This window comes from Euphorbia lathyris, chromosome 1, assembly GCF_963576675.1.
Source record: "Euphorbia lathyris chromosome 1, ddEupLath1.1, whole genome shotgun sequence".
In the NCBI taxonomy this organism is placed as follows: domain Eukaryota; kingdom Viridiplantae; phylum Streptophyta; class Magnoliopsida; order Malpighiales; family Euphorbiaceae; genus Euphorbia; species Euphorbia lathyris.
Genome location: NC_088910.1, coordinates 38,663,898 through 38,734,971, shown reverse-complemented (window position 1 = coordinate 38,734,971; position 71,074 = coordinate 38,663,898). Strand labels below are relative to the sequence as shown.

The following is a 71,074-nucleotide window of genomic DNA, read 5'->3' as shown; positions in this document are numbered from 1 at the left end:
GCTAGAAAGAGAGCTAAAAAAGGAAAGAGGAACTAAGAACTTGAAACTAAGAACTAGAAAAGAGAGAGAGCAAAGGGACCTTTAGAGAGGGGTTTGTGTTTGTGTTGAGTGTGATTTTTTATGAAGGGGAGGGGGTCTATTTATAGTATTTTGGAGTGGCATTTTGGTAATTTTTGAGTGGTATTTTGGTAATTAGTCACCAACTAACTTAACTAACTCCTTAACTTCCTCTAACTACCAATGCCACATCATCCCACTACCTCAACTTCCATTAACTTCCATTGACCAATTCCAACAGCTGCCGAAAGAGAGTTTACGCCCCGCGTATGTCCGACTACGCCCCGCGTAGTGCAGCTTCTAGAGTTGGCGCGTTTTGTTGATGGTGCATACTCGTGGCGTCTCTGGTGTCACCCTGCGTATTGGAGCTTCTGATCTTGGAACACTCTGCGGATGCGTCTTACGCGTGACGTATTGGCAAGTACGTCCCGCGTAAGAAAGTACGCCCCGCGTAACGTGAAGGACGCGCTGCGTATTTGAGTTTTTGACGTTGATTTCTTCGGACGCCTTGTTTACGCGCTGCGTATTGAGGACACGCCCCGCGTGGTGCCGGACTCTCTCATGGGTTGAAGGTTAGCTTACACGTGTATTTTTCATTATTTTCTAGACAAAAATAGAAACTATACCCTAAATTAAACATAAGCTTTCTATATACATAAAAATAAAATTTATTTTATTTTGGGCCAACAATTGCCCCCCTCTTTTGTGTATAAATTGACTAGAATTGAAAATTTGTACACAAAAGAATGTATTTAGGATTTTTTGAACCTTTTTTTTTTTTTTGGTGAAATTTCTTTTATTTTTGTTTTACCAATTGCATCAATCTCCTGGAGTCTTCGACTCCGTTTGAATAGGTTTTGAATGGTTTCTCGTTTGCTCGGACAACTTCCACGTCCTCTCCTTTCCAAAATAGAAGGAGTTGGTGCAAAGATGATGGGATGCATGAGTTGGAGTGAATCCAATCTCTTCCTAAAAGCGTTTGATAGCTTGCAGTTGAATTTACTACGAAGAAAGCAACCGTGGTGGTGTGAGAGCCAATGGTGAGCTCCAAAGGTAGGACACCGTATGTCTTCGTGATTTCTCCCGTGAAGGCTGAAACGGATGCCTCTGATGGGATTATGTCTTGCTCCGATTTGACTAGGGCCAAGACCGTCTTCATTGGTATGATGTTAACAGCTGATCCATTGTCGATGAGCACTCTGGATATTGTTTTGGCATCTATATAAGCCTTAACATATAAAGGTTTATTGTGGCGAGTCATCCTTGGAGTGGGCTTGTCAAAGTAAACCCTCCTCATGGCGTCTTCGACGGACGCCTTCGGTGTTGGATCTTCTCGCTCTTTGTGCTCGAGCTTAGGGGCTTCCTTCTTAGTGCCTTCACCTCTAAAATTTGAAGGTAATGTCAAAGAGGTGGTTGCACAATCTGTCTGGATGATGAAATCCCCCACACGGATTTGGATGCTCTTTTCTTGGTTTTTCCCTTTTTCTTTCGCATTATTAGAGTTAATGCTGGATGATTCCCTTTGACTATTTCTTTTCTTTGCCTCTCTTTTTCTTTCTTTTCTTTTCGCATTTTTTGAGAGAGGTCTTGGGAACTTCTTATGGTTGATTATCTGCCACTGGTCGATGGGTAACGTCTTTGGAGGCTTCACAAAACGTGGTAGCCGTTGCTGCGTATCTTTCTTCTTTGAGCCCTTCGAACTCTCCTTCGACTTAGATGTTGATGATATCGCCCTTGGTACCCAAACTCGCCGGGTCCTTGGGTTGGAACACTCTTTTCCCTTGCCCCCCCACACTAGTGAAGTGGCATTGATCATGTTGGCTACCGGGAATGGATCATCATCGATCAACATGCTTTCCTTCTTTTCCGGGAATTGGAGTATCCCGCGGTTTATCCTATCCTACACGGCATTTCTAAAACTAAAACAAGTTTGAGTATTATGGCTCCAGTTGTCGTGATACTTGCAATAGTCTCGTCCACGTATTTCTTCTTTAGCTGGAATCATATGTCTAGGTGGTAGTGTGATGAACTTTTCCTTCAACAAATAATCGAAGATTTCTTCCGTCTTTGAGACGTCGAAAGTGTACTGAGTGGTTGCACTCCTTTTGACTACGTCTGGTGTCTTAGGGTTCTTTAACAAACTGGGGCACGTCCGAGATCCGGTGTTTGCTAAATCGGCAATATCTACCTCATGTGTTTGCATATTTTCTTGATAGCTCCCCATAGTGCTCTTTTTCCGCCAATGATCCTCCTTCATCATCTTTTCGTACTCAGATACTTTAGCTACCAACTCGTAATAATCATGGAAGTCGATCCCTTGGAATTTCTTTCGGTTTTCGAATTCCAAGCCTCGTTGAGCAATTTTTACAAACTCGACTTCGGGAATGTTGATTCGACATCGATGTCGCATCTTCTTAAATCTATTAATGAAATTTTCAACCGGTTCCCCATATCGCTGCACTATATAGGAAAGTTCTGCCACACAGACCTCGGGCTCCGTTCGATAGAATTGGTTATGGAAAAGCCTTTCCATTTGTTCCCATCCATGAATGGACCCGGATGGCAAAGTGGTGTATCAAGAGAACGCTGGTCCTGTTAATGATCCTGGGAATAGGCGTAAGCGCAACATGTCGAAGTTCATAGCCATGCTCAAACCACTGCATTGAAAGGTGAAGCGTGCCACATGCTCTATGGTGGATTGCCCTTCCTCTCCTGAAAACAAGGTGAAATCAGGGACTCTAAAGTTGTGAGGTAAGGGATATAGTTGATCGTACTGCGGTGGATACGGTTTTTGGAACTCGGGTCGGTACACCTCTCTTACGGCTGGCCCATAAATCTCTTGGACGATGTTTCTTATGCGTTGGGCCTCTCCCAAGTTGTTGGCGGGCTCCATGCGTGTGTGCATCGTCCGTTGTGGGTGAAAGCTGGTTCCTCTCCCATTGCCCCCCATATTACGAGTATGGTTTTCCTCATAGTATTCGGCATGGTTACTAGGCCCGATATGAGACCTGAACTGTTGTTGAGGTGGTGGGACTTGAACGGGTTCTGGACTGATCCTATCACCGCGCTCATTAAACCTGAGGTTTTCTTCTCGAATTGGTGGAGGAGTATATCTCTCACCGGCGCCTGAGATCGGCGTTCCTTTTCCGTTGCCTGCCGGTCTTTGAGATGTTGACTTTTGTGAGAACAGCTCGGCATATTTTTTCGGGATTTTGTCGATTTCTCCGGTTAAATCGACAATCCTCTCCTCGAGAGCCGGAACCTTATTGGAATTGTTTACCACCTCATTGCTGGTTTTGAACAGGGTCTCATTGATAGCTTGCATTGCGTTGCATATAACCTCATGATTCTCTTTCATGGTTTGTGAAAATCCATGTAGGAATTGGCTGATTTGCTTCTCCATACTCGCTAATAGTGGTGTTATGTCGAATATGGGTGGGCCTTGAGGTGGTTGTTGGCTTGCACTTCCTCTATTATTCAGGGTCTCGGCTACAAAGCCTTCAGGCATTCCGGGCTCATTGTCATGATCTCAGTTCTGATTTTGACTCTCTTCGGATTCCGATGGAATCAGATCTTTTCCGGTGTTCTTCCTAGGCGGCATTCTCCGTGAATACTTATAAGTGAAAATGATGAAATTAAGTTAGTAATCTAATATTGAAAAAAGAAAGAACAAGAAAATAAACAAATGGAATAAAAGCAAAGCATAAAAGATAAGTGGAAAATAAAAAAATTTAAATAAATGTGAATCGGGTTATAAAGAAAAGTTTTGAAATTTTTGGCAAAGCCTAAATAAAAGTAGTTGGTCCCACTGGGCGTGCCAAAAATTGTTAGCGTTAGCTAATAAATTTTGGTATGGTAAAGTGGGGCGAGAAAAGTGCAATACGAGGTCCAAAAAAAAAATCATAAATTGTGTAAAAAAGAAAGTTTTAGGTTCTATATGCAATTTTTGGTAGCCTAAAAGAAAACAAAATGTCCCACTGGGCGTGCCAAAAATTATTAGCGATATTTTGCGAATATGCTAATTTCAACCTTGTCACGTGTGGTTAGGGTGCGGGCGTGCCAGAGAAATTATTTCTCAAAATATTAAAGACGGTTAAGTTTATGGAATTGCGCGCCAAAACTTGAAATCTTAAACGAAGCGATTGGCGAGGGACGCAGGGATTGAAAAAGTCCCTCTTGGGTCTCTAGCGCCGTTATAAAAACTTTGCTAGATAAATTATTTTATTTAAGCTAATGCGGGTAAATTGAAGACGATAAAATAAAGGAATTTAAAGTGCGAAATTGACACAAGATTTGGTGAAAAATCGGTATTTTATTGATTGAATAAGTGTTTGAAACATGAAATTGGAAATGAATTACAATTGAAGTACTTCTATACTAAACATATAGCTAATTCAATTGGATTGAAATGCAATTAAAATACAAATTGGAATTCAACAACAAACTCGGAGCCACAATAGCTATCTCGGATTGAGGTTGAATTTTGGTGTCGGCGTGAGGTCCTTGGAGAGCTGCAATCGGTCGGGCCCGTACGGTATGTGCTTGGTGCAATGGCAAAACGTTGGTAGGCAAATTGGGCAGATTTAGACCTTAACTTCGGGAGGTTCGTTTGGGTGCTTAAAAACGCGGAATTGGACGAGTAAATAGTGTAAATTGAACTTCAGAATGTCAGGAACAACTTTGTATAAGAGATCGAAGGCTAAAAGGGACTTTAAATAAACGTAATTGAGGATTGAAAATGACTGGACGAATCTGGAAAAATCTGGGCAGAATAGCTAAAAGAATTCGGGCTGGAAAGATCAGCTTGTAACTATAGTTTCTGGGTACGGAATTGGGAAATTAAACACACTAGATTGAAATTCAGGACGTTAGGAACAACTTTGTCGAAGGGATCGAAGGCAAAAAATAACGTTAAATGGACGGAATTTGGCTTTGAAAAAGGTTGGACGAATCTGGAAAATTAATTTGAAAACAGAGCTTTGGCTAGGAATTGAGCAAATTAAAGGCTTGGAATGCTAAATTGAATTGGAAAACTTGAAAAGAGACTTGAATTAATGCTAAAGCAGATTAAAAGAGCTAGAAAGAGAGCTAAAAAAGGAAAGAGGAACTAAGACTTGAAACTAAGAACTAGAAAAGAGAGAGAGCAAAGGGACCTTTAGAGAGGGGTTTGTGTTTGTGTTGAGTGTGATTTTTTATGAATGGAAGGGGGTCTATTTATAGTATTTTGGAGTGGCATTTTGGTAATTTTTGAGTGGTATTTTGGTAATTAGTCACCAACTAACTTAACTAACTCCTTAACTTCCTCCAACTACCAATGCCACATCATCCCACTACCTCAACTTCCATTAACTTCCATTGACCAATTCCAACAGCTGCCGAAAGAGAGTTTACGCCCCGCGTATGTCCGACTACGCCCCGCGTAGTGCAGCTTCTAGAGTTGGCGCGTTTTGTTGATGGTGCATACGCGTGGCGTCTCTGGTGTCACCCTGCGTATTGGAGCTTCTGATCTTGGAACACTCTGCGGATGCGTCTTACGCGTGACGTATTGGCAAGTACGTCCCGCGTAAGAAAGTACGCCCCGCGTAACGTGAAGGACGCGCTGCGTATTTGAGTTTTTGACGTTGATTTCTTCGGACGCCTTGTTTACGCGCTGCGTATTGAGGACACGCCCCGCGTGGTGCCGGACTCTCTCATGGGTTGAAGGTTAGCTTACACGTGTATTTTTCATTATTTTCTAGACAAAAATAGAAACTATACCCTAAATTAAACATAAGCTTTCTATATACATAAAAATAAAATTTATTTTATTTTGGGCCAACAGTTAGATATCCTTATGTTTAAACTGTTGTTAAAGACAATTAAAAATACGTTAAAAACATGATGATTTACCAATTTTCTCAAAAGGTGGAAGAGTAATTTTATCTTTTCAAAATCCCATCTGCTTCCTCGACATAAAACTCACTCACCAATCCACATATCGTGTTTTTTTTTTCAACCCACTTCACTCTCAACCTCCAAATCAGTTCCACCGCCCTCTTTCTCCCAAAACCAGCTTCATCGGCGATTACGGGTCAACATCTAACATCGAAGAGTCTTCCTCCTCTAGTTACGATTCATTGGTTCATTTTCCTTCTCTTTAATTACAGTTAGAGATCTCATAAAACGTAGAAAAAGATTAGATTAAGGTTCACTATGATAATTAGATTCAGTATATACAGTAAAACTGATATTTTGGTAAAAATCCCCCCTTTCTCATTCACATATTCACATATTTATACAAGTACAAAATCTTGTCCCACAAGGAAAAGGAAAAACCAAATTAGGAATTAACACTAATTAGGAATTAACACAAAAGGAAAACAATTCCTAATCTAATAATAAAAAGGAATTAACACTAATTAGGAATTAACACTAATTAGGAATTAACACCCCCCATCAAGTCGGAGCATGTAAGTCACAAATGCCCAACTTGCGCATTAAAAAATCAAACTGTGTTCGTCCTAAGGCTTTAGTAAAAATATCTGCTAATTGTACTTTTGTAGGCACATAGGACGGCGAAATAAGCCCGTCTTGAATTGCATCACGAACAAAATGACAATCAGGTTCAATATGTTTTGTTCGCTCATGAAAAACTGGATTTTTCGCAATGTAAATTGCAGATTGACTATCACAGAGTAAGCGCATACCCTTTGGATGATTAACCCCCAACTCCTTCAATAACTACTTAAGCCATTTCAACTCACACGTAGTAGCAGCCATCGACCGATATTCGGCCTCCGCAGAAGAGCGAGAAACCGTGTGCTATTTCTTCGTCTTCCAAGAAATTGGGGAATAAGCCAACAATATCATCCAACCAGTCAAAGATCTCCAAGTAAGAGGACAACTAGCCCAATCAGAATCGCACCATCCAACTAAACTCAAATCACTAGTAGACCGAAGAAGAATACCTTGACCAGGATTTTTCTTCAAGTATCGCACCACTCTCAGGGCCGCCTCCCAATGCTCTATACGAGGCTGTTGCATAAATTGCGCCAAAATATGCACAGCATAAGCCAAATCAGTACGAGTAACAGATAAATAAATGAGCCTCCCCACCAGCCGTCTATACTTTGTCGCATCCTCCAGAAATGCCCCCGTCGCAAGAGCAAGTTTATGATTCTGCTCCATAGGACAGACAGCAGGTCTGCCGCCTAGAAGACCAGTCTCAGCAATAATCTCAAGTGCATACTTCCGTTGATTTATAAAGAAACCTTCAGAGTTACGAGCAACTTCTAAGCCAAGAAAATATTTCAAGGCTCCCAAATCCTTCATCTTAAAACAACGCCCTAAATATGCTTTAAAAGCATTCAAAGCAGCATCATTATTTCCAGCAATGATCATATCATCGACATAAATCAACACATTGATTTGAATACTCCTTTTTGTAAAGGTAAAAAGAGAATAATCAGAATAAGATTGTTTGAAACCAAATCTCTTCAAAGCTTCCATCAATTTCCCAAACCAACACCGTGGCGCTTGTCTCAATCCATACAGAGATTTGCGTAATCTGCATACCAAACCCTACGAATCTGCACTGAACCCAGGTGGAAGCTTCATATATACCTCTTCTTCCAAATCACCATGCAAAAATGCATTATGAACATCCATCTGATGTACAGACCACTTTTTCACAGCTGCAATGGATAAGAAAGTTCGAATTGTTGTCATTTTGGCCAATGGAGCAAAAGTCTCATTGTAATCAATCCCTTCCACTTGATGATTGCCAAAGCAGACCAACCGCGCTTTATAACGCAGCAATTCACCCTTCTCATTTCGCTTTTCTGTATAAACCCAGGTGCTGCCTAGAGCCTTCTTCCCAGGCGGTAATTTCACAAGTTCCCAAGTATGTTGCTCCTCAAGAGCACTGATTTCCGCAGCCATTGCACCACGCCACCCTTCAGTTTTGACTGCTTCTTTGTAATTACGTGGGATTACTGCATTTGTAATTGCTGCAAGAAATCTACGATGTTTTGCAGAAAATTTATCACAATTAACATATTGAGTTAGAGGATATAGTGTACCTGAGGGAGATGATGAAATCGATGAAGCTTGGGGTGGACTATATTTCTTTACAGCGTGAGTCACAAAATCCCGGAGCTTAGATGAAGGAACTTTTGTTCGTTTGCCCCTTCCTAGCTCCTCTTCCTCATTCTGCCCAAACTGTTCTGTCTCATTCTGACCCGATTCTGCGAGTAAAGAAGAACCCAGATTTTCAATTGCCGGATTCGGTTCCTGCCTTGCTTCTGAAGAACCCGGAGATTCAGTCACCGGGTTTGGTTCAGCTTCGGTTTCTGAAGAACCTGGTACTGCAATCTCCGGGTTTGGTTCTATCCTATTTTCTGACGCAGGACTGTCCAGTTCTGAACTGTTCGTCTCTTCATCATTGATCCGTGTATCAGACAGTGCAGAAACAGGTTCATTGTCCATATTTGATGGTGATACAAATGGGAAAATATGCTCATAAAATCTCACATCACGAGACACAAAAAACTCTTTTGTGTCTAAATCATACAATCTGCACCCCTTTTTCCCAAATGGATACCCAACAAAAACACATTTACGACTTCGCGTCTCAAATTTATCACCACGAGTGCGTTGATTGTGTGCATAACAAAGACAAGCAAACACTTTCAACATCTCATAAGAAGGCAATTTATGAAATAAAACCTCATACGACGTCTTCCCTTTCAAAACAGAGGAGGGAGTGCGATTTATAAGATGACACGCCGCAAGTACACACTCACCCCAGAAATACTTTGGTAAATTACCTTCAAACCGTAAAGCTCTAGCCACATTAAGAATATGTCTATGCTTACGTTCAACCCATCCATTCTGTTGTGGAGTACCCACACAAGAAGTCTCAAACAATATGCCATGATCAGAAAAATATTTACCAAGACAATTAAATTCAGTTCCATTGTCACTTCGGACGGTCAGAATCTTTTTCTGAAATTTACGATCAACCATAGCCACAAATCGCATAAAACATGCATACACTTCAGTTTTACTAGTCAAAAGATAGACCCAGACCGCACGCGAGAAATCGTCCACAATAGTTAAAAAAGAAGTAGCACCACAAGACGAAACAGTCCGATAAGGACCCCATAAATCACAATGCACAAGTTGAAAAATATCATCCGCTTTATTTATACTAGTAGAAAAACTACTACGAGTTTGTTTAGAACTTAAACACACATCACAAGGTTCTTTATCATTAACTCTACTAGATACCATATTCGAGGGTAAAAATTGAGCAATCTCCTTCCCCGAATGCCCAAGACGCTTGTGCTATAATTCCAACGAATCTCTACCCACAACTGCAACTGATTTGCTCTTCGGAACCCCACGAAAGAAATATAGTCCGTCGCACAATTCACCGATTCCAGTCACCTTCCTCGTCTTGCGGTCCTGGATAACACACAACTCATCAGTTAATTGAATGATAAATTTAGATTTTCCAAGCAACTGACTCACAGAAATTAAACTACAGTTTAATTTGGGAACAAATAAAACATTAGTCACACTCAAGCCCCCGGGTAATGTCACATCTCCTTCATGAGTGGCCACGTCAATTTCTCCATCAGGCAAGCCAATTGGACATGTAGAGATTCTGCGGATGTTGGAAATCTGATCCTGATGACCAGTTACATGATGTGTAGCACCCGTATCAATTATCCAATTAAAATCTTCAGTCTTACCATGTAATTTTTCATTAGTTTTGACCTGCCCTAACAACTCAACAAGCTGGCTCCATTGTGCAGTCGTGATTCCTGCCAAACCGGCACCTTTAGCCTCCTTTGTGAAGAACCCGGAGGTTCCAGCGCCGGGTTTCGCTCCAACTGCTTTGTTGGCGCGAACAGCGCCTCTGCCTGCACCTCTGCCACGCTGCCCAGCTCCACCGCCTCTGCCACGAGCGTTTCCAGTCCGTCCAACCCCTTTTCCTCCTTTGGGTCGATCTCCCTACCACTCCGGAAACCCGATCAATTGAAAACAGCTTCCTTCATCATGACCCTCACGGTTGCAGTGATTGCAAAACTTCCCAGAATTATCAGTCTGCTTGCTTCGGGAATCGAACTGAACTTTGAACGCCATGGCTTGATCCCGTTCCACTGTCGTATGTTCTCCTTTTATCAACCTCTCTTCTTGGATAACTCGAGCATAAGCTTTATCCATTCCAGGAAGAACATCCATAGACAACACATTGGACCGAACCGTCCCATACAGAGTAGAATCCAACCCAATAAGAAAGTTTGCATATCTTCTGCTTGAATAGCCGCGACCTGCGCTTTCATATCACATTTACAACCTTCACACTTACACTCAGGTAAAGTCACATAGGTCGTCAAGTCATCCCAGATCTTCGAAAAACGCCCAAAGTAGGACGCTACATCTTCATTCTTTCCTTAGCAACAGTCACTAAAGGCGGTTTTTAATTAACATATCTTGGTGCCATTAACCACACAGAAATGGTTCTTCAGATAAGTCCACAAATCATGGACCTCTTCATAGTTAGGTAGTGTGGATCGAATTTTTAGGTCAATCGTATTCAAAATCCATACAACCAACATAGATTGAACAGCTCCCCAATCTTCTAATTTTTCTTCATTAGTTGGTTTTGTTACCTTCCCCTCAACAAAACCAAATTTACGTTTCGCTTTCAAGGCCATCCCAATAGCCCTTGCCCACTCATCATAATTATCTCCCTTCAATTGAATCAGAGTTATAAGATTACCTGGATTATCATTGGAACCCAAGTAATAAATATCAACCTTCTTGTCACCTTCAGTCATCTCGAAAAGCGTACGTAGAGCAACTCTGTCAAGAACGCCTTCATTTTCTCCCTTGAAATCCGTAGCTTCGGCTGAGGAATTTTCTCTCAAAGTTTCAGTCACACCCTATAAGTCGGCTAGGGTTTAAAAATTTCTCTCACGTGAATTTTCTCTCAAGGCTCTGATACCATGATATTTTGGTAAAAATCCCCCCTTTCTCATTCACATATTCACATATTTATACAAGTACAAAATCTTGTCCCACAAGGAAAAGGAAAAACCAAATTAGGAATTAACACTAATTAGGAATTAACACAAAAGGAAAACAATTCCTAATCTAATAATAAAAAGGAATTAACACTAATTAGGAATTAACACCAAATTAGGAATTAACAAAAACCTCTATATAGGAATACACTTAGGATCGGGTTATTTGTATAACAATTGGGAGGTTATTACTAAATAGAGTTTGGTAAAGTTGGGATCGAGTTTTTTTATAACAAAATAGAGGTTATTCCTATATAGAGGTTTTATACGGGAAAAGTACAAAAATAAACTTTGTGGTTTAGGTCATTTTCAAACATAAACTATGTGATTTAAATAGATACATTGTGATTGATTCCGTTAACAAACATAGTCCAAACTGACTAATGATACTGACTAATGATTTTAAAAAAGTCATATGACAGTCAAAGTCAACAGGCATGAAGTTATTTTGATCATTATATTTTAAGAAATGTTTTTGCATTTTTTTTTGCAATAAAAGACTTTGAATTTAATATATTTTTTTATTAAATTGTATGTAACTTTTATTTAATTAAAAGGTAGTTTTGAATTATTTTAAACACTGTGTGGATGGAAATAAATATTTTTGGCTATTAGTTAATATTTTCATAGATAATAGTAATGTATTATTGAAAACTCGTGACATGCGCGAGTTATATAATAATATTATTGTTTTTTCTAAAATACGAAATAATTAAAGAAATTTTATATTTAGTTAGTGTAATAACTTAAATTCATAAACTAAATATAAAGGTTAAAGATGGGAATACGAAGAAGCTATGAGGTTTTGAAATATAGAGTTTAGAGGTGGGAAGATGGTGTGTGCAAAGGGAACATTCTTCAAGATGCTACATAGAAGTGATTAGGATATTTTACAGTTAATATTGACATTTACACTCAAGAGCATCTATTGTGTTCTAAAGTTAGCTTGGAGGAAAAGCTTACGCATGCTCATTGTCGAACTTGATTCGAAGATAGTAGTAGGTATAACCAAAACGATTGAGGTACACCATCCCTATGTTTGGATCATACGTCACTATCGAAACTTGAAAGCTAGGGATTGGGAGGTTCGAGTTGTACACTCTTATATGGAAGGCAATAGAGCAACTGACTGGGTCACTTCAGAGGAAATGTTACTCCAGGACATCACGAGTGTGATGTATCTCATATAAGCATCCATGATATCCTTTTTTACGATGCTATAGACCTACCTTCTAATAGGATGATTCGAATGTATATTTATATTTTCTTGTTTTTGTTCTTTGTTTCAGAGCATTTAGCCTTCTTTTTATACAAAAATAAAAATAAAACGATAAATCGATAGATCCTATAGCGATGAAGAAAGAAAGAAAGAAATAATAAATACCATTTACAAGTTAAAAATACATTTTCAATTGATAAAAAAAAGAGAGGCATTTTTAGTTATATAAAACTTTCATATATATATATCATAAAATATAAAATATGTACATCAAGTAGATATTTTTTTTAATTAATATAATTTATTATCCAACTACTGTATTTTAATTATTTTTCTTTCTCATAATATTTTTTTTAATAAAAACCATGAATTTTGAAAGTTAGTACATTCTTCAAAAAAAAAGTATCCTTGAATTAATTTTAGGTCAAATGTCACATCAACCAATAAAAAATTAATATATAACTCAATTCTTTAATTCAGGGGGCGGAGCCAGGGGCGAGAAAGGTCGGCCGACCCTGCGGTCCCATCGGAAAACCCCAGGAGTGGGGTTTTCCACCATAGCTCCGCTAGGGGCCGCCATGGCTGGAGCCCCTCCCTCCAGCCATGGCGGCAGCTGAAGAAGATGTAATCTTCTTCAGCGAAAGAGACAGATGGAAAGGGTAATTTCGCCATTTCCATCTATTGGGAAAATAATTAGAAAAGGCCCAACATATTAATTAGCCTTTTCCGCCCTTGCTCTGCTCACTCACCTTCTCATTTTCTTCTTTCTTTAATTCTGAGAGAAAGAATAGAAGGTTTTTGATTTTAAAATTTGAAAAAATATATTTTCTATTAAACTTCAATTGTCCATCTATTCTTCTCTCAATCAAGCAATATCTAAGTAAGTTTTCTTATTTCTCATTTCACTTTGTATTTTATTTCTTCTAGGTTTAGAGTTTTATAATTTTTAAATTAGGGTTTATTATTAGGGGAATTATTAATATGTTGTTTACTTAACTATTCTTTAGTAATTACAATTAATTTAGGATTTAATTTAGAAAATCTAATTTAGGATTTCTAATTTAAGGTTTATTATTGGATTTCTAACATGTTGAAAATGAATTTTTATCGGTGTTGAAAATGAAACAATTGTGCAAAATTTTGATAACATGGCAACTTGGAGGGGTAAATTGCCACTTGTTAGGCATTAATTTTCTTAATGTAAGTACACAAATGCTTTTTACTCTTATTTTATGATATAATTTGTTTATTATATTGTTCATTTTATTTTTATGAATATGTTAAAATAGTATTTAATTTTTTTTTTGCCCACAGTCTAGCCCCCGACCTATAGGTCCTGGCTCCGCCCCTGCTTTAATTAAACTGAATTTAATTATTCATATAAAATTCTAGGCCATAAAATATAATTTTAGATCTTAAAATATAAACCTTAAATTCAAAATTATAAAACTTAAACTTTAAAATATGCAATGTGTCATCAAATTATTGGCTCCATCTACCATGTCATCTATACACCGATCATATACTAAAAATTCTCGTTTCAATGATGATGAAAAATAATACTAGATTTTTTTCTTTTGCTTCACCACGTCATCCATATATTGGACTAATACTTTGATGGCATATATAACATATTGATCAATAAAAAAGTAGCATATGTAACTAATTAATTGAATAATTTTTAATTAATTATTTACATAAAATTATACGCCTCAAAATATAAATCTTAATCCTTAAAACATAAACTCTAGAATTTAAAATATGTGACATGTTATCAAATTGATGTCTCAATGTATCACATCATCCAATGTGTCCATTGTATGCTAAAATTTATCATCTTAGTGATGATGAAATATTGTTGCTAGAGAAAAAAAGAAATTTTTTCCATGTTTTACCATATCGTTCATGCGCCGAGCTAATAATTTGATGAAAAATGATACATCAACCAATTAAAAAATTAACATGTGCAAGTAATGAATTAAATATGGATATCATAACGTGATCCATATGTCCTCGTCCTAAACCAACTGGGACACCCGAAGTAAGGAAGGTCACGAGATTAAACTAAATAGAAATAAGCATCCCTCAAGATACGTGAACCAATGAGATATTCTCTGAATCCTCCATAAAGAACTTTTCAATCACGCTTAAGATTAAGGAGTTTCAATTCAGATATATTTTTAACTACCTAAAATACATGCACGATTTACAAGCTAACACTTGTTCTTCTAGGAATCTAAGGTAAGTTTAACATTAACTGGCAATTTTGCCATTTGACTCCCTATAAATAGAATGTGACTTGACTTCATAATCAAGGTACACACGCATATCTTAAATTTACTCTCAATTTCTTAGTGCTCCGATCTTGTACTCTACTAACTTGGCAATTTGAGTCACTTATCTATGGCTTCGCACTGTTTATTTTTCTGTCTTACATCAGAGAAACTCTCTCGAGTGACAAAGCACAAACCCACAGATTCTATCGTATGCAATTGGTGCAATGAGCGTGGGATTCAATGAGTATGGTTATTACCCCCCATTGACAAGCCTAATTACGTCTAAGATATTTAGTGTATTACTAATACAGTACAAAATAAACATGTTAAGATATTAAAGTTAATCTTATTTTTCATGACTTAACAATAATCTTTTAACAGCAGTGTAGATTTAGCCCTAACATATAAACTAGTACAAATTTAACCCTAACGTTTTCAAACAAGATCAATTTCAGCTCTAAGTTACCGAAAATTTGAAAAGACTAGCTTGACTGTCACATTGGACATTCCAAACAAGTTTGTCGATAAACTGAAACTGTTTCATACATTTTTTGGTTGATTATTGTAACAATATTAGTAACATAGTAAATATTTTAGACTTTTGACAAAAAAATTACGATTAAGTTATATGCTGTAGACTTCGTTGTTATCATTTTAACAATTTTTTTTTTGTAATTGTATTAGTAACACACTGAATATCTTATACGTAATTGATATTTTGAAAGATCTGAAGTTACAATTAAATAGTAGCTAAACTCGCATTTTAATTTTTTTTGGTAACTTAGAGTTAAAATTGATCTTTCTTAGAAATGTTAGGGGTTAAATTTGTACCATTTTGTATGTTATGTTGAATTTGTGGTTCCTTAAAACGTTAGAATTAAATTTGACCCTTATTTTTTTTTTTATTAAAGTTTCTAAATTTTTTAATGTAATTACTAATATAATTATAAATATCTAATAAAATGTATGAGGTGTTTCAATTTATTTACAAATAAGCTCTAATATAACTATAAAATAACTACCAAACAATCAATCAAATTCTTCTAAATTTTCTTTTTTTTTTTTAATTTTTTTTGAGTGAAACTAGGTGGGGCGAAACTAGAGCTGTAAATCCCAACTAGGTTGGCACCTACCGCTAACTAGCAAACCCGAGCCTCCTTTATTAAAAAGAAGAAAAGAAAAAAGTAACATACAGATGAAAAAACATGAAACTAAATGAATCTGTAGACAGTTCTACTATTCAAGTTTTCTATAATAAACTCTAAGCAGGTGGCAGGCGGCCTATCCCACCAGACTGCTTCCAAGCTCAGGCGACCCAAACTGGCTAAACAGTCCGCAACTTTATTCCCCTCTCTGTAAATGTGCGAAATTCGAATCTGCAGATCCTCCATTTGAACCAAGCAATCTTCCCAGTCCCATCTTAGCTCCCACGGTACTTGATTGGAACGAGTACGCAACATTCCTACCACGAACTCCGAGTCACTCTCCAACCATATCTGATTCCAGCCCTTCTCATGTGCATAACCAATTGCAGCCATTGCAGCTTTAAGCTCCGCTAGATGTGCGTGAGGTAGAGCCGCCGGGGAAGTGAAAGCACCCACCATCTGGCCCGTGTAATCTCGGAAAATCCCACCATATCCTGCAGATCCGTTCAGCACCGATGCATCCGTATTACATTTAATCCGATCCCCCTCGAAAATTTTCTTTTTTTTAATTACTAAATTTTCTATTAAATAATAAAAAATTTATATTACTTTAGAAATATTAGATATATAACTTTGTATATTAATGGGGAAATTCTACTCCTTATTCCTTATCAATAGAAACGTGATAATCATAGCATGATTTTCTTTTTTTTCATTTCTCTTAAAATCTATATATAATATAAAACAGTAACGATGAAACTGAGGTGTCACTTCCTCCTTTTTTACTGATAAAAATAAAAAATATGATATAATATATTAACTTTAGTTATATTATTATATTTATTTATAATAAGATTATTTTATCCGTACTATATCTAAGAGTTCTACAGAATTTAAATTAATCCCTAAAATCTCTCTAATTCTCTGCATATGTATATCTAAAAGTTGTACATAATTTAAATTAAGGTCTAAAATCTCTCTAATTCTCTGCATATCTATATATATATATATATAATATAAAACAGTAATGATGGAGCTGAGGTGTCACTTCCTCCTTTTTTACTGATGAAAAATATAATCTATATATAATATAAAACAATAACGATGGAGCAGAGGTGTCACTTCCTCCTTTTTTATTAATGGAAAATATAATATAAAATATAATATATTAACTTTAGTTATATTATTATATTTATTTATAATAAGATTATTTTATCTGTACTATATCTAAGAGTTCTACAGAATTTAAATTAATCCCTAAAATCTCTTTAATTCTCTGCATATTTATATCTAAAAGTTTTACATAATTTAAATTAATCTCTAAAATCTCTCTAATTCTCTGCATATCTATATTATATAATATAAAACAGTAACGATAGAGCTGATGTGTCACTTCATTATTTTTTACTGATAAAAAATATAATATATAATATAATATATAATATATTAATATATATATATATATATATAATATAAAACAGTAACGATGGAGCTGAGGTGTCACTTCATTATTTTTTACTGATAAAAAATATAATATAATATATAATATATTAATTTTAATTATATTATGATATTTATCTATAAAAAGATTATTTAAATTAAATGTGAAAATAAAATAATAATATTTAATTTATATACCTTTATTATGTTTCAAAAAAACAAGATATAATTATTAAATTATACTTTTCTTAATATATATAAGATCAATCCGTGCATGGCACGGGTCAAAAACTAGTGTTAACATACAATTTGTCCATTTATCTCATTAGTCTTTAAAATCCTATTTACATTTGCATTTCACAACTATGTCCTCCCCTTTAAAAAATACACCCTCCATCCATACACATCGCTCTGTGTAGGTTGTTTCGTTCCTTCAACGGTAGCGGCTCCGCAGTCTTTAGCAATGCCGCGAACTACCACTCTAGAAACTCCTGGTTGCCCTCCGATTAGAGCCCTAACTTTCGACTCACTTGGTTTCATCAAAGGTTATATTTCTCATTGATTATTCAATTTCATCTTAATTCTCATGCTTTTTTTATACTTTTCTTGATATTGATTCCTCTGTAGTGGTCGAATCTCGTGGTGACCGGGGAATCCCTCAGGTAGTAGAGAGATGGGGTAATCCAGAAGCTTCGAAATGTGTGCTTGCTGTTTCTATTGATGACAACAAGAAAGACCCCGTAAGCCTTTGTTTACTTTTAATTTTTGAGCTTAAATGAAGCGTGAATCGATATTTACAGTTTTTTTTTATATTGTTTGATGTGAGGAATTTTGAAATTTTCTTGAAGTTATAATTAGTTGTGAGTTCATTTACGGTATAACGTTGTCTGGAATTATATTTTGAGCAGGTATTAGCTGTTGGAAGGAAAAATGGTGTGGTAAGCTACTCTTCTTTGAATTGTTTCCAGAAATTGATTGATTGTTTTCTGTTCTTGCTAGTATTTTTAGTATACTTACTACTGTTTGAATTTATTACAGATTGAATTACTCAATCCACTTAATGGGGAAGCTCATGCTTCAATTTCTAATGTTGGTGATCCTGGTGTTTCACCTGAAGATGATGCCATTGCTGGGCTGCATTTAATCAAACGACAGAGATTGTCTGGGTATTGCTGCATTTTTTACGTTCGGAGTTGGTTAATATGAAATTAACCGTTAACACTTCATGAATGCTGATTTCTGCTGTGTTGATTTCCTGTAGGTCATGCAGTTTGCTAACATGCACAACAAAAGGAAATGCAAGCATGAGGTCCATTGAATTTAACAGTTCTTCGGTAGATATTGCTGATTCTGCTTCTCCTGGAACATGGAAAGTTTGTGGTTCTGGTAGTATTTTATGTTTTAAAGTGGATGAGAGTGAAAACTATGCCTTATTTGGAGGGTGAGTGGTGCTTAACTATTGTGATATAAATTTTAGATTAACTTTAGACCTACTCAATGATGTCATGAATGGCCTCTGATCTCTGATTTAGGAAATCTGTGGAAGTTAATTTATGGGATCTTGAGAAGTGTTCGAAAATTTGGACAGCAAAATCTGTGAGCCATTTTTATCCTCCATCAACACTTGTTCTTATTATAGGAAATTGAACAATTATTTCTTATACATCTATTTCAATATTTTTATTTCTTATACATCTATTTCAATATTTTCACATTCTCCAGCCTCCTAAAAATAGCCTTGGTATATTTACACCAACATGGTTTACATCTGCAACATTCTTGAGTAAGGATGATCACCGCAAATTTGCAGCCGGTACAAATAGCCATCAGGTAATCTTTAATGCCAAAAAATTTCTTCATATCATTCAAAAACTCAGGCTGTAGCACTTTTCATATGTCCTGGAAGTGTTTCTCAAATTACGAATGCTTTGAAATTTGCAACTGTTGATGGACAATTACTGGCAGTTGGTAGAGAATGAGAATGCGATTTATGTGGTAGTAGGTAAAAAAAGTAATGCATGCAATATGTATTATCTTCACTCTTATCCACTTTCATTTATGGTTTCTCTGAGTCACAAGACAAAAACACAATTTTGTCTGATATTTTTGTTATCGTTTCCTATATTTGTGCTAATCTTCTTGCCAAAATGTTACTGAAATTTCTCTTTAACAGGTTCGCCTGTATGATACTTCTGCTCAGCGCAGACCAGTTATTTCATTTGATTTTCGTGAGACCCCCATTAAAGCTGTGACTGAAGATCAAGATGGTCATACGATTTATATAGGAAATGGGTCTGGTGATCTTGCCTCTGTTGACATACGTACAGGTATTTGAATTGTAGTAATAATTATCTTCTTGCATCTTGTTCAGCAAATAGGTATGATATGAGCTTCTTTTAGTGTAATGCAATGTGTTTAGAACCTTTGTAGTGCAAGAAATTATACGAATGAGGTTATGTGCTTAATTAACTACTTGACTATTAGCTATTATCGTGAGCTATCTAAATTCTTTTGGTGAATAAATTTGGAAAAGTATTTTAAATTCCATGCTAGCAATTTCTAGTATAAGCCCTGTTTTTTAGTTGGTATGTTGTACATGGCTGGCTAGGCACTATTTGATCATTGCATGTTAAGTTAGTGGTATAACTTGGTCTATTTAATTGCAAACAAAGTGGTTTCTCTATTCCCTTGTGCATTGCCAAAGCTGCTGACTTGGTTAGGTTTCTAATTTTAGTTAGGCTAGTTGTCATCTTACCCTGGGCCATACTAGTGGTATTTTTTTTTTTCCATTACTATGATGTGCAATTACTCGTAGATTGGATGGTAGAACATGACATTAAACTATTGTTTTGATCTAAGCTGCACTTTGTTCATGAAATTTAGAAATAATGGATGCGCTTCTAAATGAGTTGCTCCCTGGGTGTGTTTAATTGACTGATCAAGCCCTGATTTCAGATATATGGTTAATGTAAATTATCATTAATTGATTCCAGCTCTTTATGTACATATGATTGGTTCTGTTGTTTACAAATGTGCATCTTGTTTCATAATCTGAATCAGGTGATATCTTAGATGATGTTCGTTAAACCCCAAACACATTCCAAGTTTAAGATTTAATAATCCAACTATAGACTCAAGCCACTTGTTGAGTTGTCCAACTTTCTCTTTTGTTAAATTTCAATTGTTTTCCAAGACTTTTTGGGCACTGGATCAGTTCTTGATCACATGCAGTGACTATCCTGCTTGTAAGGACTTGGCACATGGTCGCTTCTGTCTAGACCTTGGACTTTATGCTAACAAATAAGCCTGTTCTTGATTTTGGTAATGTCTTATCAGGTCTTCTTTTTGTGAAGGTTGTTCTTTGCCTATCATCTATTGTGTTTTATCAGTCTCATTTTGCTTGGAAAATCTCTGATGTTTATTACTTTGGAGCAGATATTGTTGCCTTGCTGCTTCTCCTGTTTTAGATTTATCTACTATTTAAGAGCTAGTTTCCTTTCTTGTGGTTCTGTTAATAGTGAGTTTTCTTCTTCAGGAAAATTGTTGGGATGCTTTTTGGGGAAGTGCTCTGGAAGCATCAGATCCATTGCAAGGCATCCTGATCTCCCTGTGATAGCTTCCTGTGGTAAGTATGTGGCATGATCGATTTCTATTTGAAGGAATATGTTAATCTGTAGGTGTCTTGTCACTCCTGTCACCTGTGTCTGGTGCATGTGTGACCTACCTGTTAAATGGGTATGTGGTTATGCACTTCTGTGCATTCTGGTGTTTACACTTGTGTCAAGATTGAGTCTTCTCGCCTATGTGGTAGAAGAGCAATTCAAACTGTTGCCCAATCCTGTTGTCAATTTGTCAAGCAATGCAAACAAGTGCTAAAAGTCAGAGTGTTCCGTTTGCATTGCTTCACAGTGCATCTACTAAACTGCAGCTCTAGTTTCTTATTCTGGACTCTAAGTTTGCTTTTTCTACTTTGGCATTTTTAAGGTTTGGATTGCTACTTGCGCTTGTGGGATGTAAATACACGAGAACTTCTTTCATCGGTACGTTGGTAAAGTATCTAGGGTGATGAAAAGTCACATTTGAATGTGGTTATGGGAATTTAGAATGATATGATACATATTACATTCTGGATCTCCTGTTAGTTAACCATTTTTGTGTATTATTTGTTCAGGTATTCCTGAAGCAACATCTTACAAATGTCGTCTTTGATTCCAATTTTGCAAGCAGAGGTAGTTTTTCTTGTCCTTTTGCATGTTCTTTAACAACTATCTTATTGTAGTACTAATCTATTTTGCCATTTTTCATATTGGTGGAACATGGATTGATAAAAGAACCATTGTAGCCGAGACTTGGTTTATGGTTCTTAGTTACATAATTATTACTAGAGGAATTGTTGCTGCTATATGGGCTTTCTTCATTATGGAGGAATTGTTGTTTAGATTGCTACATATAAAATTGCTGAGATGTGTGAATAGAATGGACCTTGCTTTATTCAATTGATGCTGTTTACTGACTTCGAAGTAGCCAAGTAAATTGGTTTGCTTGCTAAAATTAAATTTTCAGAATTCCATGCCTCGAACATGATAAAGACTACGATTGGTCCCTAAATATATTCGGCACTTGAAGACAATTGTATCAACATCTGTAGGATTCTTGTTTTGCAATATGAAATTGCTTGGCTTATAATTGAATACAAAATCCTACTATGCTATGTGTGTGTGTGTGTATATATATATATTTGCACGGGAGACCTCTCGTGCAAATAAGTTCCCCAAGCTTTGCTACTGATTAAGGTTTTCCTTTCTTTCAACCAGATATTACAGTAGTACCACAGATTGTGAACGGGATCGAGAATGAAGATGACATGGGCATGCTTCCTGTGAAAAGAAAGAAGAAATCTAAAGAAAAAGACAGGATTAAGAATGAAGATGACACTGGTATGCTTCCTGTTAAAAGAAAGAAGAAATCGAAAGAGAAAGACAGGATTGAGAATGAAGATGATATGGGTATGCTGCCAGTTAAAAGAAACAAGAAATCTAAAGAAAAAGACCTGATCGAGAATGAAGACGACACAGGCATGCTGCCTGTTAAAAAGAAGAAATCTAAAGAGAAAGACGGGATGAAGAAGAAATCTAAAGAAAAAGATGGGATCGAGAATGAAGATGACACGGGTATGCTGCCTGTTAAAAGAAAGAAGAAATCTAAAGAAAAAGATGCAGCTGAAGAAAATGATGGGAGCAAAATGTTAAAATCTAAAGGGAAGAGCAGGGAGTGGTGGAAGGATGTTAGAAGCTAAGGAACCTACGGAAAAGAGGTGATAAAAAGCGACAACTATGATTCGTAATGAACATGAGACATTGCTTGCTATCATGAAAGGAGCAAAGCCGATGTTGTGCTACAATTTTGGGCGTGAAGTAGCAGAATTTTGATTTTTCTCTTACTTTATATGTTTATGTAACATAATTATACAGTAAAACGTGCTGCCTTTCATTTCTTGTGTGGACAAATTATTTATGTCGTGGACCAGTTCTTTTATGATTTTGAACTCATTATTACTCGTCAAATTACTTATTGATATCCAACTTCTGATCATGATTTAGGTCATAAAAAACCTTGCTTTTACATTAAACGTGCTCAGAATGTGTATTCATGAAAACTGTAGTTTTGAGAATAACTCTGGCAAGATCTTTTATTCATACACCATTATGAAAGAACTGGGGCATCAAATAATAAACAAGATACACTTCACAATCTGCTCCATGAGAACTGGCAGTACAATCAGTCGAGTATGTTTAAAGACAAATCCAGCATCACATTGCTCTCAAACATCAAAATAAGTATTCCAGGCCAATAGAGCAGTCCAAGAAAAAAACATCGGAGTTACTCTGAAGCTTTCTCTTTTTTATCTGATGGTAAGTACCTATAAAAACAAACAAATAATATTAATCAGCTTGGTGATAATGCCAGTTGTCTAATCAATTATTGAATATTTACTTCAATGGATCACTGCAACTTGCAACTGAAAAAACAACAAAATTGCTTGAATTTTAAAAAATCAAGGCAGTCTTTCATTTCAAGTTGCTGCTACTTAGCCACAGTTGCATGTCACTGTAGCAAGCTGGTCAGTGGCGCAATTAGAAATGAAATCATTTTGCTATATAAGAAGTTCACTAGATACTTCAAATTTACACAAAATCTGGGGGTTTTGTCATTAGCACTACCGATTAATGAATACTGGCAATACAAAGCAAATACACATTGCAAAAAGGATAATACTACAAGATCCTGTAATGAAGATCTACCTATACATATACCGGTTAAAAAAGAGAAATTCCTTATGTCTAGTGATGCTTCCCTGTTCCTAGTTCCATGATGGATTGACAGGTCAACCTAACCCTAAGGCACTCCAAAGTTTCAAAAGACTAAATATTTATGTATATAAATAAATATATCATTCAGTTCAATGAGCTAACAAACTTTATAAGGGTGATAAATAATTTCTCAAGCGACAAAAACTGAGCCAGCACTTAGGGGGTGGAATAGCGAAGTTTCAGCACTAATCCTTATTCCATCTCGACTGTCTAGATTCTTCCTAGGGGGATCTGTTCCTAGCTGAACAACAGGGAAGGTAATGGCCATTGTACTTCATGTCCATACAAAACCAGCAAAACACAACCAGCAAAACACAGTGATCTAGCACAAAACCAGCAAAACACAGTGATCTAGCACAAAGCCACTTACCCTTGAGCTTTACCCCAACGAGAGAGTTGATAGAGTTGCACAGTCTCATTAGAAGCATGGCATGCTAGAAGCAGGTAGTTGCGAGGTTGTACCATCCATGCAAACCTCATGAACAACATTGAATAAATACACATTGCTGCAATTCAAAAATGAAGGAACAAATGAAACATTAATAATGTATTACTGACAAAGCAATCTATGTGTTCACATCAACCCAATTTCTCACCTCCGGTCATGTTTCCAGAGATCATTTCTGGAGGTTTGTTCATGTCCACCAAGCCCTGCCAATTCAGATGATATAATTTCCATAAAATCACTGAAGGTCACAATGAAGATTTTAAATAATCTACTGTATTTACACAGATGTAAAATATATTAATAAGGATACTTTGTATTATTGAAAGTCAGCATAATCAGACATACAGCAGCGACAAACCCCCAGTTGGCAACAGGACCCCAGAAATGAGTTGTTTTTGGACCCATTGGACTGTTCAAGAATGCTCTGAATGAAGCCATATCGAATACCTCTGCAGTTTAAAACCAAAATGTAGGTCAGATGATACTACCTGGAATTATCATGCATTGCATAGATTACAAATGAAAAGAGGAATATAATGTCAAAATGCACTGAGAACATTCTATTTGCTTACAGTAGTCAATTGCAAACCACAAGGATAAAAAGATCTAAAAAGAACCCTTTAACCTGTGAGGTTAAGGTGGGACTAACATTAAATCCCCAGGATGGTTTATGAAAAGACAAATGTAAGCCGAAGCACTCCTTATGTTCATTTTTTTTTTTTTTGAAACAACTCCTTATTTTCATTGAAACAATGGAATACATATAAATTTCCATCTCCATACTACTCTTTGGTTAATTGTCCTAAGTTAAGTACAATAATCGGCTTGAAAACGAGGTGGGCAGGGCACCAAAAATTCAAGAAGACTTTCAAGCTGGAAAACTGCAAGTTAAGAGAATGTCCCTTCCACTCCCCTATCCATCCTTCTACAGCTACTATTTTGAATAGAATTAAACATGAACCCTGCACAGGATAATAATCTGAACCAAAATTTCATAAAATTTTCTCGGAGCATATTTTTTCTTCTCTACATTAGAGATTAACCTAATACTTCAGGGAAAATCTGGTAAAGCTTTTCTAGAATCAGTATTTAACCACAAACACACACACACAAGAGAGAGAAAAATTGAAAAGAAATTATTAGGATTAAGTTCAATGAACTAATCGGAAAATGAAAAACACAATCTTCTCGTACTAATACAATATATGATAAGATGTGCGAAAAGTTTATCCAGATTCAGCTTTGTACAATTACTCCAAATTCGGATTGATGTTTACCAATAACGATGATGCGCGTGCTTAAGAACATGCCTACACGTCGAGCAAAGGGTAACGTCGAAGCATACCTGGCCGAAGATCGCTGGAGAAGTTGAAGTCGCCGGGTTATGATCGGAGCAACAATGCGGAAGAGAGGAGCGATTTGGTGGTTCGCTAATATTGGAAAGAGAAAACGTAGTTATTTGTCTTACTGATTCAGTGTAGCCGAGTACAGTATACAAAGAAGTTTAAGCTAATAATTGGGTGACATCTGGCTACTTGAATATTGAATACAACCATATTAGCTTACATTTTTACAAGTCAATTTTTTTTTTTTTTTTTTTTGTTTTTGAAACCTTTCACAAGTCAACTTGAAGAAAGGCAATGCTATAATTCATTATATTTTGGAGTCTAATATAAGCATATCATTAGAAATGGATTATATAATATGGCAAAAGCTAACCCCGTTATATTATATGCATTAAGTGTTTTGATACAAATTAATTAAAGGCAAAAGTTTAAATAATTGTGTTAGATATATATTATATTTATGGTAATTATCCTATATTTATGCTAATCTATCTATTTATCTGTCTATCTATATTATAATAGCGGAAGCAGAGAGAAATGAGAAGAAGTGTTTTAGAGGCTTTTTTTATGAGTTGTCAACGTAGTAAAAAATCAAAATTAAAAAGATTTAATTAATTAAAAATAACAGATTTATGTTTATAATATATTAAACAATTACTAACCCATTAATTAAAATAATAAAAGAAAGTAAGAGTTTGTTTGCACCATAAATTAAGTTTTTGGCTTTTATATATTTTTAATTTATTAATTGGCCTAACTTATATCTAAGTAGATTTTTTTTCAAGAGTGAACATCGGGGTAAACCAATTTCCTAAGGTGAACCTCAGAGGAAACTTAAGGTAAATCAAAGGGACATCAGAAGGCCAGTTAATATTTTAACGTGTATTTTTGTAAGCCAATTAGAATGCAGGAAAACTAGAAAGCGTCATAAGGAATCCATCGTGAAAGTCAAGTGGAGCAGTTATTCAAGACGTGACTTGAATGTGGAGAACGTGACTTGTGGAAACAAGCAGGAAGTTACCTCCAACGACTATTAAAGGAAGAAATCACGATGAAACAAGCCCAATCAACCAACTCAACAACTCAACACATACAAGCCAAAACTCTAGCAAATTATCTCTAGACTTCAGCAGTTTTACAATTCCTAGTTGTTCCCTTAGATTTAATTTTCAGATCTAAAGTCTATTCATTTCCCAGTACAATCTTTATTTTATTTGTTGTTCAATCATTTTTCTATAAGGTCGGTATCGTTTTGATAATCGAATCTTTTAGGAATTTTTCGGTCTCTTTATTCCATACAATCGTTTTGATAATTAGAAGTTAGAAAGCGCACTCAATTTCATTCCACAGTTCGAGAATACTATAATTCTCTGGCACGCCCGCATTTTTCCCACGAAAGAGCCAAACAGAGTTACAAGAAGATGAAAAAACACAAAGCAAAGGAAATCCAAAAGCCACAAATAAACTTATATATAAAGCTTGATAGATAGTATTCCACCATTATATTCATTGGTCATGATAGATAGTATTATGTTTCTGAAGGTAATTATTCAATTTTTTTTTCATATGTTGTAGTTATTTTGTTCTCAATTGTGTTGTTGTTATATTTTTATTAAACAATAGTTGTTATAGTTTCATCTTTCAGATCCATTTCTGTCGTTACCCAGGTTCTATACTCTCGCTACCTTATCCATGTTTTCTTTTTTATTTGTCTTTTTTTTCCAAACTGATATCTCCAATTGAAGAAATCCGATAGAAATAGAAGATTCATGAACAACTAAAATCGGGAAACACAAAGGTGTCAAAAATTACAAAAAATTCTTATGTTTCTCGAGGTAATTATTCGATTTTTTCATATGTTATGGTTATTTTTGTTCTCAACTGTGTTGTTTTTTTTATTAAACAATAGTTGTTATAGTTTCATATTTCAGAGATGAAATTCCACTTCTGTAGCTACCCAGGTTCCATACTTCTCGCTACCTTATCCATATTTTCTTTTTATTTGTCTTTTATTTTTCAAAATGAATAAACAAAATTTTTTGTATATTTGCATTCTTTTTTAGTATATGTTGCTAGGTGTTATCGTTTCGATTGTTAAGTCTAACTAAAGTTTAGATTTTCGGCTTTATATGAATTCAATTGTTAGCTTTAATTGAAGTTAAATTAATTTTTCCAATTCGAAACCTGTTGAAATCCACTCGTTTTTTAGTTTGATTTTATCTAACCGATATGGATTGTATTTTTTATTTTCATGCATTTTGGTACAAATAGATATAAAGTTGCACACAATAGTTGTTCATTGAAGTTTGAGACATATTGAAGAAAATATTGAAGAGGTATTGAAATATTATACTTACAATTAAGTTTATTTTAATTATAAATTATGTTATATTATTATTATTATTATTATTATTATTATTATTATTAAGGAGTTATTTTTTTTCCAGTTCTCTTGACAAAGAGATTGTAAGTGTCTAATAAATTTGATAAAATGTTTATTCTCGAAAAATTTGGATTATGCCAGATACGAATTCAAAATGAAGGTAAATAAAAATAAATTTTGATGCTCAAAATCCAAAAAATGTACATTAATTATGGGATATTGAGATAATTGCGTTTGCAACATTGATTATATAGTTTTTAACTATTATATTGTGGTTTGTACAAAATTGTCAGTATTTCAAGAGTTTTTAACAGATGAAAATGAAACATGAGCATAAGACAAGTTGTTGGAAAATATTAATTAAAAAATATTATTATTTGAATCTCTTAAAATTCTCAAATGTTGAGCATAATGATTCTAATTAATAGAATCAATTTCACATATTAATTATAAAACGTTTTTTTTATTGAGTGGTTACAATTGCGATTTTTTTTTTTGGTAGAAAAGAAAAGGAAAGCAAAGCAAAACAAGCAACTACACCAGGATTAGCCTAGGAAAGCTAACCCCAATCCTATCCTTTAAAAGAAGAGGAGAAAGAGCGATAGGGGGAACGGTAAGGGTAGAAACACCTAACACCCCCTCATGGCCTGCCGCCGCCAAGTGATCTGCAACACGGTTCTGCTCCCAGAAAATGTGGCTGAACTCAAGGATATCAAATGAGGGGCTAAGCCTCTTAATAGCTTTAATAAGGTTGCGGCTATGAAGACCCATGCCATGACTACCCAAAATCATATTGATGGCCTCCAAGTTATCTGACTCCACAGAAAGCCTCTTAACACCCAGCCTAATCGCCAGCTGGATCCCAGAGAGAATGCCCCAGAGCTCCGCAGAGAAGGAAGAACCCAAACCCAAATTCTGGGTAAACCCAGAAAGCCAGGCGCCTCCCGCATCCCTAAGAACACCTCCGGCAGCAATCTTACCATTACTGAGGCAGGAACCATCAGTATTCAGCTTCACAACCCCCTCTCTCGGCCTGCTCCAGCTCACGAGGTGGACATCACTACTCGGGGAAGATCTGGCAAGGGACTCACCTTTGAAACTATCAATAATAGAGGAGAGTTTCTTCAAGAAGAACTTAGCTAAGTTAGGCAAAAGCACAGCTTTATTATCAAAAATCTCCTCGTTCCTCCATTTCCACACTTGATGACAGATAATGGCAAAGAAAATGTCCCCATGCTCCATATAAGACAATAACTTTCTCCTAATACCATCTGAGAACCAGTCGTTCACAGAATGGGACATGAAGAAAGAGAAAGTATGATGAGGGAGAATTTTCTTCCAAACCTCTTCACTCTTAGGGCAATCCCTAAGAGCGTGGCACAACGATTCAACATGGCCTCTACATCTACCGCAAGCTCCAGAGGTCGCCAAATGCCTTCGATATCTATCTGAGTTAGTAAGTAATCTGTCTTTAACGCCCAGCCACAGGAAGCTCCTCATGCGGTAGGGGATTTTAAGGGACCAAATGGTCTTCCAAATATCTGAGGGATTATCAGTCCTGTTAAGGGAAAAAGCTTCAAAGGCAGATTTGTAAGAATAGACTCCATTGTTAGTCAGCGCCCAGCAATGCTTATCCATGTCTTCCTCTTGATTACTCACCTTCACTCCTCTAATTCTAAGGAGAGTCTCAAGGCTAAAGAAAGAATCAAATTTAGGCCAAACCCAGTCCCCTTCAGAGTCCACCACATCGGCTAACCTCCAGTTTTGGATATCACTAGGCGGGGGGGGGGGGGGGGGGGGGGGGGGGGGGGGGGAAGTGCACAATTGCGATTTAATTCTATTTAATTAAAATTAATTTATTGACTTAATACTTCATTAATAAAAAATAAAAATTTTAATTAATGGGCAAAAAATATTTCCACTCTCCTCTTTATATACTTATATCTTACATTCTCTCTTATTTTCGGAAAAAAAAAACGAGAGGAAGATAGTTCTCTCCTAATTATCTTTTTTGTCCCTTCATTTTTATTTTTTATTCTTTTGTTTGTTTTTCTTGCTTACGAAATTCAAGAATATATAATTATTAGAAAATATTAATAAAGTCAAATAAGTGATATCTGCGAGCGTGACTGATATTCTATACAGTGAAAGAATGAAGAACAAATTAATTGAATGTCTTGATGAGATATTACGAGATAAAAATAGGACAAATCATCATCTTAAGCTGATTCAATTGGATATATTGGGTTATTGTAGCATAATGAATAATTGAATTCGAATACTTGATGATCATGAAATTCCATCAAGCAAAATGATTATCATCAATATGAATTTGTGACTAATTCTTATGATTTTTTTTATATGTAATATATAGAATTGATAAGTTTCTTCATGTGCAATATTAGAAAAGTATTGATGATAATAGTTTATAGCATAATATTGATGTTGCTTCCATTTGAACATAGATTGTAATTCTTTTGTATCGTAGATATAATATTTAATTTTAATTGTAGTTTAATTCGATTTTTGTTTAACATAGATTGTAATTCTTTTGTATTATAGATATAATATTTAATTTTAATTTTAGTCTAATTCAATTTTTGATTTTTTTATTATATTCTAATATATTTCTTAATTAATCTCTTATTTTATTATTATTGTTTCATAGAATTCCAGCTATAAGAAAATATGAAAATATATTAAAATTACTAAAAAGTATAAATCATTGAATTTTATAAAAATAAATAAATCATTCATCTTTAGTTAAAATTCTATAAAAAAAAATTAATCAATTATTTTCAAAATTAATTTGATTTGATTTGAATTATCAAAAAAAATATATATTAATTTCAAATATACAAATTTCTCATAGCATGATATAAAATTACTTAAAAGTAAATATGTCAATTTATTTATTTATCTAAATTATATAAAAGTTCTGTATCCCGTGCATCGCACGGGTTTTCGACTAGTTAGTATAAATATAGGATAGTTACTATAAATACAATATATATCTAATAAATTGTGCCAAAATTAATTAAATTAATTCCCCTACTTGATTTTCTAATTAATTAAACATAGTTGCGTTTATGGGGGAAAATCCGAATTCAGAAAATTTATTACATACTTCAATTCCAGTGCAGCCTCCAAATAATGCAGAAGAAACTCATGATCCAAATTTTTGGGTTATTATTTACGCAATCTCCAATTCTTCACTAATTTCCTCTAATTTTAATACTTGGTTTTCTAATTTTTTAGAGCACAAGTGCATGATTTGAATGATAACTAAATTAATTAAAGAAGAAGCAAAAAAGAACTGATATTAGAGAGAAGTAAACGTTAGATTTGTAGAGAGAGACAAGAAGAAGAAGAAGTGGTATAAATGACAACTAAATTACCATTAAATAGACTACTAAATTACAACCATATTTAATGCATAAAATTTGACTAATTACAATGCAAATCATTTAATGTGTTATATAAAAAAATAAAAAAATATATTTTTTTATCTAGCGTCCCGGGGCACCCGTTAGCAGGCTCGTTATTACTTAGCTGTCACTTTAGACATTCCAAACATTAATTATGTCTAACATAATTAGTGTATCACTATAACAAAATTTGTTAAAAATGCTAACACTAAATCTGTTACATATAAGTTAATCACAATTTTTTTTACCAAACCGTCTAAAATATTTACCGTGTTATTAATATAGTTACAAATAATCAACAAAAAAAAAAAAACAAAATTGATTCAAACAAACTTGTTTGGAATGTAATAATAGTCAAACCGGTCATTTCAAATTTTTGATAGCACGGACTAAAATTGATTTTGTTTGAAAAGTTAGTGTCAAATTTGCACCATTTCGTACGTTAGTGCTAAATCTATATTTCTTTTGAAACGTTAGAGTTAAATTTTGCGCTTACCCATTATTAATTATTCTTTGTTTTTCTAATATATAAGCATGAATATTATATTTTCTGAAAAATAGATGTTAAAGCCCCATTATTTGTCGGAAAATATTGTGCTTTGAAAAATATTGGATATGAGAATTATTTTCGTTGGAAAATAAATATTTTTCGGCATTTGACTACAATATTGAAAAACGGGAAGAAATATTGGGTTAGTGTTAGTAAGAAGAAATGAATTATGAAAAGAGTAAAACATTTTCTCCATTTTTTTAATGTATTTTTCAGTTGATTAATCTAAAATTTTCGTTGTTTTATTTTCCTAAATAAACAAACACGAAAAATCAACAAAATATTGTTCTGCACAATATTTTTCAACAAATAAATGAGAATAAATCTTCTACTTTTCATGTAAGACATTTTTTTAACATCAAGTTATCGTTTAAGTTGGGATAAAACAAAAATAATTATAGTTGAACATGTAAATATTCATATAATTACTTTTATACTCTCTTTTTTTTTCAGGGGATTAATACACCATGCTTTACAATACCATACCAATACTAAATTTCAAATCAAAGAAAATAAATTTTAAAACTAACAAAATTATAACCTGGAAATATATTTCATCATAATTTATAGTGATAAAAAAAAAAGTTAACAATACATAATCAAATTTGTCAAAATTATCATTTAGTTAATTTTTTAAACAAGATTTAGATTTCAATGTAAGTATAACTTAAAATTTAATGACTTGTAGATCATAAAATAAAGTTTAGGATCATTTTAATTCAGCAGTGATGAATGTATTTTTTATCTATCTTTTGATTTCAATCAAACAATAAGATGAAATAAGACATTTATTACAAAAAATTACTCTTTAATGATGAAATTACTTTGAAAAATTATTTAACAGAAAGTCAAGATGTAATAAAATAATAAAAATACCTTTCAAAAAAAGTAATTAATTTATTAGTCCCTATATTTTGACAAAATACACTGTTTAGTCTCTGTATTTTCAAAAACACATGGTAAAGTCCCTAACGTTTTTCTCGGTGAACTGTTTAGTCCCTGCCGTTAGACTCTCATGAAGATTATGTTAGTCAATTTGGATTTGCGTTCTTCTTTTCCTTTATTTTTCTTTCCTTTAAACTCTAATGCATCTGAAATCAACTTTGAGTGTTCTTCTTCGTGATTTTCTTCTTAATCGTTCAGATTCATAAGCATTGGGTCTGTTCTTTTTCTTGTTCTTCATACAAATAGCTTCTTCTTCTAAATTGGATTTCCTCTTCTGAAGTTTGAAGGTAAATAGTAAATGGTAATTTAGTTATTTCCGAAGTTATAAACGGTAAAAAATCTAACAAACAGACGGAATGACTAAATAATTCACTGAGAAAAAGGTTAGAAACCTTACCATGTGTTTTTGAAAATACATGGACTAAACAGTGTGTTTTGTCAAAATATAGGGACTAATAAATTAATTACCAAAAAAACAAATTCTGACCAAATCAAGGGAAATGCACAAAAAATCGGAAATGGTAGGATGTTAGATTTGAAAGCAGAAATTCTTGTCCGTACACTGTACATTTTCCACGCCCAAAACACGCCTATTAGTTTCACTAAATTCCTGAAAACTTAAAATCTACGTCTCAGTCTCCATGGATCTTCTTCCTATTTGTGCTCTTGCTTTGCTACTACTCTCTCCCTCTCTGCTTCCTTATGGTTTGCTTCACTCTTCCTGCCATTTTTATCATTTTCTATCCATCTATCAAAATGTAGATACATATATATATACACGCTTTCTGTTTCTTACTGCAGCTACTGCCTCAAGAGCATTAGGAATACTACCAAAGGAGGCGACACAAATTCTTTTGAGCTCCGGTGAAGAATCAAATGTCGTTAGTAGATCAGATTTTCCTAATGATTTTCTGTTTGGAGTATCTACCTCGGCTTTGCAGGTGTTCCTTCGCTACATTTGGATACAATTTTGCTTCTATGATCTCATGGTGATTATTACTGAAATGATTATTTCATGTATATTTTGTTTTAGACTGAAGGATCTTTAAACACTGGAGGCAGAAAACCAAGCATATGGGAACCTTTTCTCAAGAAGAAACAAGGTCTCATCATAAATTCGTTTTTGAAATCGTGAATCTGATTTGATAATCTTTTATGAATTTGGTTTTGTAGATGAGGTGCTTGATAAAAGTAGTGCGGATACTGCAATTGATTCTTATAAGCGTTACAAAGTGAGTAAACAATCTAAATGCATCTCTTCCATTGTAATTAAAATCTGAGTTTTACTTATTTTGTTGCAAATTTAGGAAGATATTGAGCATGTGAAAAACCTTGGCGTAGATGCTTATAGATTTTCTATCTCTTGGACCAGAATTCTTCCTGGTACTTTCTTTTCTTAAATTCTATTTCCGTCGTTTTAATGCTTAATTCGATCTCCTCGGATGTTTAGTGACAAAATCTTAACTTCGTCGCTAATTGTTAATGATATATGCAGGTGGATCTTTGAGAGATGGGATAAATCAAGAAGGAATCGATCACTACAACAAGATAATTGATACGTTACTAGAATATGGTAGTCAAAATTGATCTGTAGAGTGGTTTACTAGCTCATTAATAATTTGCATCATATGATTTCTACCTTAATAAGTATGATTCATTATTCAATTAGGTATCATACCTTTTGTGACTCTCTATCACTTTGATTCTCCTCAAGTTTTGGATGACAAGTACGGTGGGTTTTTAAACCGATCAATTGTGTAAGTGTTACAATATCGAAGTGAAATTTTTACTGAATAATTCTCATAAGTCATAACACAATGAACTCATAAATTGGATAATATATATCCTCTTATAGATGTAAAAGTTGTAACTAAACGAATTAATCTAAATCGATCTATCTTTTTAAAAATATTTCAGGAATGATTTTAAGGATTATTGTGATGTTTGTTTTAAGAGTTTTGGAGATAGAGTGAAAAATTGGGTTACAATCAATGAGCCACTTCTGGTTTCAGAATTTGGGTATGACCTAGGGCTTTCCCCACCAGGCAGATGTACAGAAAGAAAAACATGTGCAGCTGGTAATTCATCTGTTGAACCTTACATTGTTACCCATATTCATGTACTCTGCCATGCTGCTGCTGTCAAGCTTTACAGGGAAGAATACCAGGTCAACTATCTATTTCTTAAAAAATCTGCAGGAATCTATTATCATAAATGTTGAAATAGTATGCATCTTGTATAAACAAATTGTATGAAATTTTTCCTTTTTTGGTCTAATGAAGATTGTATAATACTATCTACAATATGCATTTTGAGGAAGATTTTGATTTCCAGCTATTAGTCCTTTGCAGGCAAAACAAGGGGGAGAGGTTGGGGTAACACTGGTAGGACAATTCTATGAGCCATATTCTGAATCTTTGGAAGATAAAGCTGCACAACAAAGGATCTTGGACTTTAGAATAGGATGGTTAGTTATTTTACTTGATCGATAATTAACTTATTATTCGTTTAGCATGTTGATTGTTTTTTCTTTTCAACAAAAAGTACTTGTGGTTATTATATATAGGTTATTGGAACCATTAGTATATGGTGATTATCCTAGTCTCATGAAAGAATTGGTGAAGGAAAGGCTTCCTACTTTCACAAAGCAAGAGAAGCAGTTAGTGAAGGGCTCTTTTGATTTTATTGGCATAAACTATTATTCATCAAATTATGCCAAAAGCATACCGATCAATCTAAATGTTCCACCTACCAGCTACAACGATGACCAATTTGTAAATAGGACAGGTCTACTTCACATTTACTAATTCTTAGCACAGCAATTCTTTTTTTCCAAAAAAAGTAGTTACTAAATGTTCTTAATGTTTTGTGACTACAGTGAAGGGGAAAGATGGAAAATATATAGGCCCAAAGGTAAGAAATATGATAGTTTCTTTTACATATGTCTTTTTTATTATTGTTTCATGTATACAATTCTTTGATTCATGTTCAGGCTGAAGGGAATGCTCAAATTTATATTTACCCAGAAGGACTTCAGAAAATGTTGGAGTTTATCAAGCGAAAATACAAAAACCCCAAGGTCTACGTCACTGAGAATGGTAATGCCTAGTTTTTGTTTTTTTAGTTCCAATAATTTATAGCTTTCTTTGTTAGCTCTAGCAAAATGCATATAGGTTTTACAGGATTTTGGTTTATTACTACGAGTCATCTAATGGTTATTTCATACCAATCTCAAATCTGTAAAATGGTGTTTCTTCAATTTGGAAAAGAACTAGAAAATCTGACAGAACTTGTAACATGCATGTCATGGTCATATTTGACTGCAGGGGTTACTGAGTTTCGGGACGATAGCCTTGGATTAGTTAAAGCACTACATGATCAACATAGAATCAATTATATTCAGCAGCATTTTTATCGGATTCACAAAGCAATCAAGTAATTTAATAAAAGATTTGCAACGCTTGTACAGTATATCTAACCTTTTTGTATTCTTCAGCTTTGTCTTAAAACTAATGTTTCACTATATTATTAGATATATCTATCTATATGCAGGAATGGAGTAAATGTGAAAGGATATTTTTACTGGAGTCTATTTGATTCCTTTGAATGGTTAGGAGGATACACAACACGATTTGGATTTTATTATGTAGATTACAAGGACAATCTTAAGCGCATTCCGAAGGTTTCTGCATTATGGTATCGTAATTTCTTGCAAGGTCAGAGATGGAAATCCACCTAACCATATTGTACTTGGTCGAAAATACGACGCATTGACATGCCTGGGCACAAGGACAATAAGAAATGTGATACCATGATTCTTCAAAATCAGAACACAGCACAGCACGTTTGGAACCAAAGATGTCGAAAAGCCTGAATACATGAAGTCCATGTTCATCCAATTCTTGATTCTTTTTGTATTTTCTTTAGTATACAAAACTCTTAAGAGAGTTCATTTTATGTCCTAAGAACAAAATGATCTACATGATGTACAGTGAGAATCTACTAAAGGAAATACAAATGAGTTACAAAATGGTAGACAAAGTTGCCCTTGTGATTCTAAGTCACTCAAAAGATTGGAGTGGTGTGCTTGCACATGCATTCAGGAACTGGGTATGCAATCACATCTCTGTCTCTTTTCTTATTTCTTGGCTCAGGCTGGCCTCTAGAATTCTTGTGTAGCATTCGGACTATGCTTCCGAATTCTGAATTTGAAAGGGAAGAGTCTTCAATGAAAGGAATCATGCCTCGCTTGTTCGGTTTTATGCATTTCAAGTGACCAACATAGGCACGATGTCCCTGTCAACAAAAACACACACTCATAGTTAGACTTTTTCCATGTTTCTGAACACATTAAAACAAAATCCAAGCTTTTGTATGTGCATGTGAGTGCGCTAGATAGTAGTCAAAACCTGCATAAGCCTGCCCATGTTTCCACCATGGGATGGAATAAACACATTGCTGCTCAATGAGACAATGAAGTCAATGGCAGCCATAGCAGAGGATTTGTTTAGAAATGGTGAGAGTTCTCCTTCTTTTGCTAACATGTCTCTAGCCACTAGATTCTGAAATTCAGTCATAAGTGGATGCAGAGCCTGAACACCTCCAAATGGCTCTCCTCCTGCAATGTATATCCGCACATCGCTTGGCGCCCCTAAAGCCTTTAAAAGCCTGCAATATCACAACCCACCAGGAATTTAATTAGTCCCAAACAAAAAAGTTCCTGAAACGAAAGTTTTCCTGTATTACCTTGACATTTCTACTGCATTGAGAGGACAAAGACCCGCGAGTCTTCTCTCAGTGTAACTCATGTTCAGTCTTCCTGTGAGGTATTCGGTTTGGGATTCTCGAACCTGAGCGATTATTTTGTCGTACTGGTGGCCTAAACCAGTGAGACATCCACTTCTGACCCAGACATCCTTCTCTAGCCGAAGATGGAGAGCAATATATGGACCTTCTATCCACATTCTCCTTGCTAGCCGATTCCCGAGCTCCTGAATAGGGTTTGCAAATCTTAAAGCATGGAAGGCCGCCTATAATTCACACAGCACAAAGAAACAGAAGTAAGATAGTGATTTTAGTGTTAGACTACTCAATTCAGAGCTGATTACACTTAATTTCTGGCTGCCAATCTAACCTTGCACCGAAGTTTCTGCAGATCAGGTGGAAGGTTCTTGGATAGCTTAGAAGCTAGCCCCTTTAACACAAGAAGACCTTCTTCATTCAGCTACACAAATTATGGAAAGATCCTTAGCAATCTGATTAGGGCTGTCAACAGAAATCACAACAACACGATACCTGACACACGTTTATCATTTTTGTATCATTTATATCATACATAAGCATATGTGAAATATATAGCCACATAAAAGGATTATGAACCCCTAAATCCGAATTTTCCCCCTTGGTTACCTTTCTGGAGAACTTTGCTCTGAGCCATAAGGGTGAAACATCCATAGGAATTTGGTTTTCAACAGACTGTCTGGACATCAAATGAGTTGAAGGAAGTGCTGATACAATACGTACATCTGCTCGCAAAATCCTCTTGAAATGTTCCGCATTGAAAATGTCAGAGAATTCACTGCAATTTATCACAACATATATAGACTCATCATATCATACTCTAGTAACAAAGTTTTCCATTAAGAACTCAAGAAACTGTCACTTAACATGAAATATAGCAAACTATGTTACCAGCAAAAGAAAATCTACAATCTATGTTGCACAGAAACCGACACCGGAAAACATTAGTTAATGAAACGGACACTAAGGGAAACACTCAATCAGAAGAGGGAGCATTAATTGAGTAAAGATTTGAGTTTTGTACCTCTCATCGCCCCAAATCAGATTAATCTGCAAAATTGGCAAAACCAAAGCTGCTTCAAGAATTCTAGCAATAACAACAGCATCAACAATCTGATTCCTCTGCTGATTCAATCCTCCTGAAGCTACAACCACCAAGAATCTCTTCCTCTCCTTGGAAATCGAAGCAGATGCTTTTCTATATCTGATACTGAAATCCAAACATGGTTTGAATCCTTCTCCATCAGGCTGCTGCCAGAATTCCCTCTCCTCTTTCGATAAATTCCCGCTAATCCTTTGAATCGGTAATGGAAACATCATACTACTTCCCAGTCCAGGCTCATCGTTTACACTTACAGAAGACAACTCCGAAGAAATCGAAGCTAAAAGAAACTGTGAATGCGACTTAGAATAAGGCAATTGAAATTGAGATGAAGGAGAGATGAAAGAACAGGGGACTGAATCTCTGTTGAAAGGTAAGAAGCTGAGAACGAAAATGCCTAATAAAGTGAAACAAACGAGGATTAAGAGAAAGAGGAAAGATAAGATTCTTGCTGCTGAAGAAGGTGTGAAGAACTTGGAGTGGCTTCTTGGGCTTTTTCTTGGAGAGAACAGAAGGTAGGTTAATGGAGAGGAAGATACTAAGTTGAAAACTGGTGATGGAATTAGTGAGGCGAAAGGATTCTGAATATTCCTTGCTCTCGCCATTGCCAACTGGAAATCTGGAATCTCCTCTTCCGATTTTTATGGAGGGAGGAGAAAGAGAGAGTTTCTGTTATGGGTGTTGAGTGTCAAAAGACTAAGATGCCCTCAAGTTCGTTGTAGAGAAAGAAAGGGCAGTTTGGTCATAAGATGCTTATTGTAGGAGACGGCAGTTATGGGATTAAGTTGGTAGTTAGTTTTCCCGCGCAAAAACTCGCTCACTTCGTAGTTCGTAATAAGCCTGTTACAGTGATGCAGGTTCAGTATTTTGAAATTAATTCCTTCCTTTATTATATGAGGACGACATTTGTCCTCTTTGCACATGGACAATATTCGTTACATTGGAGACAAAAAATTATTATCCGAGGTTATAGGATAAAAACCGTCTTCGCATATATCGCTGAACATCCCCATATTCTCATGAAGGTGAAAATGGATTTCTTTCTAATGAACAGTTCGAATGGAGTAGTACTGGCGGATTTGGTGGATACTCGGTTTAAGGTAAATAGAGCAGTTTCCAAGACATAGCCCCAAAACGTCTTTAGAAGAGATGCGGTGCTCATCATGGATCGTACCATATCCAATAAGGTTCGGTTTCTCCTCTCAGACACACCATTGTGTTGTGGTGTATAAGGAGGTGTCCATGTAAGCATATTCCACATTCATTTAGATAATTCATAAAATCTTCTGAAAGATATTCTCCACTTCGATCAGATCGAAGTATTTTAATAGTCTTTCCAGTTTGATTTTCAACTTCATTGTTAAAACATTTGAATTTCTCAAAGGCTTCTTACTTGTGCTTCATCAAATAGATATAATCATATCTAGTATGATCATCTATGAAACTAATGAAGTATCTGAAACCTCATCTTGCTTGGACTGACATAGGACCACATACATCTGAATGTATTAATCCTAGAGTGTCTGATACACGCTCACCTTTATTGCTAAAGAGTGTCTTTGTCATTTTTCCTTTTAAACATGACTCACACGTTCCCATTGATTCACAATCAATTGAGTCTATAAGCCCATCTTGATGTAGCTTAAGCATGCGTCTCTGGTTTATATGACCTAAACGACAATGTCACAAGTAAGTTGAATTATCTATCTTAAGTCTTTTGGTATCAATTGTGAAAGCAGAAACCTTATCATTCAAAATATAAATCCCATTTAATGATATTCCTGAAAAATAGAAAATACTATTTCTATAAAATTCGCAGCTGTTGTTCTTAATTGAAACATGAAAACCATCATCCACAAGACAGCCAATAGAAATAATGTTACAAGACATCTCTGGAACATACAAACAGTTCCTCAATTCTATTACAAGTCCCGACGGTAGGCGTAGAACATAATCTCCAGTCGCGAGTGCGGCAACCCTTGCTCCATTTCCTACTCGCAGATTTATGTCTCCTTTCTTCAAATCCCTAGTATGTCTTAGCTCCTGCATATTTGTACAAATATGAGATCCACATCTGGTATCCAATATCCAAGACTCAGACTGTGAAATTGAATTAACTTCAATATAGAACATACTAGATGTTGAAGCACCGTTCTTTCCCTTCTTGAGAGAAGCTAGATACTCCTTGCAATTTCTCCTCCAATGCCCGTCTTTACCACAGAAGTGGCATTCTCCTTTGGGCTTCTTCACTTGCTTTCCTTTGGCTTGGGCTGGTTTGGCTCCCTTGTTCTTCTTGGTATATTTGGGATTGGGAAAATTCCTTTTCCTCTTCCTGGATCCCTCAATGATAAGTGCGGGTATTGCCTTATCTTTCTTCATATTGAGTTCAACAGTCTTGAGCATATTGGCGAGCTCTTCAAGAGAGGTCTGTAAGTCATTCATTTGATAGTTCATGATGAACTGGGAATAACTTTCTGGGAGGGATGTAAGAAGTAAGTCGACACTTAGTTCATGATCCATCGCAAAACCAATATTAGAAAGTTTGGTAATATAGCCAATCATCTTGACACAATGTGTCATAATAGATGTGCCCTCTTGCATCCTACAGCGAAACAACAACTTTGCTATCTCATAACGATCGCAACGAGTCTTTTTCCCGAACAGCTCTTTTAAGTGCATGACAATAGAATAGACATCCATCTCCTCATGTTGCCTCTGGAGTTCTGGTGTCATAGATGCAAGTATGATGCATCCCGCATGTTCATCATCGGATCGATACTTCTGATAAACATCAATCTCTTCAATGGGTGCATCATCAGCCAGAGCCGCGGGTATTAACGTATCCAATACATACCCTATCTTTTCGAACTTCAAAACAATTTTGAGGTTACGAAACCAATCGGTGAAGTTTGAACCATTCAGTTTGTTATCAGTAAGGATATTTCTTAGATCGGTTTTCAACCATGATGTTGTATGAGTAATTATTTGGCTAAAGATGGAGAGGTTATGAAGATTAGGGGGACTTTTAGTTGGCTCTAAAATTATGGATTGGATAATTGTTTAGTTGAAACCGATGAAGTAATCATGGTTGAACATCTTAGACAAGTTCTTTTGCGGTCAGCACGTGACCTTATTTTAGAGGACTGTAATTATTTACTTTCTTCTTTTAATGACATTAATATCAAATTTGTTGGTCGTTATGCGATTAGTGTGGGTCACGAACTATCTAGAACTACCTATTCTATTTTACTTCAAGACTTATGGAATGATCGAATATACCACATTTTATTTCTCCAACTTTTGCATTAATATATCAACTTTTCATTAAAAAAATAGTTGTTTTTTAAAATTTTTTTTTATTAAAGGCTTGTTATCGATAAAAAAATAGTTGTTCAAATAAGCTAATTGTTACTTATTTAAAATAAGGTAACAAAATAGCCTTATAAAGTTGGATTAAACCTTTGTTTAGGATAATTTATATAAAAAATTACCCTATTGGACCTGGTTGGGAAATATTTCTTTTAAAGAGGGACTATTTTCCAACCAGGGTTAAAAAGTATATTTTTTTTGAATTTTTTTTACTAATTACGGTGCTATAGGCACCGTAATGAGCTAGTGGACAGGAATCCCAAAGGGATTTCTGTCCACAAGTGGAGCAGTGGCTTCACACCATTGCCCAACAAATATTAAAAAAAATTAATTATTTTTTTATAAAAATAAAAATAAAATTTATAAAATAAATATAAAAAGAAATTAATTTATTATTTTATAAAAATAAAATTATATATTACAATAATGTTATTGAATTTTTGTTTTATAGAATTTTGATTAAAATTAAAATTTAATTTTGCTTAGAAACGTTGAGATTAAATTTGCATATTTTCATATGTTAAGACTAAATATAAACTTCACTTGAAACGTTACGGTTAAATATATAATGCATTACTAACAAAAAAAAAATATTTAGTATATTAATAACAGAGTAAAATATTTTAGACATTTTAAAAAAAATTGTGATTAATTTATATGTAACACGTTTGATTTTTTTGGAACTGTCTAAAATATTTTACTATATTATTAATATAGTTACGAATAAAAAAAATATAGTTACGAATAAAAATTGCTTGGAAACGTTAAGATTAAATTTGCATATTTTCATACGTTAAGACTAAATATAAACTTCACTTGAAACGTTATGGTTAAATATATAATGCATTACTAACAAAAAAATATATATATATTTAGTATATTAATAACAGAGTAAAATATTTTAGACATTTTAAAAAAAATTGTGATTAATTTATATGTAACACGTTTAATTTTTTTGGAACTGTCTAAAATATTTTACCATATTATTAATATAGTTACGAATAAAAAATGTGTAAAACTGCTTCAATTTATCGACAAACTGGTTTAGAAGGTTCGATGTGGCTAAATAACAGTCAAACAAATCTTTTCAAATTTTCGGTAGCGTACGGTTAAATTTGATGCTCCTCTTTCGATAGTATCAACTTCTGCCATGTTTACAGAGAGCAGAATCGAGTGGCAGATCGGCTTGCTACAGAAGGCCATGAGAGGACTTTGGACGTCTCGATTTTCTCATCTCTCCTGGATTTCCTTTTGTCTTTGCCTTCAGAAGATAATGTGGGATTTAGCTTTCCTAGGCTAATCCGGACTAACTTGTTGTGGTGTTTTGTTTTTTTCCTTCTTTTCTCTACCAAAAAAAAAAATTGATCTTCCTTAGTAATGTTAGTACTAAATTTGCACAATTTTATACGTTAGGGCTAAATCTGCAGTTCGCTGGAAACATATACGTTAAATATTTAGTGCATTACTAACAAAAAAATATTTAGTACATTAATAACACAGTAAAATATTTTAGACAATTTCAAAAAAAAAAATTATGATTAATTTATATATAGCAGGTTTATTTTTTCAAACTGTCTATAGTATTTTACTGTGTTATTAATACAGTTACAAAAAAATATATAAAACTGCTTAAATTTATCGACAAACTGCCTTAAAAGGTTCGATGTAGCTAAATAACAGTTAAACAAGTCTTTTTAAATTTCCGGTAGTGTGTGGTTAAAATTGACCTTACTTAAAAATTATATAAAAGTAATAACATTATTATAATATATATTATTTTTATAAAATAATAAATAAATTAATTTACTTTTTATAAATTTTATTTTTATTTTTATAAAAAAATAAATCACATTTTTTTATATTTGTTTGCGACAGTGGCATCAAGCCACTGCCCCACTATTTGGCAGGAATCCCAACCCTTTACGGCGCCTATGGATAAAAAAGTATTATAAAGATCCAAAATTTTAACCTTGGTTGGAAAATAGCTCATTCTAGGGGAATATTTCCCAACCGGGTCCAATTACCCCAAACCAAAGATTAATCCTATAAAGTTTGGAGAAGAGATAATTTAGAATTCACATGTAAAATATTACAATTTTAGTTCTAATATTTTATTATATTACAGATCTCATTATCACAAATGAACACATTATATGTGTAAAACTAAAAGAAAGAAACTAAGAATCGCTGCTCTTTATTATTGTAGTCTCTGTATTTATAATCAACAATCAGGGGTATGATAGGAAATATGAAAATACAGCTCACTATTAGTTGTTAGACTAACAACCCATTTCCCGCTAGAATTGGAGTTTGTTATGAGCACAAGTTGAACACGTGCCATATTCTCAACACCCCCTCTTCACGTGTGAAATATCCTTCACTTGAATACTTGTTTTTCTATCTTTTACTTGTTCCATTTCTACAATTCCCATCTTCGATAGCAAATGTTAATGGCTTCGTGAAGACATCAGCTAGCTGGTTTTCAGAAGCTATATATGGAGTACATAAAAGCCCACTCTGTAAATGTTCCCTAACTATGTGACAATCAATGTCCAAATGTTTTGTCCGTTCATGGAAAACCGGATTTTCTGTAATATGAATTGCAGCTTTGTTATCACAGAACAAAGGAATTGGTTTTTCAATATCTAATCCTAACTCTGTCAACAAGTATGTGATCCATTTTACTTCGCACGAAGTGGTTGCCATGGCCCTATACTCTGCTTCAGCCGAAGATTTGCTCACTGTTGGTTGTTTCTTCGCCTTCCATGAAATAAGACAATTACCCAGGAATACACAATAACCTCCAACTGACCTTCTTGTCTCCTTGCACCTTGCCCAATCAGCATCACTGAATGCAGTCATTCTCATTTGGCTTTGTTTATCCTGCTCTTCATAGTCATTCTTGCAAAAAGCTTTAATACTTAAGTTTGATCTAGTAGGATAAAACAACCCCATAGTTGTTGTTCCTTTTAAATACCTCAACACATGTACTGCTGCATTGAACTGAATTTTAGTAGGTTGTTGTAAAAACTAACTAAGCCATTGAGTTGCATAGCTTATGTCAGGCCTGGTGAAGCCAAGGTAAAGAAGCTTCCCAATGATTCTTCTATATCGATAACAGGACTATCTTCAGTGAGGTCCACTCCTTCGAGTAAAGGAGCATATGCGACTTCTGCTTTTGTTAATCCAGCTTCTTTGATCATATCATTGATGTACTTATGTTGAGATAACACCACCCCATCCTCTGACCTTGATAATTCAACTCCCAAAAAATACTTAGCAATTCCCAAGTCTTTGATGGCAAAGGCCTTGTGCAATTCTTGCTTTACATCTTCAATAATTTTCAATGCCGATCCTGTCAATAAGATATCATCCACATACACAACTAACATTGTGAATTCATTCCCTTCAGTTTTATAGAACATACAGTAGTCATGTACAGATCTGTTGAATCCCAATTTCATCAATGTGTAAGTCAGCTCTTTGTTCCACTGCCTTCCAGCTTGTTTGAGTCCATAAATGGATTTCACAAGTCTGCAAACTTCCCCTTTCTTTGCATTGTATCCTTCAGGTGGCTCCATATAGAGCTCATCTTCAATGTAACCATGCAAATATGCATTGTTTACATCTATTTAATAGATTTCCCAAGCTATAGCAAGTAAGAATCTCACAGTTACCACCTTTGCAACTGGGGAAAACTATCATGATAGTCTATCCCCCACCTTTGATTGTAACCCCTTGCTACAAGCCTAGCTTTATATTTCTCCAGACTTCCATCTGCTTTATATTTCACTTTGAAGATCCACATTGATGAAATTGCTTTCTTCCCTTTTGGTAGCTTTGTCATCTCCCATGTTCCATTGCTTTCAAGTGCTTCCAACTCTTGATCCATTGCTTTAACCCAATTACGATCCTTGCTAGTTGCTGAGTAACTGCTTGGTTCTGGGATTTTTGCAATGCTACTAAAGAAGGATGCATGTTGTATTGTATAGCTTGGCATCTTCTTCTTTGCTTTTTCTTCTAAATTTTCAGTTTCACTAGCATTGTTGGACACAAAATCAGTTATCCATGTTGGTGGTTTGCATTGTCTAGTGGATCTTCTCAATTGTGGTTCTTGTGTGTTTCTAGGCACTACAGCTTCTTGTTCATTGAGATCATCGTGTTGCTCTCTTTGAACTTCACTTTGCTCTAGAGTCTGCATCTGTGAATTGACTGACATTATTTCATTATTGGTGTGATCTTCAGGAGGTTGATGTAAATCTGGAACTGCATTTTCTATATATGTCGATATAATACTCTCTTCTGCACAATTTGGTATAACTGTGTGTATTGGGATGGATCTTTGTTCTGTATCTGTTAAAACAGGAAATTTATTAGATGAATAATGAAACTCATTTTCAATAAAGTGTACATCTCTCGAAACACATAATTTCTGTGTTTGAATATTGAACAATTTCCAGCCCTTCTGTCCAGGGGATTCTCCTAAATACACACACTTTACCGCTCTATCATCAAATTTTCCCTTTTGTGCACTTGTATTGGCTGCAAATGCAGTACAACCAAATACCTTCAATTTATCATAATCTGGCATCTTTCTATATAGAACTTGATGAGGTGATTTCCAACCTAGAACTTTGGTTGGATGAACATTTATCAACGTTGCAGCATGCAACATTGCTTCCCCCCAAAACCTTTGAGGCAAACTTGCTTGTTTTAACAGAGCCCTTGCCACAGTTGTAAGACTTCTATGTCTCCTTTCAACTGTCCCATTCTGTTGTGGACTATTTATATAGGTTCTCTGATGAACAATCCCCCATTCTTTCAAAACATTTTGAGTTTCCTGACCAACAAATTCAGTTCCATTATCTGACCTGATACATTTGATTAATGTGTCATACTGTGTCTGCACCATTTTTAGGAAGTTGTCAATCAACTCAGGTACTTGATCCTTGCTTTTGAACAAAGCGAGCCACATAACCCTGGAGAAGTCATCCACAATAGTCAATATAAATCTGTCACCAGTGAGAGAAACAACTTTATACGGTCCCCATACATCCATGTGAACCAAATCAAACAATTTTATTGATTTTGAAATACTATTACAGAATGGTTGTCTGGTCATTTTGCTACGTATGCAAACATCACAACGTACAAAGTCAACATCCGGATTCCCCCCCTGACTTTGTATATTTTGCACATACTTCATCCTATTCCCAGATAAATGACCTAACCTTTGATGCCAAATGGCCATCATATCAGCAACACCTTCTTGAACATTCAAAATACAATGATCAAGCTTGACATTGAAACTATTTATTACATCTTTATTAAAAGATCTTCTAGTAAGGTAGTATAATCCATTCTCCAGGAATCCAATTGCCAATGCCCTCTTACAGACTTGGTCCTACAAAACACAATGCTTAGCATAGAATTGAATCCCAATTCCTTCATCATTCAATAATTTGCTTACTGTATTTAAACTTTGGTATATGTAATACGTTCTTCAATACAAAACCATTTCCAAATATCATATCTCCTTGTTTTACTACCTTATGTGCATCACCTGTAGGTAAAAAAAACTTTCCTACTTGCATCTGCCATACTTACATTGATCATCATATGATCAACAAATGTCATGTGAGTTGTTGCTCTTGAATCAATAACCCATGCATATTCGAAATCAGTATTTAAGTTTTCAGATGTAATACCTGCTTCACTCATGCCTGCAAAGCATAAAACTCATGGTTTTTGTTGCTATTATCCGCAACATTCTTCCATTTTAAAGCCTTCTGTACTTCTCTCTGCACCATAACTTGAATCGATTCTGGCTTGTCATTCTCAGAATCTGAATCATCAATTGGAGACTGATGATCTCTAGTCATATGAGCCTGTTGTTTGATATTGTTGCTCTTCTTTCCCTTATACTAGTCAGGATATCCCACTAACTTGAAGCATTCTTCCTTCTCATGTCCCGGTTTCCTACAGTACCTGCAAAACTTATCTTCCTTTTGACCTTGACCAGATTTCTTTGCACCAGATTTTCCTCCAGAATTGTTCTTTAACTGATATTATGCAGATCCAGTTGTCATATTGACAAATTCATCTTTCACTTCTTTGACAACAAATCTTTGCTTCTCAATTCGCATCAGCATAGAGTAAGCCTTGTTCACCGGTGGTAGAGGCTCTATCAAGAGTATTTGTTCGCGAACATTCTCGAAATCTGGATGTAATCCTGTCAAGAATTGCATTAATTGCTCTTCTTCAAGTTGATCCTGAGCTTGCTTTTTGGATTCTCCACAAGTACAACTAAGTAATGGACGAATTTCTGCATATTAATCCCACTTCCTTTTGATTTTGTTAAAGTAATCTACCAAACTCAGATTACCTTGAGTCATGCTACAAATATCTTTGCGTAATTGAAAAATTAGAGGTCCATTACTCTCACCATACCTCTGTTCTATCTCTTTCCATAATCCATAAGAAGTTTTTGCAAATAAAAACACATCAGCAAGTTCCTTTGATAATCCATTCATAATCCACGAAAAAACTAAATCATCAATTTCTCTCCATTTCAAGAACTCATCAGATTTCTCATCAGCAGGTTTTCCATCGGATTGTATAAATTTCAATTTGCGCTTTGCATTCAAGGCTAACAACATAGATCGTTTCCACGAAATGAAATTATTCCCTATCAACACAGTAGAAACTATGTTTAGACTAGGATTATCAGCGCTAGGGTTTACCTGTTGTGTATTGTTTGCTTCTATCATCTCTATGTTTTGAGAATGATCTGAACTTGAATTGTGTAATACGTGATCTCCAGATTGTTCCGAAAACTGCTCAAAGTTTTCACTGCCGGAGCCGTCAGCGTCGCCGGAATCTTCTGATTCGGAAAAACTTACAGAATTTCGCACCGTATCAGCGTAAGACTTTGATTTCTCCTTCTTTGAGCGCATTCTAGAAACGATCAATCAAGAGTTTTCTTCCTGCTCTGATACCATGTAAAACTAAAAGAAAGAAACTAAGAATCGTTGCTCTTTATTATTGTAGCCTCTGTATTTATAATCAACAATCAGGGGTATGATAGGAAATATGAAAATACAGCTCACTATTAGCTGTTAGACTAACAACCCATTTTCCCGCTAGAATTGGAGTCTGTTATGAGCACAAGTTGAACACGTGCCATATTCTCAACAATATGCTTGTGTCATTAACCCTTTATATTCTGGCTTCGAACATAATGTTACCACTAAAAATCTTGACCTTTTATTCTCCTAAGAATTCATCCAGCCTATCGATTCATACTTTTATAATTACAGTGAAAGCATAATGTGATGCTTATGTATAAAAGAGTTAATGTCACAATTATCTAATATGTTAATTTTTGTTAATGACTTTTAATCACACAACTTGATAAATATTAATATTAAAAGTATACTATTTTTTTTAAATGAATCAAATATTATAAATCAGCAGCAAGAGCAGTACAGGCACAAAGAGGGGGCACTGAAAGCCAGACCGTTCTATCAGTGGTAGGTGTAACTACACAGGCTATAAAATGAGCAGCTAAATCTGTTGACCTACGAACAAAAAAAAAATAGACACATTAACAATACCCTTTAACAGGAGTTTGCAATCTTCGATAATTGGATCTAGAGTCGAATTGCCACTAGTTTCTCAATGGATGAGATACACTAAAAATTAAGAATCTAATTCCACTAATACGTTCTGTCTACCAGTATCCTTTAGCCAACTCAATGTCGCACGGCACGAGATCGCTTCAACCAGAAACGGGTCTAGATGATAATGCATAATTCTGTTTCCAACTGCCAGATCATCACCCGAACTGTCTCACAACACGAAGCTAAAACATGTGTATCCCCTGTTTGTAAATACTGCCTCGTCAACATTTAATTTTGACATACCGTGAGGTGGTTTGCACCATTTCTGCTGGGTTGTCAAATTCGCATTAATGTCTCCATAGGGTTGCACTTGGGTTGCTTTCCAACTTGCAAGGTACATCATGGCGGAGGAGTACAATGTAGTCGGTAGTGTCTTCTTTTGGTTCCAAACTTGGTTATTCCGATTTAGTCACAAAACCAACTGCAAATTGCCGCACAATCAATTGAATCCGCATGAAGATGGCTTAATTTTTCCCAGAATTCGTTAAAAGAGGAACAACTATCAGCCAGGCCAGAGAATGGAGTTAGTCGCCATAAGAAGCAGGTGTTTCGACACGAGACTAGGGTGTGGAAGTCATCCTCCTCTTCTTGTTGACACATAGGATAGATGCTACTGATTGGAACCAATCGAGTTGTTAAGGCCTTCAGAGACGGGAGACACCCCACTAAAACCTGCCATAATAGGTTCTTAACCTTTGGTGGAACTTTTAAAGACCAAATTGCATCCCAATTCACCTTATTAACAGCCGATGATGAACCTGTCTCGTGATGTACTGCCCATAGTTGGCGATACGCGCTTTTGATAGTAAACTTGCCTCTTGCACGCCAGAACCACTCCTACGAATCATTGACATGTTGCAAACTGAGAGGGATACTGCATATAAGTTCGACATCTCTCTCCATAAAATTCCTCGTATCAGCTCTATGCCCCATTCACCCGTATCCGTCTGAAGGCTTTCCACCATTTCGCTCTCCAAATCTTGGAGCATACTACTCTCAACAAATGGATTAGTGGGATCTGGTAGCCACGAGTCATCCCAGATTTTAATTGATGCCCCTAACCCAACGACCCTTCTTGCTCCAGAAGCAACCAGTGATTGTGCTGCATGGACACTTCTCCAAATGAAGCTAGGTCGATTACCCAGATTTGCCTCCAAGAATGAAAAAGAAGGATAGTAATTAGCCTTATACACACAAGCAAGAAGGGAGTCCGAATTTGTAAGTAGACACTAGCCCTGCTTTGCCAATAATGCTAAAATAAAGAGATGTAATTTCCGGAAGCCCATTCCTCCTTCAAACTTCAGGGCACACAATTTCTCCCAGGATTTCCAATAAAGTCCTTTCCCATTTGAACCCCACGAACCCCACCAAAAGAATTTCATCATCCGCTCCCTGCACAAAGTAATTGGGGCAACAGAAATAGGCTCATAGCATAAGAGGGGATATATCACACCCGACCCTAAATGACCTCAATCGGCATCAGACGTGAAAATAGAACCTCAGTAAGCAACTATCAACTACATAAAATACTTATACTCAAATTAATTATATATATCATTATGTTCCAAAACATGACATATAAAAGTAACATTCTTAAAACTGAACCATTTATCAATTAAAACACTTGACATTTTACCTTTACCAAAAACTTATAATAAAAATGTTATATGCATGTGCTCAAATATCATTTCTCAAAATTATCGCAATTTGCCAAAATGAAGGTCACTGTATCAAAGTACTTAATACAAAACTTGTGTTCAAAATAGCTATATATATATATATCTATTTGTTTAAAATTTCAACTATATAAAATAAATAGGTTTGCAATTAACCATTTACTCAAATTGACCGTAAATCGATAAATATTTCATAAATCGTATTTCGATAAATACTTCATAAACTGTATCTCAATAAACACTTCATAAACTGTATCTTAATAAAATATTTCATAAATTGTATCTCAATAAATAGTTCATCAACTGTATCTCAATAAAATACTTTATAAACTGTAACTCAACAAATACTTCATCAATTGTATATCATTAAATACTTTATAGACCGTATCCATCCGAGAGATAATCCTCGTACGTATCAATCCCCACACTATAATAGAATCGAGATATCTCATAATTTGCCTAACCCTGCATGGTCTTACTCAACACTTCTTTGCCATGCCCTATTAGGTCTTTAACTGTGTACACATGTCGTATTTCTCACTAAATACGGACTTTAATTAAAGCCACCTATCCGGATTACTCGTGATGGATACTAAAATATTATAATTTCATAATATAATTTAAAATCATATATATATATATATATATATATATATCCCTCATAAATTAACACCATAAATTTTCTTAATACCTTTACTCAATCAATTTCCAAAATATTAAATCATAAATCATGATTGAACTAAAATCATCACCAATAAATAATTTAAAAATATACTTATCAATATTAACTTCAATTTCTTAAAAATAACACATAAATCATCATATATAGACTTTATTTCAATAAATCATAATTTCATCAAAATTTATATTTTAACAACCTTTAATTAAAACTCAAATTTACTTTGAGAAATATATTTATAGAAAACCACTTATTATATATACATATACCTTTGATCACAAACCAATTATCAATAAAGTTTCTCAATACACTTTCTTTTGAATTCTACTCTTCAAAATATCAAATCTTACACAAATATTAATCAAATATACTAAGTTCATCAAAACCAAACTCAAATCATGTATACATAAGCATATATTATAGGTTGAAATTGACATGCAAATACATATATAATTACTTGAACTTAACTTTAAGCTCATGTTAAACTAAATCATAAAAACTCTAATTAATCAAATGCATGACAAAAAACCCAACAAAAATTTGATTTTCTAGAAAATATAGAGTTATATATACATATATATACATAAAAACTCAAAATGGTAGTTGATAGTTACTTACCTAGTGAAAATTTGAAGAAAACTCTAAAAAAATACCAAATTCGCCTTAGAATCTGTTTAGGCCGAACTTTTTCTACAAATCTCCAAATCCAAATCACACCGACACGATATGTATTAGAATATCTAGAACCTACTGTAAAAAAAATGAGCTCGATCCAACGGTTCAATATTTAGATATCAAGGTTTAATCAAAGCTAAGTGAAATTGGGTGCATGAATGACAACAATGGGAGAAGATGGAGAAGATTCAAATTCTTATTTTTTTTTTTTTAATACATAGATATCCGAAATATAAGTGTAGAAAGTTGTGATTTATATTCCAATAAGGGAAAATATTCCTTTTGGTCCCTCTAAACTTTAACTTCTTATAAAATTTACCCTAAACTTTTAATTTTATACTTAAAGTATGAAATTAGCCTCCAAATTATATCCATAATATCCAATTAAATCTCCAATCAATAAATAACTATAAATATAACATAATATTATGGTATAATAACTAAAATTAGGAACACGGATGTGACAGGAGAGCCTGGATAATGGATTTAAGTAATACCTCTTTGCCTGCCCGAGATAGAAGTTTGGACGTCCAGCTTGTCACTCTAGCTCTGACCCTATCTGCAATATTACTGAAAAACTTGTGATTTACATATCCCTATCAACGATGGTAGGCCCAAATATGTAGATGTAACCATCCCCAAAGGTATCCCAAAAAGAGCTTAATGTGGCTTGCAGAGCAGCACTACAATTCTTGCTGAAAGAGATTAATGATTTAGTGAAAAGTCCACTTTTTGCCTAGAAGCAGCTTCATACTGAAGTAATGTTGAACCTTCATGCTCTCCTCTCTGGATGCTTTAAAAAATAAATAACTGTCATCAGCGAATAAGAGGTGAGAGATTAACGGGGCTGACTCGATAGCCATGAATTGAACCTTGTAGTTCCAACGCTTGCAAAGATGCCGATAAGCTTTCTGTACAAATCAGAAATAGGTACGGGAAAATGGGGTCCCCTATCTTAGTCCTCGTTGTGTGAGAATTGGCCCAATCGAGTGACTGTTGCGAACTACATAGTATTATAGTACTATTGTTTGGTATGTGCAGCATAAATTAACTCTTTGCTGAAAATCATAACATATCCTTTATTTTAACGGTTTATATTGAAATTGGACTTGTCTATTACACTTTAATAAAATTCAAGTACTAAATAAAATGAGGGACTAAACTGTAAAAAACAAAGCTATAGGGGTGGATTCGGCAATTTTCCTCAGCATGTTTCATCGGCCCATCCCCATCTAATGTAGCGAAAGTCGAAATCAGCCGGCGACGGAGGAAGATATTCCCTCATTTATTACGCAATAGTGAGTGCACACTGAAACACGGTGAAAGAGGCTGAGGAGTAATACCCTAATACCCTCTTGCAATCCAGTATCTACTTGCAATCAACAAGAAATTCAGAAATGGCGAAGTATGACGCTCCCACTGATTTCATCAACTTCTTAAATGCTTCTCCAACTGCTTTTCACGCTGTTGGTAATTTAATTGCTTCCTTCTTTCCTCGTTTTGATCCCCTCTCTGTTTGTTTCCTTACGATCTCAATTTTTTTTCTCCTATTTACTTAGATGAGTCCAAAAGGCTATTGATAAACGCCGGATATGTACAAGTTTCTGAGAGAGAAGATTGGAAGTTGGAAGTCGGGAAACGATATTTCTTTACCAGGAATTACTCTACGATTGTGGCTTTCGCCATTGGCAAAAAGTATGTAGTATTTTCTTCTTTCACCTAATTATTGATGTTGCAAAACAATTTCAAATTATATTCTTATTGCTGATATTGAGAGCTATCATAGATATGTTGCTGGCAATGGATTTTATGTAGTTGGAGCTCACACTGATAGTCCTTGCATTAAGTTGAAGCCTGTTTCCAAGGTATCATTGCTTTTGTATGCTCTTATTTATCATTGAAGTTTATAATAGGGATAAGGGCCAAATTTAACCCTTACAAAGGGAAATTCAGATTTAGCCCTAACTTATGAAATTGTGCAAAGTTAACCCTTTATAATATGAGCAGTTGGTTTATTTTGAGATTGAATAACTATCTGGATATGGATAATTTTGTTAGTTTTTGGCTTCGGTCTGAAATTGAATGGTTTGTTCAGGTTACAAAAAGTGGGTATTTGGAGGTTGGTGTTCAACCATATGGAGGTGGGTTGTGGCATACATGGTTCGATCGTGATCTGACAGTGGCAGGGCGAGTGATTCTAAGAGAACAAAAAGATGGTTGTGTTGCCTACTCACATCAACTGGTTAGAGTCGTGGAGCCCATTATGCGTGTCCCAACCCTGGCAATTCACTTAGACAGGTTTGATTGCCAAATTAATTGCTGTATTTACGTGATAGCTTATTTTTTTATGTGTTTATGCATTGAATTCTCACACATGATAGTGTTGTGGGATTTTTATATGATTTTTGTGGAAATAAGTTTAGGATTGTATTTCTTTCTTTAGCTGGAAAGGTTTTATGACCTTGTTTTACATTCTGTGAACAGGAATGTTAATAGTGACGGATTTAAGGTGAATACACAGAACCATCTTCTTCCAGTCCTGGCAACATCAGTTAAGGTATTATTCAGTGCAGTTGTTTTCTGTTCCTGTAATTATATTTATGGATGCATTTTGGATTGCTTATAGTACTTTTTCCCATTTTTTGCTGAAACTGATAGTAGTTAAATATAAAATGCCTATTGGGATTATTGGTGCTCTTATGAGCTATTTGTTAAATTGTTAATATCTGATAAACCTGTATGTAGAGGAGCATTTGTTTTATTTGTACATGTGTCTATCAGTATTTATTATAATTTGTCATTTTGGTTGTTGAAATAGAAATAATCGAAAACTTTTAAAGTGGAACTTATTCAATATGTTCAGTAGATGTTTCATTATATAGGATTCTTTTTTCTCCAAAATAAGTCTTGAACATTGTTTTGTTCTCAATTTGCTATATTTAAATAATTGTATTTTCAGTCAGAGCTCAATAAAGTGGTTGCTGAAAATGGTCCTGCTGGAAGTGGAGATCAAACTGAGGGGAAGAAATCCAATAAGGGCGCAACCACCAATAATTCAAAGCATCACTCAGTTTTACTAGAGGTTGGTTACTTATAAAGCTGAGGAATTCTTCTCTTTCCTTTTTCCTTTGCAAGGGCAAAAAGCAAGCTCTTTGGACTTGGATTTTTTATAATCACTGTATGTTCTGATGATGGAGACTCATTCTTCTTTTCTTTCTTCTCTTCTAGATAGTTGCAAATCAACTTGGATGTAAACCAGATGATATCTGTGATATGGAATTGCAAGCATGTGATACTCAACCAAGTGTAATAGGTGGTGCTGCCAAGGAATTCATTTTCTCGGGAAGGCTTGATAATCTCTGCATGTCATTTTGCTCTCTGAAGGTATGAGTTGTCATATAGGTAGTCATGGTGTTCTCATCATGTTGGTTTTGGGTATAATTTTGTTTCATTTGATAGTATCGTATGTATATGCTGGCTGATCATTATTGCATGCACTTTTTGATGTTTTTGACAGAACTTTGCTGTTCTTTCTTGAGTACACACTTTTTAGTGTCATCTCTTCTTTAAAAAGTATAAATCAAAGTGATTAATGTTATTATCTTCTCTTTTGTTGAGCTTTATTGCATAGACATGCATTATATTCTTGTTCCAGTAAGAGATAAGGTGTTGTTTTTCTCTACTGACTAAATTGAGATATCCTTCATTGATAGTATTTTCTACTACCTTTATTTTTTATTTGGAGTCGATGTAGTCATGTATTCTAAATTTGTTTTGTGCATTCAGGAGTAACATTTTAAATATTATAGTTGGTGATGGTCAAACAATTTGGATTATTTCTGAATAACATTTTGATGGCCTACTGAATTTTAGGCTCTGATAGATGCTACATCTTTGGAAAGTGATCTTGAGGATGAAAGTGGTGTGAGGATGGTGGCGTTGTTTGATCATGAGGAGATTGGGTCTAATTCAGCACAAGGTGCGGGATCTCCTGTTATGCTAGATGCTTTATCACGGATTACAAGCACGTTCAACTCAGATTCAAAGGTCATCCCTTTCTGATTATCCTCAGTTTATATTTAGTTAATGCTTTTATAAGATCGCTGATGTGGTTTGAGATTTCTTGGTAAATATTAGGATTTTAGCTCAATTTCCCTGATGAATGCTATAATATCTGCATACATATTGAACCCGCGCATAACATTTGATACAAAGTTGGATCTCCTAACGTTGTATTTTTCATCTAATTGTTCCACATAATCCCAGAATTTAACTTCAGTTCAATAATTATGCTTTCATTTATAAACATAATTATTGATGTTTGTTTCTCTTCTCTTCAGCTGCTTCAAAAAGCAATTCAAAAGAGTTTCCTTGTATCTGCTGACATGGCACATGCCCTTCATCCCAATTACACGGTACATTGGCTCAAGTATTTTACTAGTAAATAGTTTTTTTGTGGAGCCTGTCACCTCTAATCAGTTGCATGTTTAATCAGGATAAGCACGAGGAAAATCATCAGCCAAAGATGCATGGGGGGCTTGTGATCAAACATAATGCAAATCAACGCTATGCAACCAATTCAATCACTGCTTTATTATTTCGGGAGATAGCATCAAAGCATAACCTTCCTGTTCAGGTCAGTTCGTTTCCCTGTCTCTTTTTTTGTCTTCTTTTAAATCGAATTGACAAATGGTTTCATTCAACCCAGAACATTCCTGGTTCTCAGCTTTCTCTCTGCTCTGAATATTATGAAGGCTAGCAGTTTCATAAGCAATTTATTTCAAGCTGCTATATTTTCATTGATTCTAACTTACTTTTATTGCTCTATGGAGTCCAAAGTTTTCCGCTTTTGTTTTGTCCTTAAAATTTTTTTTCCTCAGCAAGGCGCCAAAAGCCACTTTTAAACAGCCTATTTCTTATAATGAAATCAATCTTTAACCATTTAAACATCAAAGTTCTAAGAACTTGAAAACTTCATACAGCAAAAGTTCTCTCACCACAAAACGAATGTATTGATAAGTCGCAAAATACAAAAGGACTGAGAAAACGAAAACAAAATGTAAGCTCTCATTTTCTTGTGATTTTGATTCCAGAGGTGAGCGAATTGCCATTGACAAAGAAGATTTTTCTTGAGTGTTTATTACAAGTGTGGCGGTAGGTTTGTGGCGGCCAGCGTAAAACTTAGCCACATCTTATGACATGAACCAAAATATATGGTTCATGTTAGCCAACCCCGAATCATTTCGGGACTAAGGCTTTATTGTTGTTGTTGTTTATTACAAGTGTGGTGAAACAACAAAATAGTCTATGTAGTAAAATTTATCTGGTGGAAGAAACTAACAAATGAGAGAAATTGCCAACAAATGCAGGATTTTGTGGTCCGCAATGACATGCCTTGTGGTTCAACCATCGGTCCGATACTAGCAAGTGGTGTGGGGATTCGCACAGTGGATGTAGGCGCCCCTCAATTGTCAATGCACAGTATTAGAGAAATGTGTGCTGTTGATGACATCAAGCATTCCTATGAACATTTCAAGGCATTTTTTCAAGAAATTTCTCATCTGGATTCAAAGATTACAGTTGACATGTAGGTCTTTCTCAATTTATCTTTTCCAAGTGATTCAATCCTCATAAAGACTTATCAAAATGATAGACTCTGGTTCTTGAATAAAGCTTTGTACTTTACTGATGGCTTTATCTATTATTCGTAGATTTTTTTTATGTCAAGCAGGTTAATAGATTAATCGCGTATTTATGCCTTTTACTTAGAAAACAATTCAAAGATACAAATTGCCAATGAATAAGTACTTGGGGAATCATTTTCAAAAAGTAGTCCACCAAAACTTTGAGAAGATAATGAAGAAGCAAAAATCAATTTAGATGCTTCAAGATTAAGTGAAATTTGAGGAAGAATTACTAGCTTAAATGTGAAGGAAATAATTAAGGGGCCATGAGAAACAATATGAACTTCATAAGAAATGCCATGAAGTAATGAGCGATGAAAATATAAAAAGGGATAATTATATCAAACAGGTCGTGTTCAGAACTTGACAGCCCTACTTGCATTCTACCAATGGATGAATTTGAGAATGAGTCTTTACTAGCTATAAGGACTATTGATGCAGAGGAAGCCAAAGAAGTAGCTGCCAATTGTTATGGCACACCAGTAGCATCACAAAAGTTGCAGAACAAAAGAAATAACAAAAGTTCTGACATCTTTATTTCATTGTCAACTCAGTTAAATATCTAAAACAACAGAAGATCGCCGGGCGTTTGCAGTCTATATGACAGGGAAGCAAAAGGATCAGCATGTTTAAGATACATTTGAGAACAAAAAATCATAATTTTTTTAAATTATCCATATTTAGTCAAGAGGGCTTCGTTTTCATGAAATGGCTTTCTGAACCTCAACTGTGACCTCTTTGGGAGGTTTCTCTGCATGGAGCTCTGCAACAACGTTCTTCTTCTTGTAGTAGTCAATCACCTACATTTCCAATGTTCAAAAAATATCAGACCTAAGAGTTTTAACTGAATGTGAGCAAAAGATCCTGGCAAGACATTGAAAGCAGAGCAGGTGCACCAGCAAATAGCACAAAAGTTTAATGCATGTTAAAAGTCTGAAATAACCATCAAACCACATATTAACCAAAATCATCACATGAAATACTGAGATTCAAGGTAGAAATTATAAGTTACAACTGGAAGATGGTGAGTACTGTTTGCAATGACATGTTATGGTACACTCCGACAAGAGAGCTGATATGTTCGTGATAATGCCAAATCAGACACTTGTAATGATGGGAAGCTAGAAATTTGACTGTTACGAAGACGAAATCCAGAAAACCTTAGGCCAAGCAAACATATAACAAATTATAACAAGTTGAAGGGATATCAAACTTCAATAAAGAATCCAAATTTCACCGAGTCCTTTAACATATTACAGGCAGTGTCTTATCATATATCATCCAACCTTGGTAAGTTTCAGTAAGAAGCTATTGATTGTAATCAGTAATTCTTTTAAAAGGGCGATAGATAATGTAAATTGACCATCCCTCTTAACCCAAAAAAGAAAAAATAATAATTCTGTGTGTGTGCTTAATTGTCTTCATCTGTCCCCTCTCTATCTTGTAGTGATTATAAGGGCATTTTCTTCTACACCGAAAACAACTGCTAGTTACCAGAACCCTCTTCAATTGAATACAACTCGAATTGATATCACCAGAAATTGTAAAAAGAATTGATAACATACCGGTTCAGTTTGCTTGTGGAATGCCTCCAGCCTTGACTTAAGAACTGCAGCAGTATCATCTTTGCGTTGTATCAATGGCTCGCCAGTTACCTTAGGAAAGAAAAACATTAGTTTGTTAACATGCATTTAGCTAATAAAAGGGGACACAAAAATGATGCATCTGACGCAGATAAAGCATAACGCATGCATCCGTGCAACATAGTGTGGACATGAAGTCTTCTTTATTGTTGACATGAAATTTCTAAAAACTAAATCCTACATCAAACAGGTACACTTCCTGATATTATGCTGCAACTACATAAACAGGGAACTATCTCACACACCTAAAATAGACAGCCCAAAGCCATTCAGGCCAAATGCATCAATCTAAAAAGACGGGTCAAGGAGTGCATACTCACTAGTCACCACCATGAACAATTCACAAGCTTACATAACAGACCATTTTGTAACTGGAATACATGATTAACGTGTTAAGCTAGGTAGCATCTTTTTCTTCCTACCAAGTATGCATTCACCTAAAACTAGTTATAACATTCTTTTAAATCCAAAATAAGTAGAAAAAGAATTAACAGGTTGGCTTACATCATCTACCCCAGGAACCTTGGGAGGTGCAAATTTGGTATGGTAGGTTCTACCACTCGAAGGGTGGATCCAGCGACCAGTAATTCTTTCCTCCAAAATAGCATCGTCAATTGCAAAATTGAGCACTTTATCAACTTTAGATCCCTGCTTTTCAAGCATCTCATCAAGCTAGACATAGCAAGAGGAAGTAAAATTAGGAGCGGGCACATGAAGGAATCAATCGGATAAATTATGCACTCAGACAATGAGAATGGAACCTTCTGTGCTTGGACCACGGTTCTAGGAAATCCATCAAGAATGAAACCTTTCTGACATGAAGGTTTCTTCATTGCTTCATCTATAATGCCAACAACTAAGTCATCAGAAACAAGTTCTCCCTAAGAAAGCCACAAACAATCCATTAGCATAATGCAGAGAAACTATGGTGACAAAGAATAAGATGACATCATAATAACAGTAAAAAATACTATTCATGAGGAATTTAACCTTGTTCATAGCCTCTTTAGCCTTAATACCAAGAGGGGTTTTAGCAGCAACTGCTGCTCTCAACATATCACCAGTAGCCAAATGACATAAGCAGAACTCATCCTTAATGATTGGTGATTGAGTACCTTTACCTGATCCAGGTGGACCTGCCAATCACAAAACTTTGGAATAAGATATATAAAAACAGGCCCATATAAAGGTAAAGAATGCATTGTCAGTTGCATGCCAATGAGCACAAGACTCCCAAATTAAATTAACAGCACCCCAGCAGTAAACTGCCAGGGTAGAAATATCATATTAGAGAACATGACAACAAAACAGTTTCAGGAAAAAAGAAAATCCATACAACTAAAAGAAATATAAAATTAAAAGAAAATTTCGGCTCATCCACTAAAATAATCAACACAGGAACTTTAAAAAGCTCAACTTTTTACTCCTCGGATGCTGTACTTTCCATAATACCTCTGGAAGTTGAATAGTTCAGTGTAATATATCCAAAGAGCTTGTTGTGTGCATCTAAAATAAAATAGCATGCTCTGAAAAAAACATAGTGCCTTGTTTTCCCCTATATTCTGAACTTCAATTTCAAAGCTGAGTTCTTCCATATTATTAAGTTTCAACTCGAAGGCTATTTCTAAAGTTACATACTTGAAGAATGTTAACAAATACATATAGCTCAGTAATATTAAAAATAAAATAAGAAAGGACAAATTGTTTTCCAATCTCTCCTCGAGCACCGTAAACCCTTCCACCCACCAAAAAAAAAAGACATGCTTCCAAAGCACAATTGTTCGCTCTTCCTCGATTCATCTCAGCAACCAAACAAAAGGTGAAGAAGAAACATATATAACTACCCACAACAAACACATCAAATTTTCGGATCTGAATGCACGGTGTAATTTTTTCAAAGAGCTGAATTTGAAAGAAAAAGAAATTTAGAGTCAATGTTATATGATGATATGCACGAGAGAGAGAGCGAAATACCGATGAGAATGAGGCGCTTGTCGGGCTTAGAAGAGCACTTCATACGGCGGAGGAGCTCCGTCATGAGATTCACAGATGGCACGTCTTCCAAGTTAGCCATTGCTTTGACAATTTTGAACTTGGAAAGAGCAAAGGGGGGGAATTTTGGTTGAACGGGTTTTGGTTTTGGTTTTGGTTTTGGTTGTCTCAAAACTGATAAGCAAAGATGGAAAATTTTCGGTCCTTCCGATGCTTCAGACTCAAGCAGCCACCCCTTCTTCCTCTCTCTAATTACTCTTTTACCCCTTTATTTCGTCTTTCTTTTTTTTTCCTCTTTCCCTACTCTTCTTTTTTTATTGAATATTTTTTATATTTCTAATTTAATTGGGAATGAGAGAAGCTCTAATTACCAATACATTGACCATAATTATTATATGCACAAAGGATTTATAATTTTTGACCATTTCATATTTGACATTTAATTTGTTTGACTTATAAATTTATAAATGACCTCCTATTTTGATGCACAACAGGTAAAAATGACCAGTCAACGTACCACAACAGATTTGACTAGTCAAAAAGTAAAAAAAAAATTGACTCATTACATATGCAATTACTAAAATACCTTTATCTAGGTCTTCTTCCTAAAATCACCATTAAAGTACTTTATCTTTTTCACTCTTACTTTTCATAAATCGAAACTGATTAGATTTAAAGAAACTGTTGTAAATCCAATTGTTTCCGTGGAAACAACAAATGGATTATCAGTTAAGGAAAAGAAAGATGAAGTTTTGGCTAATAGTAGAAGTAAGTCGACGGAAAATGTTGAAGAAAAGGAGTCGCATAGATATCGAAGAAACATATGGTGAAGAATTTTGTAGGGAAGCCAAATAGATAGGAAGTGATAGTAAGGCGTTTAAGGGGAGGTATAAAGTGGAGAGTATAATAAAATATCATCATTTGGGGGAGAAAGGTAATTTTGGGAAATCTAAATTATGGTATTTTAGTAATTGCATATGTGGCGGGTCAATATTTTACTTTTTGACTGGTCAAATCTGTCGTGGTGCATTGACCAGTCAAAGCTGATGTGGCGTGTTGACCGGTCATTTTTACTTGTTGTACACCAAAGTGTGAGATCGATCATCTATAAGTTCGTACATATTAGTGAGACAAATTGAAAGTTGTACACCAAAGTATGAAATGGGGTAAAGGTTGTACACCATTGATGAAATTTATCCGGCTAATTTCACATCAATTAAATTCGAATTCAATTAAACTTAGGTAATGTCTAAAAAAATCCATGTACTTTTACTTTTTGTTTAAAGGGGGAGTGAGGTTTTCGTTTGTGACCAAGAAATAACTGAGATTTTTTGCTTATTAAAAATAATGACCTAAAAATTAAAATGAGTGTTGATAACTTTAAAATTGTAAAAATCCAAAGGCTTGGTGATATTCTAAGATATTTTAATTTTGAGGTCATTTAGGTGTTGTTTGGCGAGGAGAGAGAAAGTGAATGTTTAAAGAGAGAAAGTTTCGAAAATGATGATTTTGGAAAATAAAAAATTTGGTTTCATGATAAATTTGATACTAAACAATTTGAATTCTTGGAATTTTTCATTTTAAAATCGTTAGCGGTTATTTTTATAGTGTTAAACTAAATTATCCTCGTTTTTAGCAAAACAAAAATCTCAGTTCTTGTTTGGATCAAAACAATTACAGGTACCAGTTTGACAAAACGTGAAAGTATAAAGGGTTTTTTAGATTTTACCCTTAAACTTATATAGCTAAACCCATAAGTAAACTCTTAAACTTTTATGAGAATCAAATTCAATATATCAGTATATATGTGTCCTCATTTTAAGTTATACCGGCCAACTGGGTGAAGGGGGAGCTGTAAGAATAAACATTCCTCATGATACGTGGACTAATAAGACGCGCTCTAACTTCTCTTTGGATCATGATCCTTCAATCACGTCTAAGATTAATGAATCTCGGTTTAGGTATATTACTGAATATCTAAAATACGTCTACCACTAAAAAAATGACACATATTCTCCATGGAATCTAAGGAGATCCCCAAACACATATGGACGGTTTTACCGTTGAGCTCCATATAAATAGCATGCAACTTCATCATGAAGATGCACACTGACTTATTGTAATTACACTCAATTGATAAGTACTTTATCCAATACTCTGCTAACTTAGGCATTTGAGTGGGGTCGTTTGTCAACGGACTCGTGATGATCATCTTTATATCTTACTTCAGGGATTTCATAACCACTTCAGACAACAAAGTACTTCCACACAGATTCCTTTATATCAAATTGGTGTGATGACTATGGATCAAAGCAAATAAGTGATCATGTCTCATCAAAATAATAGTACAAACTCATCATCATCACGACACATGCAGGATTCCAACTCACCAATTGATGCCAACTGAAATCCTTTAAGACACTTCTAAATCACTCCTGAGCTCGATAAAGCATATCAGCGAATGCTTAGGATCCTAGGACCAAGTCATCAGAACTCACTACAAGAAATTTGGTCTTTTATGATGCACAAATTTTGTAACGAAAACATGATTTTTCGTCACAATATAGAATAGGTGACAAAAAGTTACCGTCACATCGATCGTCACGGCATGAGCGTGGTATTATGTATATATGACAAATTTTCATTTTGTGATAAACAATTAAATTTTATATGATGGAAAAAACATGTGTCACTATACTCCTTTGCTTTAATGACACTTATTTTGTCACTATTGTTGTAAATGTTGCGTCACTTAAAACTATATTTCGTCATGAATAGTAAACATTAAGATGACATCATTCATATTTTGTCATTTAAAAATATCTTTAAAGTGACGAATACCAATATAAGCTTGAAATTATATGGTTTTAGTGACGTTGTCATGGTCATAATTTTTGTCATTTAAGATAAAATTTCGTCATGAATTTTTAACTTTGTAATTGACGAAATTCACATTTCGTCATCATATAATCATATAATATAGATAAGGTGACAAATGCCTATATCATACTAAAAATGTACAATTTTAATGAGAATGAGATATATCATCATAATTTCCACTCTAACAATTAATTGTCAATGAAAGTATTAATTGGTGACAATCGTATCACCATTAAAATATTGATCAACGATAAAATTCATTGTAGAATATTATCTTATAATAAAAAAATAATTAATATATACATTGTACTTGAAGGAATACATGTAGCAAATATAAGATTCCAATTTATGATAAAATTCGCAGAAAATAAAAACAAGAAGTTGTTAAAAAAAACAAGAAAATAAGGTAAGCTTTTAGGCTTCTTTTGTGCATCCTCATAAGCACTTTGAAGCTTCTTTTTTTCCATGAGGGGTGGACGACGTACATTATACTTGATGTTCTTGTGCATTACCACCCATTTCGGTCCCCATTAGATCAGTGAGAGTTCTTCCAAGAGCACTTGATCCAAATGAAGAAAAGTCATTATTTGGAGGAAGCACATCTTTCATTTGGTTAAAATGAGCTAGCAATTTCCCACTAGGTTGAATTGATCCAGAACCACCTCTACCCTGTAAATAAAATTAGGCTCCATTCATCACACCAATGAAACATGTTAAGCAACAACTACTACTATTCACATTAAGTTCAACTAGTAAGAAAATAACCACAGAAAAACCTTAAGGCAGTAAACAATGTTACCTGTTCAATAAAGGCGGGGACGAAAAAAACTGCCAGAAGAAACTCTTCCATGAGTAAAGAATTGCTCACTAGATCCAATATTAGTTCTTGGTTCATCTAATATATCGGAGAAGGAATTAGTCTGACTGAAATTAGTTTTTAATCGGTTCTGGGTAAAGTCCACAAATGATAAAGGCATGCCATATTTTACACTAGCAAAATTTATTCCAGAAGTAAAATATAAATTCAAAGTGAGATGAAATATAAATCTAAAAAGTGAAATAGAATTGAAATATAAGTAAAATAGAAAATCCTAAATTCATTAATTTCCAATTTGAGAGAACCCAAAATTATAATTGAAATGCAATTAATTGAGATTACTAACCTCAATGGTCGAGTCTGCATTAAGGACTACACTGGAATTGAAGGGCTCGATTGGAGACGAGACAGTGAATTAGCAGCCAGTTGAGTCAAGATTCGTTCATACTCGTATTATCGCGATAACAAGAGATTCTCTCTTTGTCCAAGGAAGAAGACTATAACAAATTCTGGAATGGACAAAAGAAGGCGAAACACATGGAAGAGAGAAGAGCAAATGAAAAAAAAGGTAACAGTTGAGCTATGTTGTTTATCTGCCCTATGAGGAAAGAAAGTTTGGAATATGAAAGAAGGAAGAAGAGATCAACGTGGGGTGGAGAGAGCATGAAAGAGGAGAAAGAGGGAGTAATGGATGGAGAGATGTTGGACTAATATTTTTTTAAGTTTGAAGTTATAATTGGCAACCAAATATAATTAAAGAAATTAAAATCAGCTTCAAATTTTAATCAATTGAAACTCATCGTTCCTCTAAGAATTTGGTGATCAATTTAAATAGATTTTATTTTTTTTATCAATTATTAATACAGTGCTATGTTAGACTTTGATTATATTAAAAATGTAATTAATGATTAAAGTATTATATCCACCTAGCATTAAAAAATGAATTATTTACATTTAATTTTAAATTTTATCTAATTTTAATAAATATTAAATAAATAGTAGATTTTATTTAATTAGCTAAAATTATCATGTTATAATATGATTCTAATATGTTATAGGTTATAGTTTCTCTCAATTAAGGTTTTCTACGTACGTTAGGACTCGAATTCGATATCTAGTTTAAGCGATTTGAGATCCTTAACCACTCAAACCAACCTTTTTTTTTTTGAAACCAACACTCAAACCAACCTTAATTGGTTAAAAATAAATTTTATTTAATAATTCCATATTATAACATATAAGCGGTCACAACTTTTATGCTAAATTAAATAATGATGAATAGAAAATTTTGTTAAAATTGTTGTATACAATGACGATAAATCGTCATCATAATAATGACCATTGTTATATATTGCCATATAGATACATTAAAATGCACAACAATATTTAAATAACGTCACTTAATTTTCCAAGAAACACATTAAAGTTTCCATATAAAAATTAAACATGATAACAATTTTTACTCTTGTCACATTTAAACAATTATCAGTGACAAAATTTATGTGTAGAAAACAAAGTGTCTTAGAAAGGCAAATATGGTCAAAATAAGATAACTGTGTTTATAGCATATATTTTTTGTCACATTCTCCCAATTATTTAATGACATATTAGAATTGTCATAAATATATTATCGTCCCCGATGAAAAGATAAATTGTCATTTACTAAAAAATAGCTCGTTAATAATTTTTCTTTTTTCCAATTTGAAATAACTAAAATTTGTATATAAATATTACAGTGATGATCATTTATATATATTGTCACAATAATATTAAAATACATAACCATATTTAAATAATGTCACAAAATTTAAACTTAGGTGACAAAATTTTCGTTATTATTTTTTGTTCGAACTAAGTTATCGAGAATATAAAGTGTCACAAAAAGTATTTATTACCATGACAGTAAATTTGTCATCAATTATCATTATTTCATCAAGAAATTTTTTCCCCTCCAAATACATTCTACTAAATTTTACCTCCAAAACTATAAGTGACAATATTTTATTTTGTCGTCATAAAATATATCTAATAGTGACGCATTGGTAAATCAATGGGGACGCTTTTAAATTTTGTCATGAAAAAAGTATAAACAATAACCAAAGGTAAAATTCGTCACGGTTAAGTGATTATTGGTGACAAAATTATCTTCGTAGAAAAAATAATCGTCATAAAAGATCATATTTCTTGTAGTGACTTTCATGGACGATGTTACAAAGTAGTTGTGGGTGTACCCCCTAGTCCCGAGACAATGTTTTTAACATTTTATCAATTAATAAAAGACAATAATTTATTCTGTTATTTACTTATGCAAATCAACTTATAAAGTATCCAAGAATAAGTATTTGCTTATGTTTTTCGGATGCATGAACTGCATAGTAAAACCTTGAGCATATGAAAACATTATTCTAAATATCCATATCATGTTATCATCATGGGAATGACGATGAACTAAAGATTATTATGTGCATTAGAAGATGACAGTGTTTTACTGATCGTGGATATGGGATGTCAATTAAGGACATATGTACTCATAAAGGTTATGAAGTACTTGATCGATCCACTAATGTGAACACTTATATAGTTTTGGTGTTGGCTTTTCATAAACTTTAATACTTAATTAAATATGTGTTTTAAAGGCTTTTCATACACTTAGCATAGACTTTTCACAGTAACGGGCCCGAGTTTTTCTGAACCCTTAGAGTTAGTTACGACCTTACCTTAGAATCACATGCTAAGCACAATAGTAGGATAAGTCGGTTCAATCACTTTATGTTTGTGCAATATTAATTCGATTCATAATTATATCTTGTGTGATCGTACACCGTTTCATCCTTAGGAATTTATAAGTGCTCCGGATCAAATTATGAGTAGATTAGTATAAACACAACTCAAATCAACTTAGCACTACTTAAATAACAATCGATAACTAAGTAGTTTGGTACTTATGGTATGAATCATGTGGATTTGATACCTGAACTTCTCCAGATTATTATTTGATAATGACGAGGTACATTTATCCCTTGGTGAGATTTTGAGCGTCTGCTCGGAGCACATCACATCATATTGTGCTAGATCCATTCAAAACTTTAATCAGATATAAAATGAGTTTGCCCAGTAATTCATCACATCAATTTGCAAAAGCAAAACCATCCACGATCTCAACTATTTAGTCGAGGAATCTAGAGAGTCCCTTCATGAATGGGTGGGGCGAGGCTCTATCCCAGGAATTGACCACATGCCAACCTTAAAAAATCTCTGATCTAATGTAACAGGCTAGAGATTTTGTTAAATAGGATAGTCATATGCTCAATCCCTTGCTAAAAATCACTAGTGCGGAAGACCGTTTGGCTCCGGACAATAGCTCAAAGCATCACAGTAAGGGAGATAGAAATAATAACCATAAGAGTTCAAAAGAACAATTGAAACAAAACTTAATACCCATTAATGCTCTTAAAAGGGAAGTGTTATACTAGGTGGAAAAGAAAAAGTACCGAATCAACTACCCCCAAAGCTAAAGAATTCAATGTGTCGCATTAATAGAGCCTATTGTGACTTCCACAAGAGCGGAGATCATGATAGCAAATACTGCAAACAACTGGATATTGAGTTAAACAATGGCCAAAAAGAGGGATCATGGTGTTAATGATAATTATGCAAATCAAATAATTATCTTTAATCATCTCCCTTCTATAATTAGTTGTAACCAAAATACATTTTACAATTAGTTTAGCTAAAGTTTAAATTTCAAATCAGATTTGTTCTCTCATTATATCGACTGTGTCTAACTATGTATTTATACTTTCTAATATATGTAACAATAAATTAAGATAATATACAATCATAATACATATTCTCTCTAAACTCATCCTTATAACATGGTAGCATAAGCACGTTCTGGCCCTCAATATGTCACGCCTGCTGCCTCTGCCTCCCCTACCAACTCCATGCTTCTGTCCGCCTTAACTTCTGCTTCGCTAGAATACACTATGATCTTTGATAATGCTTCGTCCTTTATCACTCCACCGATTACCCAATAAGTCTTTGATTCCCCATTCGACAATTTATCGAATCATACACAATATATCTCCTCATGGCAACCGATCAAACAATAGCCACCTCTGTATCTCTTTTTATCGTCTGCTACGACGCTGATGCTAGAATCGTAACTACATAGTGGCTCTATGCCCTCTTTCGATCTATCGCATCTCATAACTTCACCTTCCCAGCCATCGTTTGCCTTCCCGAGATTTCTGCCCCAGCAGCCGCAATTCACCAGTTAGCCCATGGGTAATCCACCTCGGTCACAATTCCACATATCTGATTACACAATCAAATAAAGAAACCAATAGACAATTATCCACATTTTATGAAAACTCGAAGAACAGAAATGAAAAACCATTTCGAACAAACAAACAAATAAGTAACTATACTTGATCGTATTGGCTATGCCAAAATGTTCTGTCCATCTGACATTTCTGAATTCCCTAAGAAGATTTAAGAGTTTGTCTGTCAAATCGAAAAATGTACAGTCAAATACATATTTTACAAAAACTTGAAGAACATGAAAGAAATAACATTTCAAACAAACAAACAAATAAATATACCTGATCAGATTGGCTATTCCAAAATGTTCGGTCCATCCGAAATTTCTGAATTCCCTACTTAACAATCTGTACGCTTAGTAAAATGAGAAATATGGAAGAAAGTTATCAGAATGAAAAAAAAATAATGAAAACATAAGATACATCCCAATAGAAGTTTTGCGAATGAAGAGTTCACTACAAAATCCAAAATTAGAACCGAAATAAATTGAAAATAGCAAATTATGAACCATAAAAATCTGGAAACTGGAAATTGCAAATTACAATAGATTGAAAATTGTTTCTTTCCTTAAATTGTAAATCATATTAATTTTCATGTACATAATATTTCCTTACAACCTTTTTATTTTGTTTTGTCTTTGATTGAGCAATTCAAACTGAGCACCTTATAACATCATTGCCTTTAGTTAAACCTTAATTATTTTTTAAAAAAAGAACATGTAAATAATGATAAAGCTCACTCCACAGACACTTTCCAAAGTCCATTAAACCTTTGATGCATCAGGATCAGGCAAATGCACACTCAAATGATCAATGCTTGTAATATGTGTCCTAAGAACAGAACAAATGGCCTAGATGAACCAAGCCATGTGAGGAAAATTATATGCAAATCAAGTCAATTCTATTACCAAAATAAATAAATTAGTGTACAAGAATAAAATTGGTAAAACTTAACTTACTTTTTATTGATTACAATATGTTCTTATATACACATTTATACAAGTAACTTCCAGATCCTATTTTTAAGGGATTAGATCTTATTTTTAAGGGATAGAACTAATCATATACAT

The 71,074-nt window shown here is 34.5% G+C and overlaps 6 protein-coding genes across 9 annotated transcripts; 3 read left to right on the top strand and 3 right to left on the bottom strand.

The window, feature by feature from the left end:
- Positions 1-17,558: 17,558 nt before the first annotated feature.
- On the top strand, positions 17,559-22,747 carry LOC136228918 (uncharacterized). The gene is made up of 12 exons (XM_066017419.1): positions 17,559-17,757; positions 17,840-17,952; positions 18,121-18,150; positions 18,251-18,378; positions 18,474-18,653; positions 18,745-18,808; positions 18,935-19,042; positions 19,386-19,539; positions 20,748-20,837; positions 21,197-21,252; positions 21,384-21,441; positions 22,027-22,747. Exons 1-12 carry the CDS (start codon positions 17,676-17,678, stop codon positions 22,506-22,508), a joined length of 1,545 nt encoding a protein of 514 aa, XP_065873491.1. The 5' UTR covers positions 17,559-17,675; the 3' UTR covers positions 22,509-22,747.
- Positions 22,748-22,854: 107 nt separating this feature from the next.
- Positions 22,855-25,535, bottom strand: LOC136228929 (mitochondrial pyruvate carrier 1). 2 transcript variants are annotated; one of them, XM_066017439.1, is made up of 5 exons: positions 25,377-25,535; positions 24,377-24,480; positions 24,180-24,234; positions 23,954-24,089; positions 22,855-23,132 (listed from the first exon to the last, which is right to left on the bottom strand). In XM_066017439.1, the coding sequence occupies exons 2-5, from the start codon at positions 24,467-24,469 to the stop codon at positions 23,093-23,095; spliced, it is 324 nt and encodes a 107-aa protein (XP_065873511.1). In that variant the 5' UTR covers positions 24,470-24,480; positions 25,377-25,535; the 3' UTR covers positions 22,855-23,092. The 2 variants fall into 2 exon arrangements, with proteins under 2 accessions (XP_065873511.1, XP_065873502.1); XM_066017430.1 differs by having other exon boundaries at positions 25,309-25,454.
- A 7,690-nt stretch (positions 25,536-33,225) lies between these two features.
- Positions 33,226-36,709, top strand: LOC136231098 (beta-glucosidase 24-like). 2 transcript variants are annotated; one of them, XM_066020399.1, is made up of 14 exons: positions 33,226-33,388; positions 33,485-33,624; positions 33,717-33,786; positions 33,857-33,915; positions 33,991-34,066; positions 34,179-34,256; positions 34,353-34,440; positions 34,601-34,850; positions 35,035-35,150; positions 35,250-35,470; positions 35,562-35,596; positions 35,676-35,781; positions 36,010-36,118; positions 36,236-36,709. In XM_066020399.1, the coding sequence occupies exons 1-14, from the start codon at positions 33,325-33,327 to the stop codon at positions 36,420-36,422; spliced, it is 1,599 nt and encodes a 532-aa protein (XP_065876471.1). In that variant the 5' UTR covers positions 33,226-33,324; the 3' UTR covers positions 36,423-36,709. The 2 variants fall into 2 exon arrangements, with proteins under 2 accessions (XP_065876471.1, XP_065876543.1); XM_066020471.1 differs by having other exon boundaries at positions 36,010-36,146; positions 36,236-36,372.
- Positions 36,710-36,741: 32 nt separating this feature from the next.
- On the bottom strand, positions 36,742-39,190 carry LOC136231026 (O-fucosyltransferase 37). The gene is made up of 6 exons (XM_066020290.1): positions 38,508-39,190; positions 38,093-38,261; positions 37,818-37,907; positions 37,430-37,713; positions 37,093-37,351; positions 36,742-36,979 (listed from the first exon to the last, which is right to left on the bottom strand). The coding sequence occupies exons 1-6, from the start codon at positions 39,188-39,190 to the stop codon at positions 36,749-36,751; spliced, it is 1,716 nt and encodes a 571-aa protein (XP_065876362.1). The 3' UTR covers positions 36,742-36,748.
- A 14,719-nt stretch (positions 39,191-53,909) lies between these two features.
- LOC136228895 (probable aspartyl aminopeptidase) lies at positions 53,910-58,355 on the top strand. Of its 2 annotated transcripts, none has more exons than XM_066017390.1 (11): positions 53,910-54,136; positions 54,226-54,361; positions 54,453-54,531; positions 54,762-54,964; positions 55,151-55,223; positions 55,626-55,748; positions 55,895-56,050; positions 56,540-56,713; positions 57,007-57,081; positions 57,162-57,302; positions 58,036-58,355. In XM_066017390.1, exons 1-11 carry the CDS (start codon positions 54,064-54,066, stop codon positions 58,255-58,257), a joined length of 1,455 nt encoding a protein of 484 aa, XP_065873462.1. In that variant the 5' UTR covers positions 53,910-54,063; the 3' UTR covers positions 58,258-58,355. The 2 variants fall into 2 exon arrangements, with proteins under 2 accessions (XP_065873462.1, XP_065873470.1); XM_066017398.1 differs by having other exon boundaries at positions 53,911-54,136; positions 55,151-55,217.
- Positions 58,356-58,864: 509 nt separating this feature from the next.
- On the bottom strand, positions 58,865-62,216 carry LOC136228908 (adenylate kinase 4). Its single transcript, XM_066017410.1, has 6 exons — positions 61,968-62,216; positions 60,984-61,129; positions 60,755-60,874; positions 60,498-60,665; positions 59,916-60,005; positions 58,865-59,150 (listed from the first exon to the last, which is right to left on the bottom strand). Exons 1-6 carry the CDS (start codon positions 62,065-62,067, stop codon positions 59,052-59,054), a joined length of 723 nt encoding a protein of 240 aa, XP_065873482.1. The 5' UTR covers positions 62,068-62,216; the 3' UTR covers positions 58,865-59,051.
- Between the last annotated feature and the right edge of the window lie 8,858 nt (positions 62,217-71,074).

What these genes read in the sequence shown, in the direction of transcription:
- LOC136228918 (XM_066017419.1), top strand. Translation starts at nt 17,676, where the DNA reads ATGCCGCGAACTACCACTCTAGAAACTCCTGGTTGCCCTCCGATTAGA. An exon ending in AAACGACAGAGATTGTCTGG is followed by an intron (nt 18,379 to 18,473) that starts GTATTGCTGCAT and finishes GATTTCCTGTAG; the next exon opens with GTCATGCAGTTTGCTAACAT. An exon ending in AAATTTGGACAGCAAAATCT is followed by an intron (nt 18,809 to 18,934) that starts GTGAGCCATTTT and finishes CACATTCTCCAG; the next exon opens with CCTCCTAAAAATAGCCTTGG.
- LOC136228929 (XM_066017430.1), bottom strand. Translation starts at nt 25,339, where the DNA reads ATGTTCTTAAGCACGCGCATCATCGTTATTG. An exon ending in CACGCGCATCATCGTTATTG is followed by an intron (nt 24,481 to 25,308) that starts GTAAACATCAAT and finishes TTTAAACTGCAG; the next exon opens with AGGTATTCGATATGGCTTCA. An exon ending in CTCTGGAAACATGACCGGAG is followed by an intron (nt 24,090 to 24,179) that starts GTGAGAAATTGG and finishes TTTGAATTGCAG; the next exon opens with CAATGTGTATTTATTCAATG.
- LOC136231098 (XM_066020399.1), top strand. Translation starts at nt 33,325, where the DNA reads ATGGATCTTCTTCCTATTTGTGCTCTTGCTTTGCTACTACTCTCTCCC. An exon ending in TCCCTCTCTGCTTCCTTATG is followed by an intron (nt 33,389 to 33,484) that starts GTTTGCTTCACT and finishes TTCTTACTGCAG; the next exon opens with CTACTGCCTCAAGAGCATTA. An exon ending in TTTACAGGGAAGAATACCAG is followed by an intron (nt 34,851 to 35,034) that starts GTCAACTATCTA and finishes AGTCCTTTGCAG; the next exon opens with GCAAAACAAGGGGGAGAGGT.
- LOC136231026 (XM_066020290.1), bottom strand. Translation starts at nt 39,190, where the DNA reads ATGGCGAGAGCAAGGAATATTCAGAATCCTTTCGCCTCACTAATTCCA. An exon ending in GAGCAAAGTTCTCCAGAAAG is followed by an intron (nt 37,908 to 38,092) that starts GTAACCAAGGGG and finishes TAATTTGTGTAG; the next exon opens with CTGAATGAAGAAGGTCTTCT. An exon ending in TGCAGAAACTTCGGTGCAAG is followed by an intron (nt 37,714 to 37,817) that starts GTTAGATTGGCA and finishes TGTGAATTATAG; the next exon opens with GCGGCCTTCCATGCTTTAAG.
- LOC136228895 (XM_066017390.1), top strand. Translation starts at nt 54,064, where the DNA reads ATGGCGAAGTATGACGCTCCCACTGATTTCATCAACTTCTTAAATGCT. An exon ending in CTGGCAATTCACTTAGACAG is followed by an intron (nt 54,965 to 55,150) that starts GTTTGATTGCCA and finishes TTCTGTGAACAG; the next exon opens with GAATGTTAATAGTGACGGAT. An exon ending in AGCATAACCTTCCTGTTCAG is followed by an intron (nt 57,303 to 58,035) that starts GTCAGTTCGTTT and finishes CAACAAATGCAG; the next exon opens with GATTTTGTGGTCCGCAATGA.
- LOC136228908 (XM_066017410.1), bottom strand. Translation starts at nt 62,067, where the DNA reads ATGGCTAACTTGGAAGACGTGCCATCTGTGAATCTCATGACGGAGCTC. An exon ending in CTAAAGAGGCTATGAACAAG is followed by an intron (nt 60,875 to 60,983) that starts GTTAAATTCCTC and finishes TGGCTTTCTTAG; the next exon opens with GGAGAACTTGTTTCTGATGA. An exon ending in CCGTGGTCCAAGCACAGAAG is followed by an intron (nt 60,666 to 60,754) that starts GTTCCATTCTCA and finishes TGCTATGTCTAG; the next exon opens with CTTGATGAGATGCTTGAAAA.